Raw genomic sequence first — 72089 nt, 5'->3', positions numbered from 1 at the left:
TAATCCTGGGTAATGCTGACTGTTGCTTTTGCATATTTGAATTGTTTTTTTTTTTTTTTTTTTTTTTTGTCTGATAGCTTGCTGTATTTTATCTTGGGATTGTAGTTCTGGAGTTTTATAACAAAATTCCTTGGGGTTGTCCTTGTGGGGTCTCTTTCTGAAAATGATCAAAAAATTATTTTAATGAGTATTTCCCCCTCTGTTTCTAGAATATTTGGGCAGTTTTCCTTGATGATCTCTTAAGAATGCTTTTTTTTGTTTGGCCATGATCTTCAGGCAGGCCAATAATTTTTAAATGATCTCTTCTGGAATTTTCCAAGTTGGCTGTTTTTCCAATGAGGTATTTCATATTTTCTTCCATTTTTTCCTATTTTTACATTTGACTGATTCTTCATGTCTCATAGAGTCATTTAGCTTCCATTTGCCTCATTCTAGTTTTTAATGTGTGATTTTCTTCAGTTAGTTTTTGTCTTTTTCCATTTGATTAATTCTCCTTTTGAAGGTGTTTTATTCACTAGATTTTTTTTTTTTTGCATTTGGCCAATTGTATTTTTTAAAGAATTGTTTTCTTCAATTTTTTCTTTCCTTTTTTAAAGTATTGATTTTCTCTTGCACACCTCTCATTTCTTTTCTCATATTTCTTTCTACCTTTCAGATTTGCCTTTTAAAGTCTTTTATGAGCACTTCCAAGAAGTCTCTTTGGGCTTGAGATCAATTTATATCACTCTTTGAGATTTCCTCTGTGGACATTTTGTCCTTGCTGAGTTGGTGTTTTGTTCTTCCCTGACACCAGAGTAGTTTTCTATGGTCAAAATTCTTTCCTTTTTTTCCTTGCTCACTTCTTTCTTTTTCTTCTGGTATTTCTTCTTTTTTTTTTTTTTTACTTTTATGGGTGAGCTCTCTTTCAGGGGTCCTTTCCCAAGCTTCCTGTGCAGTTCTGAGTTTTGGCTTTGAGCACAGGGGGCAGCTTTGCCTGTTCTTTTCAGGAAATAGCTTCATTTCCCAGAGTTTGCCTTCTGAACTGGTTCACTGATCTGTTTTTCTACTGAGCCAGAACCTAGGATCTCAGTTGCTGACATCCTGCGATTAAGACCCTTTCATTGGCTTTCCCAGCGTCTATCTGAGCTGGGCTGAACACCCTATTCATTCCAGTGAGAATGACCTTTCTTAAAGTCCTTCCAATCTTTCTTGAGCTGGAGAGGAATTTCATTCCATCATACTCTGTTCAGAGGCTGGTTTCATGTGGCTTTCAAGGGAAACTAGAAGAACTCGAGCAGCTTCCTGGCTTTACTCTGCCATCTTGGCTCCAAACCCAGTAGTTTTATCTTAAATATTTCAAATCGGAAGCAGCAGGATACTGGGGAGAGTGTGCTGGACTTGGAAGTTTGTTTGTCAGCTTGATTATTGGCTGTTACTTATTCCCTATGTGATCATGGCAAGTTGTATAACATATCTGAGTCTCAGTTTCCTCAGCTGTAAAATGATGAGACTGTACCAGAGCACCTCTGAATCTAAGTCCCTATCCTATGAATTACCTATCATCATTTCCTCTATTTTTCTGTTTTCTTTGGATCTTGACCCCATATTCAAAGCTTCATTTTTTTTAATGTTCTTCTGGATATATCAAGAATCTGTTTTAAAAAAATCTCCAGGAAGTTCATATTACCTCCCAAAGAAAGTCCATTGTTTTCTGCCTGGGATTCAAAGCTTTCCATTCCACCTATCTGGCCTTTTTAACGAGCCCTACCATCATGCTTGCTTTCTTTTATTCCCTGAATACTCTTCTGTAAATCTTAAAACTCTATATAAATAATGGATTAGGAAACTCCAAAGAGATTTTTTCCAGGTCCATGACTTCAATAGTTAATACTTTGAAATTTGCAAAGCACTTTATCTCTATGATCTCATTCAATATGCAAATTGATACAAAATGCATATAGAATTTTTTGGGCAGAGCCAGTAATAACTCAGCCACTAGGACAGACTCTTTGACAGAGGATTTATTTACATTGAGTCTTCAAGGGTGCTACAGCCTTCCATAGGCAGAGGAGGGGACAGGCAGCATTCCAGGAATAGCCCAAAGCTATAAATGTAATGTCGCACACAGGGAACATTAGGTGGGTATATTTGGCTAAAGGGTATAGCACCCTCCAAAATCTATAAAGAAATAAGGGGGCAGGGATAGGTGGATGGAAAAGTAAAGGGTGTAGGCGAAAACTAAGCAGGGACCCATGGTGGGGGGAGGTTAAGTAATACAAAGCAAGTTAGGGGCAGAATTAAAAGCAAAGAGTTAGAAAGGATAGGAAAGATATGTTTATATGTGTCTATATGTGCATGTATATATCTACATATGTATACAGAAATATATCCTTTTTTAACTCTAGACTGATTGAGGATGGTGAGAAGGATGAAAGAGAGAAAAAGAATTAACTAAAAAAAAGTGAACAGCAGAGAACAAAGAACAATTTACAAGGAAGTCAAAAAGAGATGAACACTGATTAATATAATTTCATATATATATATATATATATATATATATATATATATATATATATATATATATATATATATATATATATATATATATATACTTTCTTGATCTGGTAATTTGCTATTATATATTTTGAATCCTCCCTGATATTTTGCTGGGCACATGACAATGTTCTCTTTTGTTTCATTTTGTTTTGTATTACTTTTCTGTTTTCCTTTTATCTTATTATGTTTTTTAAATAAAATATTTTTTTAAAAAAGCATTTTTTAGAAAGGGTCAATGATGAGGCATGCCATCATCATAAAGAGATAACAGATTTAGTGTACAGAATAAAACATATGTATATGTATGAATATATATACATATAATATATGCATATATACATAGAAACATATATTCATAAAGCACATAAGGGAATTTGTTTTGCTTTGCTAGACATATTTATTATAAAGAATTGATTTTTCTTTTTCTCCCCGATAGAGAATTGGAGAAGAAAATGTATTTTGGCTAATTTTTAAAAAGAAATGAAAAATAGAGAATGGGAGATTATAAAGGAAGTGGAATGTTACATATGCTTTTAGATAAAGTCAATATATTATTAGTTTTATTTAACCTCGCAAGGAGTACAACTACTCTAAAAAGGCCTTTAATTTTCAAAAACAACACATCAATAAAAAAATTTCTAATAGTGGAAAACAACACAAGAAGACTAAGGAAAGAACAACAGGAGGTTGCCTGGAAGCATGGGCCAATAATAAATGATCCAAAGTTCATCAGTCACAGATAGAGAAGTCAAGGATAGAGTCTCAGTTTCCTGTAGACTTTGAGAGAATGAAAATAAACTGAGTAGACTATGGGGAAATGTGGTGGGGTCATTGGCCCCAGCAAAATAAGGGTGGAAAAAGAATCACCTAACATAGTCAAAGAAGTTGATGTTTTATAGATGGAACTTGAACTACTGGTGTGATAGTAAATGTTTAATAGCCAACTGGTACAGTATCAAGGGGGAATGTATGTGAAGAAATGTATATGCAGGGCATACTTTTGAGTATACTGCTTTATTAAGATTTTATTTTTACTTTTCTGATTGTTTTTACAATCAATGAAAAAATGAATCAAGTACTGATTTGTAATATTTGTTGAATTGTGAAATGTAAATTCTCCCATTAAATGTCTGGATTCAGCAGGTAGCTGACATCTCCAACTTGGCCCTCTTTCCAGGCCCTACTATCTAGCAATTATTACAATTACTACTAGTTTCCTTTCAAGAATCAAAAAAGCTCTAAATTCTAAGAGTTTGAGTCTTTAGCAAATCTTGTCCTCATGTCTCACAAGATATTTTTTGCAGTACTTATTATAATTGTTCTTTGTGAGGCTTTTAGGGTTTTCTTGACAAAGATATTGGAGGGTTTGCTATTTTCTTCTACAGCTCATTTTAAAGATGAGGAAACTGAGGCAAGTAGGGTAGAATGGTTTGTCCAAAATCACATAGCTATTAAGTGTCTGTGGTCAAATTTGAATTCAGGACAATCAATCTTCCTGATTCCAGACCCAGAGCTCTATTCACTGATTCACCTGGCTGACTATACTAGGGAAGATACAAATATAAAAGAAGGTATGGTCCCTTCCTCTCTAGGATGGCAGAGAAGACATGGACTCATATATTTAGAAGTAGAAAAGACATTCAAAACTATCTGGTCCAAATCCCATGTTTTAAGGGGACAAAATTGAGAGCTGTCCAAGGTACAACAGAAAGTATGAGGCAAGTTTTGAATCCATCTGCTTTTGAATGTCTCTTTACTGCACATATTCCATGATGCCTTCCAAGGCACTGTCAAGGACAAATCTTTCCTCCCTCTCCAAACATAGGAAAAGCTTATGGATCCCAACTGCTCATCCATGTTTCAAATGGAGGTCAGCGACCATTGTTTTTATAGTTTCTTTTTGTATGACCTGAGAACATGACTCTACCAGAATTTGCTGTTGATGTTCTGGGATTGGAGAATAGGAAGAGTGTGTAATCCTGTGTTTTCTAAAGTATCTTTGTCTCTCCCTCTATCTTTTCCTCTTTATTTTTGGATGCTCTCTTTAAGCTCAAAAAAGTTATGATTCCCTGTTGTTCTATTAAAGCATCCACCCTCATTTTGGCATTAACACAAGAGAATTGAGCCCCTTCGTGGGTCCTAGCATCCCGACTGTGTCTAAATGGAAAGGAACTACTTATCTAGGACCTGAAGAGGACTAATGGACTTACCACATATAACAGTTTTATGGAGTAACAAGGCAGCCAGTGAGTACATGAAAGCAGTCTCAGAACTACAGGTGGCTGAAAAATCGTCCTTAACCTTTTACCCCTTCTAGCTTCAAAGTCAAAAACCTATCAGTCTTGATCTTTGGCAAAACATAAGTGGATGTATCATGCCTAGTGATGACTGAGAAGAGGCACGGCAGGCTACAAAAGGTTATGAATCAATGATGAGAGAATCAGGAAACCCCAGGCTTCTCCCAGGATCCCAGAAGCCTTTGCCTGGCTGCCACTGAAAAATGCCCAAGAAAAGGTTTCTGTAAATGAAGTTTGCTGATGCCCATGGCTCCCAGCGGGCACTGTTTGCTCTTGCTGGGTACATTGGTAGGGATCAGGTGACTAGTTTTTCCATGATAGAATGTTGCTATAGGAATAGTTTGCCCACAAAGCTCCTTCTCTGCTTTCAGAACAAGCTCCTCCAGGCACCAGGCAGGACATCATAGTTCTGTTTAAAAGGCAAAAAGCCAGACTGTGGCAAACTTAAGAATTTTTTTTTATTTTCTAAAAAATTGTGGGAGGCACTCTCTCAATGGTAACCCCAGCACTTGAGAATTATTTCAATTTCCCTGTAAACCAAAGTCTATTCCAATCCAAAAAATATGTATTAAGCACCTAATGTGTATATAAGCAGCATGGTAGGCTTTGTAGATGAAAAAAATTTTGTTCTCAGTGAGTTTATAGTCTTCTGGAAGGATGCTACAGATAGACAGATAAGCAAGTACATGATCATTTGAAGAGGAAGAGAAAATACTAACTAGGGGAGAAGAACAAATTGGAGTATGTGAATGGATTGGAACAGTATTTTGTCATAACAAAAGGGGTACTTTCAGAAATCTGTATAAAATAACAGAGCAAAGTAAGAGAATAATCTATATGATGATACCATTTTAAAGATAAACAGCTTTGAAAGATGCACGAAATTTGATCATTGCAAGGACAAATTCATGATACTATGGTATTGTGATGAATAATGGTACCCATTTCTTTGCAGAGAGCTGAATGAATGAGACATCGTTCCTGAATATGGCCAGGATGAGAATTTCTTTTCCTTAACTATGAATATTTTTATGAGTTATTTTATTCTTTTCCCTTTCCCTTCCTTTCTTTTTACTTTCCTCTTCCTTTTTTTGTCTTCCTCTTTCCCTTCCCTCTTTCTTATTTCTCTTCCTTTTTCCCCTAGAGGACATAGAAGAAAGAGAAAATAATATTTGTTAGTTGAAAAAAAAATAAAAAACATGAAAAATAAATGACTGGGATGGGGCAAGAAAAGCTTGTCCTAGAAGGTAGCACCTAAACTCTGTCTTGAAAGAAATGAAGAAGAAATGAATGGACAATCTGGTCCAGAATTACAAGGTTATCAGTTTTCTCATTCTGTGTTCTCCAATACATCTTTTCAGTCACCAACATTTGAGAAATATTAAGTTCTTTAGCTCAAAGCAGTAAAATTTTCTAGAAACCAATCCTAAATTTTGACCATAATAAAAGCTTTGTTGTGTATGTAATGGTAGAACTTTGGGGCGACTCCTTGGATTACTTTTGCAGAATGTAGTAGAAAATCCATTGGTAATTAATATACATTCATGCTAATCTAGTCATTGGTTTTGTGACCTTAAACTAGACACATAACCTTTCTGGGCTTCAGTTTCCTTTCCATGAAATAAGTGGATTGGAGTAAATTCTTTCTTATCAAGGTCATAGATTTAGAGCTATAAGGTTCCTCCTAAGTCACATAGTCGTATGGCCTCATTTTATAAATGAGGAAAGTAATTCTCAGAGAAGGGAAGTGATTTGTTCAGACTCAGCACAATTATTGTGTTAGAGGTAGAATAGAACTCAGATCTTTCCCAGAAAGTGTAAAGGAGTAGGTGCACCTGCCCCATTTTATAATTTCATGAATTTATTGTCAATTGAACCCTAAATAAGCATGGGGTGGGTAGAAAAGCCTTCTCTAGGAGGTGCCCCCGTAAGTCTTAAAAGACAGTAAACATTTTATCGCTATTTCGTGAGCATGGAGTGAACTCCAGATAGGTAAATAGTCTGTGGACATGCATAAAAAAGAGTTTGAATGTCATGTTCAAGGAGTAATAGATGTTTTTGTCAGGCATGTACAATGGCGGGGAAGAAATTGAGGCTAAGTTGTGTGAATTGTTTTAGGGAATTTCCTGATGCGACAATATGCACCCTATAGATGTTGGTCAGCTTCTGCTGGCAGCATTAGCAAGTTAAGGTCATATAGCTAATATATCAGAAGTGGGAATTGAACCCAGGCTCAAAATTTGATTTCAATTCACTAGATAACACATACTTTCCAGTATGAGCTAGGTCTGGAAAAGTACTAGATTGTACCTGGCCATGTATCAATGCTCAGTAAACTACAAAGGCAGCACAATATTTCCAGCATCCAAAGAATGGATGGATGGATGAATAGATAGATATATAGATGACAGTTATATAGATGCGTGGATGAATGGATTGGTAAAGAGATAAATAAATAAACAAACAAATGCATTAATGAATCCTTTGTTTAGCATTTTGGCTAAACCTCTTGTATTTTCAGTCTTCTTATACTTTACTCCCCTACATACACTCTAAAATCCACTGGCCTTTTTTTTTTTACTTCCTCCAAAAGAACACCCCATCTCCTTCCTCTTTGAATTTTAATTATCTCACCCCTATGCCTGGAAAGCTCTTTCTCCTCTTCCCCACTTTCTTCCATTCCACCACAAATTTTTTGTACATATAAGCCTTCCCCCTTTTTTGATATCTTTGGAATACAGAACAATGGTATTGTTGGATCAAAAGAAGTGAACAGTTTGATAGACTTTTAGTTATAATTCCAAATTGTTCTCCAGAATGATTGGATCAGTTCACAACATCAACAATGTCCCAATTTTTTACATATTCTCCAACATTTATCATTTTCTTTTTCTCTCATAGTAGCCAATATAATATATGTAAGATGGTACTTTTAGAGTTGTTTTAATTTGTATTTTTCTAATCAATAGTAAAATAGAGCATTTTTATATTTCTATAGATAGCTTTGATTTCTTCAGCTGAAAAATGTCTGCTAATATCCTTTGGCCATTTATCAATTGGGAATGACATATCCTTGTAAGTCTGATTCAGTTCTATATTTATTTGAGAAATGAGACTTTTATCAGATACACTTGCAGTGCTTCTCAGCATGTTTTCCTTCTAATCTTGGTTGCATTTTTTGTTTACACAAATCCTTTTTAATTTAATGTATTATATTGCTAAATTTTCTAGTACAATTTTGAATAATAGAGGTGGCAATGGTAATTCTTGTTTAAACCCCCATCTTATCAGGAAGGCTTCTACCTTATCCTTATTACAGACAGTGTTTGTTGATGGTTTGAGATAGATAATAGTTCCCATTTGAAGAAAAACTCCATTTACTCTCATGCACTCTTATTTTTAAAAATAGGAATGGGTTCTATATGTTGTCAAAAGTTTTCTTTTCTGCATCTATTAAGACAATCATATACTTTCTATTGGTTTTGCTATTGATGTGCTCAATTATACTAATAGTTTTCCTAATATTGAATCAACTCTTATTCTTGATATAAATCCTATGTGGTCATAGTTTTATTGTGTTGATAAATTGCTGTAATCTCTTTGCTAATAATTTATTTAGAATGTTTGCATTAGTATTCATTAGGGAAAGAGGTCTATAATTTTCTTTCTCTATTTTGGCTCTTCCTGGTTCAACATATTTGTGTCATAAAATGAACTTGGTAGAACTGCTTATTTTTAAGACCTACATATGGTATTGAAATAAAGACTATTAAAAGTCTATAAAGACTTTGTAAATTGTACATTGTACATTGTAAAACTTGTAAATTAAATCTGGCACGGGAAATTTTTTCCTTGGAGGGGGGGGGGGTTCATTGGCTTACTATTCAATTACTTTTTCCAAAAGTGGGTTATTTAAATATTTTATTTCTTCTTCTGTTAATCTGGACAATTTATATTTTCCTAAATATTTATTCATTTCATTTGGATTGTCAGATATGTTAGCATGCAGTTGGGCAGTCTAGTTCCTAATTAATGTTTTAATTTTCTCTTCATTGGTGAGAAATTCACCCTTTTAATTTTAAATACTAGTAATTTGGGTTTTTTTATATCAAATAATTTAAAGATTTATCTATTTTATAGTTGTTTCCAGAAAACTAACTCTTAGCTTTACTTATAAATTTAATCATTTTTTTCAACTTTTTTTTTCATTTCTTCTTTAGGTTTCAGAATTTCTAATTTGGAATTTAATTGAAAATTTTGAATTTGTTCTTTTTATCTAATTTATTCATGTAAGCATTTAGAGATATAAAGTTTCTCCTATTTACTATTTTGACTGCATCTCATAAATCTTCGTATGTTGTTTCATTAGTGTTATTCTCTTTGATGAAATAATTATTTCATGATTTGTCATTTCACCCATTAATTCTTTTGGATTAGATTGTTTAATTTCCAATTATTTTTAAATCTAATTTCTATGACCATTTATTACATGTAATTTTTATTGATTATGATCTGAAAAGGATGCATTTAATTATTTCTGTCTGTCTGCATGTGTTTGTGAGGTTTTTGTACCCTAATACATGGTCAATTTTTTGTAGATTGCATGTGCCACTGAGAAAAAAAGTTATGTTCCTTTATATTCCCATTCAGTTTTCTCCAGAGGTTTATCGTATGCAACTTTTCTAAAATTCTATTCAATTCTTTAACATCGTTCTTGTTTGTTTTGTGGTTAGGTTTATCCAGTTCTGAGAGGGTAAGTTGAGGTCTCCCACTAATGTGGTTTTGCTATTTCTACCTGTTATAACCTCTCCTCTAAGAATCTGAGAACCCTTGATACATATGTTCTTATTATTAATTAATATTACTTCATTGTCTACAATATCATTTAGAAAGATATAGTTTCCTTCTTTATCTCTTTTAATGTGATCTTCATTTTTTTAACTTCAGCTGAAACATAATATATTCTGCTCTAACCTTTTGCCTTTACTCTATGTGTATCCTTCTTCTTCAAATGTATTTCTTGCAAACGACATATTTATTCTAGGATTGTGGTTTTTAATATACTCTGTTGTCTGCTACTATTGTATAGGCAGAATTCATCCCATTAAAATTCACAGTTATGATTGCAAACTTTGTATTTCCTTCCATTCTATTTTTCTCCTGTTTATACTTTTCTCTTTCTCCTTTCATCCTGTTCCTCATCACAAGTATTTTGTTTTTGCTTATCATCTCCCTCAATTATCCTTCTTTGTATCACCCCCACCCTATTTTGTTTGACTACTTCCTACTTTTTTTCCTTTCTACTTCCCTATAGGGTAAAATAAATTTCTTTACCCTACTAATTGTGTGTGTTATTCCTCTTTGAGCCAAATTCAATGAGACTGAAGTTTAAGCAATATCATCCCTCCCTTCTTTCTCTCTGTTATAACTGGTCTTTTATGCCTCCTCATATAATTTGCCCCATTCTGTTTCCCTCTTTTTTTCTTCTTCCAGTACAATCCTTTTTTCTCCACTTAATTTTTATTATCACATCAAATACAATTTTTTTTTGCTAAGGCATTTGGAGTTAAGTGATATGCTAGGGTCACAAAACTAGGAAGTGTTAAGTGTCTGAGGCCAGATTTGAACGCAGGTCTTCCTTACTTCAGGGCTGATGTTCTATGCACTGTGCCACCTATATGCCCCTCAAATTCAGTTTATAGACACATCTTCTACTTAAGTATATCCCTTCTAACTGTCCTAATAGAGACATAGTTCTCAAAACTTACAAATATCTTCCTATATAGGGATGTAAACAGTTTAAGCTTATGAATACCATGTTGTAGTTTATATTGTCATTTCTATTTATCTTTTAATACTTTCTAACTTTATGCTTCATGTTTTCTAGAAGTTCAAATTTTCTTTTCATCTCTGGTCTTTTCAATAGGAAAGTTTGAAAGTCCCCAATTTCATTGAATGGCTATTTTTTACCCTGAAAAAAATATACTCTATTTTGCTTAGTAGTTGATTATTAGTTGTAATATGAGCTTCCTTATCTTTTGAATATCATATTATAACTCCTTCCCTAATAATGGAGAACTTACATCTCTTTAATGTAGAAGCTGCTAAGTTTTGTAAAATTCTGATGGTGGCTCCTCGATATTTGAAATGTTTCTTTCTGGCTGCTTACAGTATTTTTTCCTTGATCTGGTAGTTCTATACTTTTGGCTACAATATTCCTTGGAGTTTTCACTTTGGAGTCTTTTTCAAAAGGTGATCAGTGGTTTGTTTCAATGACTATTTTACTCTCTGGTTCTAGGATATCAAGACAGTTTTCCTTAATAATTTCTTGTAAGATGCTGCCCAGGATCTGTTTTTGATCCTGGCTTTCAAGTAGTCTGATAATTCTTAAATTATCTCTCCTGGATCTATTTTCTAGGTCAATTGTTTTTCTCTTTGATAGGCTTAATTTAACATTGTTTCTGAGGGAAATAAGGTTTCTCTGCTAGCTTAGATCACCCCCTCCCATTTCTTTTTTGAATAAGGTTTAAAACTTTATGCCTTTTACTCAAGAGCCTTCCCAGTCTGGGGCCACTCTATCTTTCCAGGTTTGTTTCATGTTATTCTTATTGTTTATTCATATAAGTGATTTCCTGACATCCCATTTTCCTTCCTGGTGATTTCTGCTTGTGCTTCTTAACTCTAAAATAAGTCAGTTCAAATCCTACATCCTATAAGAAGTCCTTACCTGCCCTTCCTCACCAGTGTTGTTCCCTCTGAAATTAACCTTCATTTTAGTAAGTATAACTCATGAAAAGACATACACATCTTCATTTCATCTTCCTCATTAGAACATGAGTTCTTCAAGAGTAAGAACTACTTTTTTTCTTTCTTTGTAACCTTAATACTTAATTTAAGTTGTTTACTAACTGACTGATTGAACATTTAGTTTAATTGAATGCAAAATGATGGGAAATACAAACTCAGTATCCTTTACACAAAGCCTTTAGAGGTTATCTGGGAAATACACTGGATAAGAGATCGCAATCCAGTGTCAGAAAAACTTGAGTTCAGAATTTGCTTCCAATATTTTTTACCTGTATAAGTCTGTAAATGTAATTAGATCTCTCTAAGCTTAATCTGTAAAATAAGGATTAAAAAATCACCAACTTCTCAGGGTTGTTGTGCAGTTCAAATGGTATTAACAAGTGTAAGGAGCTTTTAAAATACTTTAGAGCACACTTTAAATCACAGAGTACTTCTTATAGAACTTTTGTTATAAAAACTCACTCTCTAGAAATTTTATTCCTTGCAGTTGGAACAGGAGACATATTACCCTCAGAAGCCATTGCTGAAATATCATCTTTAGTCCAGATCCTATTCCTAAAGCCAGCAAAAGTGCCATATCTCATTTGTCTTTCATTTTAACCTATTCTACTTTCAATAAGAAAATGATTGTAAGCTCACATGATTTCTCTCACCCTTCCCACTATTCAACCATAATTTTAGAAAGCCACCAAACTACAAAAGCAATATTCATGGCTTTCATATAAACAAAGGGAAAAAATCCTTCAAGCTCCTAAATTCTAATATGTTTGATGAATTCAGATCTGTAACCTAAGTGATTTTTTTCTGATTAAGTATTTTGTCTCAACATTCAGGATAGGAATTAGATTGAATAGATTTAGCCCACCTCCAGAATGAAATACATGGAAAAAGCTATCATTATCATTTCATTGGTATCTAGGAATTGGGGAAAATTTCACTTCTCTCTAATACCCCATAATGATGAAAAGTATAAACCTTAGTAGAACAGATGATATCATAAATATTATATTGTGTCATTAAATAGTAGAAACAGTCAATTAATTTTAATACCTCTATATGGGCAACGATGACAAATCTAATCATACATTTATTATGATGTACAGGATGTTCCGAAATTCTATGTCATTTTCTGCTTTAATAGTCTAAAACTGCAATAGGAATTAGAAAACCCTGTTTATTTTCATCCAATAGACTCAACTAAAAAAAGAAGTCCAAATAAAATCAGAAAACAAAGAATCCCAATGATAGAAAAAAAAAAAAAAAGGAATCTACAATTTCCCTCAGGTTTCCCAACTGGATTTAATACAAATAAAGAAAGGCATATTGATGAAGAACAAAGTCAAAGACATGCTGGAATTTTTGAAGAATAAGTCAGGAAGATTATTTGTTATAATGAGGATTCCTTCTTGGTACACATTAGATTATATAGCCCCTATGCATCCTTCAATTTCTCAGATTCTTATTCTCTAACTACAGTGAGAGATTTTTTTTTCTCCAAAGTTGTAGAATTATACCTCCCATGAAAACTCAGGCAGATACTATATTCAAAATGAAGTGTTTCCCAATATTCCCAGATTTTAGTGCTTCTTCCCCAAAATATTATGTTGAATTTCATTTATTTTTATTTAATTATATTTTCATGTTTCTCTCTTTCCTATCACCAGTAGAATGTAAGCTCTTTGAAGGCAAAGTCTATTTTGTTATTGTCTTTTTTAGTGTCTAAAAAGACACTGTGCTGGCATGTAACAGATGCTTACTGAATTGAAGAATCCTAAAATCATACTGAAGGTATGAAGCACAAGCTCCTTAATTTATGAATTTTAACACCTGTTCTCCATTTATGGACCCCTCTCCTTCCTCATCTCATCTCCTGGCTTCCTTGAAATCCTTTAAGTCTGCACAAAAGTCCCACCATCTACAAGAAGCCTTTCCTGATTCCCTTTAATGTTCATGTTTTCCCTCTATTAATTATCCTTTATTTTGTTTATGTCTTATATAAAATTATTTATTAATATATCTATTTTATATATAGTTATTTATGTGTTTTCTCCTCCATTAGATCATGAACTAATTGAAATCAGAAACAATTACTTTACTTTATACCCCCAGCACTACAGTTCCTGGCACACAGTAGGCATATAATAAATGATGGAATATTGATTAATGGTGTCACACTGATCAAAGGAAAGGAATTTGGAAAGTAGGAGGTGAGTATAAAATAAGGTCAACTATCAGATCATCAGAGAATTATGGATAGAATGCTGGACTTATAAGCAAAACTGTGTTCTAGTCCTATATCAGTTAACTAACTTGGAACAAGGGCACTAGAACATAGACTGATGCTTGAGCACTTGAGAGTGGGAAACTATTTTCTTTTTATCTAGCAAGAGACTTTAAAATTTTTTTAAATAAACAATTTGAATAAGATCTAAGAATGTCATTCTTAGATATTTTATCTGCTGGTTAGAAGGACACCTTGACAGAACTAGAAGTGAAGTCAGGTCCCAGTTAACTATTTATTCATTCCACTGAAACACAAGCCTGTAATCCATGATAAGAGGCATTTAGATCTATAGGTTTTAAACTATTATTTTATATGCAAATAATTGTAGAAGATAAATTTTGTGTCTCACTGATTACAGACTGTCATATTTCACTCAGTTCAGTTCTAGCATATGTTAAAGTATTCCCAAGTGTGTTTTTATAGGCACAAACAGTAAACTATTCAAAGCTCAGAGGGATGGGACTAACAGAATGTTTATTAAGTTTCTTCAAACAGTTAGAAAGATTATAAATTACTGGACTGAAGGTCAGTTGTCTAGAACTTTGGACTCTAGTCCTGGGGCTCTCATCACTATAGAAATGGTAGTAAGATAGTTTTGGGCAAAGTTGCCATCAAAGGGTACACTAACTTATTAAGAGAAGAAGCAGCATTTGTTCCTTTAGCTAAGGTAAGACCTCATCCTCACCTGTACCTAAGACATCATCCTATTGCAGGGAATGCAGGGCAGCTTTTCTCCCTATCCCTCTCTTCATTTCCCGTCCCTCACCTTATACTGTTTCCTTTTCCCAGCCAGATACAATAATGTATGAATATTTTCAATAAATTGATAGCACTGGGTTTCCAGTTTTTCAATGAATTTAGATTTCCTGGTTTCCATGTAAAAGATAGATTCCATCCCATGACATGACCCCAGGCATTTAGCTAAATAGGTAACACGGCCTAATGATGACAAAGACTGTTCCATGGCCAGACTATAATTTTTGTGGTCCAATTTTCTATAGGAACCTTATCATAAAGGCAGAAGATAGTGACAAAAATAGGTCATTAAAGACCAGAAAAGACTAAGTAATGTGATAAAAGGACTGAGATGAGACTGGAACTGGAATGAGAACTGGAAGTGACAGGGACTGGAAAAGAATGTAAGGGTTCTTGTATAAGAAAAAAAAAACTCCAAATGTTAGTACTTTTCCATGTGGAAAGACAAGGAAGGACTGGGATCAAAAGCTACAACAGAATGAATGCTGCAGATGGAGTGAAAGTATGAACTCATTACCAATGTGACTTTGGACATGTCATTTACTTTCCCTTTATTGGCTCCTGATGTCCCTTCTAGATTTCTAAAATCCTGATTTTATTATTCTATGATCACTGCTCTTTTAGATTTAGAGTGTTAAAAACATACAATTGGACAAATTAAATGCTATATAACTTCATAAAGAGTAGAAGAAACTACTGCAGCCCATTGTCCCAAGAGGTCATAAAATAAAAATAGCTTCCCCCAAAATTAAGTCATAAACGCAGAAATGTCATAGCTATTTAGACAATCTATAACATATGGCTTATGTCCTACTAAGCTTGGAGAAACACTTGCCATATGACAAAAACAGTATAAACTGTGGAACCATAGTAGGTATGTTCAAAGGTTATCTTTGCCACCTAAAACCTGTGTCATCATAAGCAAGTGACTTGACCTCTCTGGGTTTCTGTTGTATCATCTGTAAAATGAGGGGTTTGAAATCAATCACCTCTTAGGCCTTTTCAGTTCTATATACTATCAAATTTACTGTTAAATGTCCATTTATTTCATCAACATCAGCAACAACATTAGTGGGATGATGAATGATTTTGATCAATGTCATCATTCTTGTTTTCTTATTTCTATGAAAGAATAATATTCTTCTTTGTTTAGTACATCATAAATGATGAAGAATTGGCATTTGATCTCCACAATTCTGGGCCCATATTTCATCACCTTTATTAGGAGGGAATAAGGCTAGATGAATGAACTTTGAGCAATGAATGAATGAGCTGGTATTTATTGGGTTGCTTACATGTTACATAAATGGTGCTAGGCACTAAGAATATTAATGCAAAAATATATGTGTATATATATATATGTGTATGTGTGTGTATATATATGTATATGTATATATGTGTATATATATGTATATGTATATATACACATAAACATATATTTATAACATACATATATATACATATATGTGTGTGTGTGTATATATATATATATATATATATATTTCTAAGGACATACAACATGTATAGTGAAGTTGGAACCAGGAAAAAGACACATAAAGGAAGTAGGACTCGCAAGGTACTCCTTGAAATCCAATGCTTATAACTTCAGAAATAGCTAAGAGAAAGTCCTAGGTCTTCCTCTCTGGGAGCCTCTTCTTTCTCTTCCCTGGAAGTAGCTTCTAAAGTTCCTAGTATTTGTTTAAAAGTCTGTGCTTTCTTATCTTAATCACCTCTCAGCTCTCTCCTGAAGTCCTTTCTCCATTTACCTAATTGTATAGTATCTATATTCTCTCAGCCATCATAAGTTATGCTTCCTCATAGGTATACAAAACAACATGGTTTATAGGGCTGCCCTTCAGGAAACAATCTAATCCAAGTGGGCAGAAGCACAACATATAAGTTGGTTATCCATGGAACAGTTCAGGCTAGTTTAAAAAAAAAAAAAAGCTGGCAAAAAGCAGAATTTCTCATTTCTGTCAGTATTTTGTGATACTCATACTAAAAACACTTTGATATGCTTATTGTTTTTCATTTATTTTACCAGCAATTCATTCACACAAAATGAATGTGCCATCTGTCAATATCTAAATTGTATTTTTTTGTCCTTTTTTTCTACAGGGTCTGATTAGAGTTTTAAAGTACTGTAAAGCAATATATGTTATAAATCAGATCATTGATCAGTCCTCTGACTTTTTTAAACAACATCATTCTAAAAATGAATTTGGGGGAATATTTAAATATTTAAATAGATGGTAGACAGATGATAGAGAGGTAGATAGACAACAGATATGGACATGTAAGTGGAACACTGGATAGAGGTTGGGGCCTGGAGTCAGGAAATCTGAATTCAAATATAGTCTCCCATAGCAGCTTAATGGCCCTAGCTAAAGTCACTTAATTATGATTTGCCTCAGTTTCTCATCTGTCCTAAAGGGCCATTTTGCCTTGTTTCTGAGGGGAATGTGAAGAGCTTCAAATTTTCTGACTTACTCTGCCATCTCCTTAGAATCCTCTCCAGTAGTATAGCATCTATCTCCTAGGGCTATTATAAGGATTCAGTGAGAGAATAATAGTAAAGTATTTATCATACTGTTTAAGAGAAAAGAAAAAGAAAATGATGAATATTGGAGGAAATGTGAAAAAATGCATTCTTGGTGGAGTTGTGAACTGATCCAACCATTCTGGAGAGCAATTTGGAATTATGCCCAAAGGACCATAAAATTGTGCATATCTATGACCCAGCAACAATGTATTGAGTCTACATCCCAAAGAGATCATAAAAAAAAAGAAAAAAAGGAGCCATTCACACCCAGAGAGAGGACTGTGGGAATGGAGTATGGATCACAACATAACATTTTCATTCTTTTTGTTGTCATTGCTTGTATTTTATTTTCTTTCTCATTTTTCTGGTCCAATTTGATTTTTCTTATGCTGCAAAATAATTGTATAAATATGTATGCATATATTGAATTTAACATATATTTTATTATGTTTAACACATATATTGACTACTTGCTATTGAGGGGAAGAGCTGAGGGAAGAGGGGAAAATTTTTAAATGCAAGGTTTTGCAAGGGTTAATGTAGCAGAATTATCCATGCATATGGTCTGAAAAATAAAAAAAAAGATTTAATAAAAATGTTATGGTATATGAATGTAGTGGGATACTATTATTCTATGAGAAATGATGAACAGGACACTTTCCAAAAAGCCTGGAAAACTTACATGAAGTGAGTGAAGTGAGCAGAACCATGAGAATATTGTACACAGTAACAGTAACACAGTGTGATGATCAACTAGGATAGACTAATCTTTTCTCAGCAATACAGTGATCCAATACAGTCCAATAGATGTGATGGAAAATGTCATCCACATTCAGAAAAACAGAACTATGGAGCCTGCATGCAAATGGAAGTATATTATTTTCACTTTTTTCTTCCTTTCTATTTCTTTTTTTCTCCCAATTTTCTCTTTCTGTTCTGACTTTCATTTCACAGAATGACTAATGTAGAAATTTGGAGCTAAAAATATTGCCAAGGTGAATGTTGGAAACTATCTTTACAAGTAATTGGAAAACATACTAACAAAAGGATTTTGGAAAGATGGCAGATCAGAAAATTTCAAGTTCTCCATATTTCCCTCACAAAGAAGACAAAATAGTTCTTTAAAGCAAATGTAGAGCAATAAAAATAAATAAGAATTGCGGTAGAATATGGATACTCCTGAAACAACTGGAGAAGATCCAAAGAAAGATACCAACCAGAGGTTTGGCCCATATGAAGCGTAAATACCTCCAGGCTAGTTCCACTGAAACAGTATTTCAGCCCTGGGGTTAATTGAGGTAGCCTCAGTCTCAGCTACAGGAATTTTCATCTTCTGGATAGTGCAGAAAGGCCAGTCTCTGAATGGGGGGTAATTGAGGAACTTCTGCTGATAAAGGATCCTGGGCCCAACTTAGCTACCAAGATAGTGATAGGGAAGTAGCACATACAGGGTAACAAAGAGAGCCAGGGATGCTACTGGCTGTGGACAGAAGGGTGCAGTCCTTGGCTTTGGTTCCAGGCCCAGTGGGCAGAACTGAAGGAGGACCAGAGACCAGAGATAACATCCCCCATATCACAAGACTAGAGGTGATTAAAATAACAGGATACTATAATTTTTAAATAAACAAGCAAAATAGAAAGACTCCAAACATAATAAAGTTACTATGGGCATAAATAGCACCAGGTTAAGCTTCAGAGGAGGATATTGAAGAAAAAAAATACCTCTTACCCCAAAGAGTAGTGTCAAATGATCACCTGCCCCAAATGAATTCATAGAAGAACTCAAAAAGAGTTTAAAGATCAAATGAGAATGAGGAAAACATCAAAGACTAATTGCAAGGGGCTGAATAAGGATAGACATATTTACAATTTATATATGGAAATATAAACAGTATGTCAAAGATTGTCATTAATAAACAGATAGTTAGACAGAAAGATTGGGGTAAAGCTGAATATGATGTGATTCTAAAAAGTAATATCATATAGGGAAAGGTAAGAAAGGTAATTATACAAAAAAGATGCAAAAGGAAGAACAGATACAGAGGAATTAGATTAGGGAGAAAGCTTGTAGTTCTAGGAATGTACTCTCATTAGAAATGGATTAAAGAAGATATATAGATGTGGATATAGATATAGATATAAAAATATTCTAAATTCAGAAAGAAATAAAAGATTAAGGAGGTAGGAAGTGGGGAAAGATTAAGGGAAGGATCCTTTGAATAGGGCTAGGTTAAGTAAAAGGAGGGCAAAGTATAAGAAGAAATAAAGTGGAGGAGTCAGGAAATAAGATATATACACAAATCTAAAATAAAGATATGGTATAAAATTTATTATTTAAAACAAACAAAGAGGGTTTGTAATCAGGATTTCAGGAAAATCAAAGCCCAAACAAAGTCAATCAAAAGAAAGAAAGAGGGGAAACTATACTACATATCAATCATATTAGTCAATTTTTTTTACTATTTAAAATAACTAGACTTAGATATAAGGTTGGAATATTTTTGTGGTGTAATAAGTGATGAGTTGGTGGATTTAGAAAAATATGGGAATACTTGGTCTTATCAAGGCTGATATTATTCACTTTCAGACCAACAAGCATAATATGGTCTTTCATAGATGCATAAGAATGTATATGTGTATATAAATATATATGATTATAAATATTCATGTATATGTGTCTATATATTTGTTTATTGTGTTTGTGTACAGGTATTATATATGTGTGTGCATACACACACATATACATGTATAAATGTGTATCAGTGCATAAATGAAATGTTTTTGAGGTGAAGTTGGAAGAGGAAGGGAGGGAAAGAATAAAGTTAAAAATTGCACATCAGAGAACAAAAGAAACCTCACAAGGAAGCAAAGAAAAGATGCACAGCTCTGAATACAAAGTATGGCATTGATTTTATAGGCTTTCTTGAATGGGAAATTTATTGCTTTATATTTTAAGTTCTTTCATGTTCTCCTGTGTACATGTTGGTTTTTTCATCTTCCTATTTTGTATTTAAGCTTAAAATAAATTTTAAAATATTATTATGTAAAAAATTGATGCCTGGCATATGATAGGTGCTTATTAAATATTGATTAATTGCTAGGTTGAACTATATACCTACATGTGTATATATATATATATATATATATATATATATATATATATATATATATATATATATATATATATATATATATATATATACATACATACACATCAGGCTTACATAAACACATATACACATACACAAATACTTAATGAAAAGGCATGGATACAGGAAAAGGAGTGTCATGTTAGAGAAACAGCATACAGAACAATTTAGCAGGATCATAAAGTCCAGGGAAGGATAAATGCTCCCTATTTTTCCCACTAATCCTCATTTGACATGTTTTTAACTCCCTTTGCATGACTGCTTATCCCTTTACTTGTAAATTTCCTCTCTAAAAAGTGGTGCCCATAAATGGACACAATCTGTATCCTAAGATTCATGATAGTGAGTGTCATATTGTAAGAGCTTAAAAATGTTCACCGATTGCTTGTTTAATTAATTGAATGATTGATTGCTGGAGAATTATAGTTATTTATCAGAAATTCTATCAGTGACTCCCTAAAAGTGGAAAAAAAAGCAGCTATAGGGAGATGATTCCCAAGGAGGTCATTGATAAAGCTGGCTGTTCTCCAATCCCATCCCAATCTAGAAGTAGGGCACACAAAGGCATTCCTTTCACTCTATTCTAAACAATGTGTTCTTAGCCAACTCCCTACATGAAGTGAGACAGAACAAGGCAACTCTGTGAACTCGCTGGACTTGGAGTCAGGGAGCCATGGGTTTGAACAGTGGAATGGGTATATACTAACTGTGTGACTCTAGATGACTTGCCTTCTTCTTTCAGTTATCTCATCTGTTTTAAAAAAAAATGGTGATGTCCATAGTGTGGAATTGGAGATTTTGAATTAAAATATACTTTTTTAGTTCATAGCCCTTCTAGTTCAACAAACTCCCTACACAGATGAGGATGTTGAGATAATAATGGCACTTACCTAACAGGATCAAATGAGATACACATAAAGCATTTTGCAAATATTAAAAAGCACTACATAAATATTAGCTATTATAATGATTTGAAAAGCCCTCAGAAACCATCTACTATATGGGCTAGACTTGAAGTTTGAATCTTGACTTAGTCAATTGGTAATCTAGATCATTTCCTTCATTGTTGAAGATCAAATGAAACAATATATGTAAAGTGCTTTACAAATGTTAAAGTGCTATATTATAACAGTCATCATCATCACTGTTGTTCTTCAGTAGAGAAATGGAAAACTCAGTAAGTCACATACATACTTATTGACAAAGGTAGTATTTGAACTCAGGTTACTTGTCTCTGACAGCCAGATGGCCCAGTGGATAGAGTGCTGAGATTGAAAGCAGGAAGACTCATCTTTCTAAGTTAAATCTGGTTTCAAATACTTGCTGTGTGATGTTGGGCAAACCACATAACTCTATTTGCCTCAGTTGCTCATCTGTAAAAATGAGCTGGAGAAGGAAATGGCAAACCACTGCAGTGTCTTTGCCAAGAAAATCTCAAATGGGTCGCTAACAGATAGACACAACTCAAAAATAACCAACCAACATCAATAGCCATCTCTAGCACCAGGATTTTTTTTTACAAAATATAAATATTTGGTTAAAGCATAAGATTACTTATTAAAGCATTCCTGAGCCCAGAAATAGAGCTCTAAGAATTCAAGCTCTCCAAAACTATTCATTTATTCATCTGCTCATTTGTTTCAAAAGTCTCAAAACACAAAGACTGTATTTGGAGGTATACATGGAATTGAAAATGCATTAAATGAGTTGAGTGCCTGCTTTTAAAAAACAAACACATAAATATAATTGGTGATTTCCATAGTATGAAATTGAAGATTGTGAAGTAAAATATACTTTTTAGTCCATAGTCCTTCTAGTCCAACAAATTCACTACAGATAAGGAAGGATATTGAGACTGGAGAAAGTTAAATGGCATGGCCAGTAAATTGCAACTAGTAAGTGATTGAAAGATGTTCAGTCAGATCTCCCTTACTCTCAGTCCTGAGAGTGCCTTTATCCTTTATTCTCTGTGCTTCTGCATTCCCAAATATGGAATTTATCAGCTGAATTGACAACTTCTAGACAAGTATTTCATTTGCATCTTAGACTAAAACTTAAAACTTAAAGCTATTGGGAGGAAAGCACCTAAGCCCATCCCTTCTGTTCACTCTTACTTGAAAAATATCAAATGTTATTTTTGGGTCTTATTATTCTAAGAGTTCTAGTGTTTGATGTCATGGTTTTCATTCTTGGGATTGATCTTTTGGAGTTACCTTTTTAGATTCTTTAAAAATAATTTCTCTTTGACAAGATAATTCTGCCCTTTTGCTCACTCATCATGTGAGAGCCTACATCATTATTTACATGGTGCCACAGAAAGATGGTTTCTTTTTTAAAACTCAAGAATTCATGCACTGTGACAGTAACAAATTTTGTTGGGATGATTGTCTTGAGCTCCCAGTCTCCTTTGTTCTTCTTTTAAAGTTGTTCCATTCAAAGCACATCCGTATTTATGCTTCCCAAAGAACAAAGAGAAAAATTGGCCCTTGTCATGTCACCATTTACAAAGATGTTTGAAACTGAAAGGGGTAAAAAAAAGAGAGAAACATTTAAAAGTAGCCTAAAAAGGAGATGCTTTTCATGGAAAATTACTTGATTAGAATTTTTAAAAATAAAATCTTAAAAATTATCATATCTATCAGAAAATCATGTGGAAGCTTCATAATTGATGGGATGTTTGAAATCATGTGATCTCAAGGGAAATTTTAAAAGATTGCTTCATGTCAATCATTTTGTGACAAAATATTTACTTTCTGACTACTTCCAACTACTTATAATGAATTTTAACAATCCAGTTTAATAGAAATATTAAAGAGAAATCAAGTATCTTATGAAGGTATGTGATTTCAGAAAGTGAAATAGAAAAATGAAATCTAGTTCTGTTCCAGTTGAATATATTTAAGAAGAGTTCTTAAAACATCAGATTTTATCATTCTTTTATGATATAGTCACGAGTCTCCACTGTAGTCATCCTTCACATAGCTGCCAAAGTCATTTTCCTATACCTTAATTGGTGATATGCATTTATTGGTGTTTGTTAAGGTCAGAATGAAAAAGAAGATGAAAGTGGAAGGAAGGAAGAAAGGAAGGAAGAAAGGAAGGAAGGAAGGAAGAAAGGAAGGAAGGAAGGAAGGAAGGAAGGAAGGAAGGAAGGAAGGAAGGAAGGAAGGAAGGAAGGAAGGAAGGAAGGAAGGAAGGAAGGAAGGAAGGAAAGAAGAAAGAAAGAAAGAAAGAAAGAAAGAAAGAAAGAAAGAAAGAAAGAAAGAAAGAAAGAGAAGATATGAAAGTAAGTATATGATTAAGAAAGAAAGTAAAGAAGAAAGAAAGAAAGAAAGAAAGTATAAGAAGAAATAAGAATGAAGAAGAAATGAGACAAGTGAAAGAAGAGATAAAAAGGAGACAGGAGAATGTAAGTAAGTGAGAGAAGAAAAGGAAGAAGGAAGGAAGGCAGGAAAGAAAGAAAGCAAGCAGGAAGGAAGAAAAGAAGGAAAGAAGAAAGAAAAAAGGAGGAAAGAAAAGAGGGAAAAAAGGGAAGGAACAAGCAAAAGAAAAAAGAGAAAAGGAAGGAAAAAAAAGAAAAGGAAAGAAGGAAGAAGCACTGGTCTGACCATGTCATCCTCTTATTCATTAAAGACTCCCCATTACTTCTAATATCAAATATTCATTCTTTATTTGTAATTAAAAGTCTGTCACAACTTTGTCTATTTTCACAACCTTCCAATATATAATTCTCTCTATGGACTAAGCATACTGGCGTATTTGATGTTTCGTATGCACACATACCAAAAACAAAACAAATAAAAACCCTTGATTTCCAGTTCTTGCATTTTGCAAAACTTATACTCTTGATGCCTAGAATACTCTTCCTCTCAATCTATACTTCTCAGGATCCAGGACTTTCTTCAAGGCTACCATGAACAGAGACCCTTCCTGGAGTGCATGTCTTCCCTCTAAGGTTACTTCATTTCTATCTTTCATATATCTGTTTCTTGACCTATGTTTTTTCCCATTTGAAAGTGAGAAAGAACTGGTTTTTCCTTTCTTTCTGGTCACTTAGCCCGGTGTCGAGAGATAGCAATTTACTGCTGTGCATTTTTGTTAGCATTGTACATGGCTCAGATTGTTCATGTTGAAAACTTACACCTAATCCTTATAGATCAGCAAGGTATTGTCATCTCTGCTTCCCGAAATTGCAGACCTTTTCTCCCCTTCCCATATGCCTGGATCACAACTTTTCCCATCTCTGCTTATTGAAATTTTTTCAGCGATAAAGTAACACCCAAAGACAGGTTCTGGAACAGCAGAACCAACAAGGAGATAAGGTGAAACAATCTTTTAGTCCAGGAAGTTTGGAAAATTGGTAGGAGGAATGTGTCTCATTCAAGTAAAAGGATAGGATGACATAGTTCAGGACAGAAAGCTTACCATCAAGCCCTACCACAACAAGTCAGCAAGAGATACTGAGCCCCTGTATGGTAAAGTGAGTGAATACTAATACCAGAGCCCCACATAGTCCTTAGGCAGGGAAGTCGGTGGATTCCAGGCATGGGAACCACCATGGGTTTTTATGTAGTCCCAGGAAAACGGCATCCCCAACAACCCATGCTTCAGAGTAGCTCCAGAGAAGTGCAAAAACATCCTGTCATGCTTCAACACATGTAAGACACTGGCACGGGGACCTCAACTCAATACTAGCTAAACCATATCCCTACAGCCTTCAGCAGCATCAGCCATAAGCATCCTCCTGGGGCCTCAGGGCAACAAAAGTCCAGCAGCAAGTAAACAGTCAGAACTTGTAGCCACTGATCTGAGACAATGTTCCTTCTCCATGGGGAGCAGAGACCAAATCTAAAAGAAATAAAAAGATCAAAAAAAAAAAGAAGATGAGAAAAAAAAATCTTACTGTGCAAAGATGTTATGATGACCAGAAGAACAAGATATAAACTCAGAAGAATATAAAAATGTCAAAACATCTATGGGCAAAACCCCAAAGAAAAGCAGGAAGTGGTCTTAAGCCCAGAAGGAATTAATGAGAGAGCTCAAAAAGGAGCTTAAAATCATTTAAGGCAAGTAAAAGAAAAATGGCAAGAAAAATGAAAATACTATGAGAGAATTATTTTTTAAAAAGTCTAAAGCTTGGAAAACTGCTAGAAAAGTAGACTTGCACAAATGGAAAAGAAGATACAAAAATCCTCTGAAGAAAACTCCTTAAAGAGTACAATTTACCAAGTAGAAAGAAAGAGCAAAAGCTGATTGAGAAAGAGAAAACTTTAAAATTAAACTTGAACAAACATGAGTTAATGATTCATAGAATCATTATCATCAAGATATCAATTAAACAAATTCAAAAGAATGAAAAAAAATGGAAGGAAATACAACTGATCTGGCAAATAGATCCAGAAGAGATAATATCAGTTATTGGACTACCTGAAAACTGTAATCCAGAAGAAAAGCTAGACAGCAACTTTCAAGAAATTATCAAGGAAAACTGCATTGACATCCTGCAACCAGAGGTCAAAATAGGCATTGAAAGAATTGACTGATTTCCTCAGGAAAGAAATCCCAAAATAAAAACTGTAAAGAACATTTTAGCCAAATTTCAAGACTATCAGATCAAAGAAAAACTACTACCTGTGGCCAAGAAGAACCCAATTCAAATAGCCGTGAATCACAATCAGTATTACAAAGAATTTGGCAGCTGTAACATTAAAGGAACTGAGTTCATGGAACATGATATTCTGGAAAGCAAAGGATCTAGGACTACATCCAAGATCACTCATTCAGCAAAATTAGGCATAATACATCAGAAGGACAAATGGCCATTCAATTAAATAGAAGGATTTCAGTCTTTCATAAAGAGAAGACCAGAAGTAAACCAAAAATTTGACCTCTAATATCAAGACGCAGTAAAAACATGAATGGGTAAAAAAAAAAGGTAAAGAAGACATAAGGGATTCAATAGAGCTAACCTGTTTACATTCTACACAGAGATGATACTTGCAATTCTTAAAAAAATGTATCACTAATAGTATAGGTAGAAGTAATATACATAGACAGAGAGTATGGGGATAAGGTGAATTGAAAGAATGATATAAAAAATTAAGCAAAGAGAAAGCAGAGTGTACTGGATTCATAAGGAAGGAAGTGGCAGGATGGTGTACATTATTTCACATCAAGAGATGAAAAATACCTATTACAGTGGAACAGAAGGTGGGAGACTGGGCAAAGAGTATTGCTTGAACCTTACTTAAATTAATACTGGCTCAAAGAGGGAATAATCACACTCTCAATTTGATATAGTAATATACCTTACTGACAGGGAAATCTCACTACAAGGTATCATAGACAATGAAGCAATATCAATAATAAACATGTATTCTTTAAGTGGTATGGCATCCAAATTCTTAAAGGAGAACTTAAATGAATTACAGGAAGAAAGAGATAGCAAAACTAAACTAGCAGGGGACCTCGACTGTCTCAGAGCTTGATAAACCATAGAATACTGTAAAAAGTTAGATATGACAGGTCTTTGGAGAAAGTTGAGTGAGAAAAGAAAGGAAATACACATATTTCTTAGCAGCACATAGCATACAGAAATTGATCAGGTAATAGGAAAAAAACTCAAAATCAAATGTAGAAAGTCAGGAATATTAAATGTATTTGTGTTTTTTTGGGATCATGATGCCATAAAAATTACATTCAACAAAGAGCAATGGAAAGATAAATTAAAATTAGTTGGCAACTAATATTCTAAAGTAGGTCAAAGGACAAATCATATAAACAGTCAATCTCATTAAAGAAAATGACAACAATGAAGCAACATATCAAAATGTATATGACACAGTCAAAGCAATATTTAGGATACATTTAGTTCTCTAAATTCTTATATAAGCATAATGAAAAAAAATAGATCAAGGAATTGGGCAACTTATTTGTCATGCTTCACAAAAAAAAAATCAGATCAAAAGGGGAAAAATATAAAAAAGACAAAAAAAACCAGCACCCAAACATTACCACCACCAAAAAAGGTGAAAATATTATACTTTGATCTGCATTCAGTCTTCATAGTTCTCTCTCTAAATGTGGATGGCTCTTTCCATCACTAGTCTATTGGAACTGCCTTGAGTCACTGCATTGTTGAAAAGTGCCAAGTCTATCACATATCATCACCACATAATTTTCTTCTTGCTGTATACAAAGTTCTCTTGGTTTTACTTACTTCACTCAGCATCGTCATGTAAGTCTTTTCAGACTTTTCTGAAATCTTCCTGCTCATCATTTTTTTGAACAATAATATTCGATTACATTTATATACCATCACTTATTTGGCCATTTCCTAACTGATGGACATCCACTCAATTTCCAGTTCCTTGCCATTACAAAAGGGCAGCTACAAACATGTAGGTCCTTTTACCTTTTTTCTGATTTATTTGGGATACAGAACCAGTAGAGATGCTATTGGATCAAAGGGAATGCGCAGTTTTTTTAGCCTTTTGAGCTGGCTTTATGAAAAAAGGATAAATAAGCCATTGAATTATTTTATTTTAACAAATGAAAACCAAATATTTAGCATCAAAAATGAGAAAGGTGAAATCACCAACAATGAAGAAGTGAAAGTAATCATTAGGAAAATTTTGAAACAATTTGAATAATTGACAGCTTTAGTAATGTTTCAGAATATAAGATAAACTTATATAAGCCATCAGCATTTCTTTTTATGAACAAAAAAGCCCAGCAGCAAAGATAGAAAGAGAAATTCCATTTAAAATTACTGTAAAGAATATAAAATATCTGGGAGTCTTGCCGCTAAAACCAAGAACCATATAAACACATTCCAAAACTATTTTCACACAAGATATGAACAATTGGGAAAATGTCAATTGCTCAAAGGTAGATTAAGCCAGTATGATAAAATGACAATTCTGTTTGAATTAATTTGCTTATTTAGTGTCATATCAATCAATCTATCAAATGATTATCTCATTGAGCTAGAAAAAATAAATAAAAGAAATAATAAAATAAAATATTTCTGAAAGAACAAAAGATCAAGAATATCAAAGGAATCAATGAGATAAAATACAAAGGAAGGTTATTTAGAAACACCAAATCTCAAACTATATTGTAAAGTTGTAATCACAAAACTAACTCATATTGGCTAAGAAATAGAGTAGTGGATCGATGAAATAGACTTGGTAACCAATAACCATAGTAACCTACTCTTTGATAAACACAAAGATCCCAGCTTTTGGGATAAGAATTCACTATTTAACAGAAACTACTAGGAAAACTAGAAAACAGTAGCATATAAATTAGGAATAGACTAACATCTCATACTGTAAATAAGGTAAAAACGGATGCATCATTTAAACACAAATAGTGACGACAAAAGCAAATTAGATGAGCAAAGAATAATTTGCATGTCAGATCTATGAGGAGGGGAAGAATTCATGACCAAAGAAAAGATAAGAGAGAATGATGAAATGCAAAATTGATACTTTTTATTACATTAAATTAAAAAGCTTGTCAACAAAATAAACCAATGCAACCAAGATTAGCTGGGAAATAATCTGTATAGCAAGGGGCTCTGATAAAGGTCTCAGTTTTCAAATTCATAAAGAACTGAGTCAAATTTAACTATAAAACATTTGACAATTGTCAATGTTGTAAAATTATCCATGCATATATCTGGTAATTAAAAACTAAAGAATATAAACCATTATCTGATGGTTAAATGGTCAAAGGATGTGAGCAGGCAGTTTTCAGATAAAGAAACAAAAGTTATCTATAGGCATATTAAGAAACACTCTAAATTACCTTTGATTAAAGAGTTACCATTTATACAGCTCTGAGATATCCTCTCACACCTCTCAGATTGGCTGAGGTGATAGAAAAAAGAAAAGGATGAATGTTGGAGAGGATGAGGGAAAATTGGGACATTAATCTACTATTAGTGAAGTTTTAAACTTACCTAATCATTTGCAGTTTGGAACTATGCCCAAATGGCAATCAAACTGTGCATACCCTTTGATCCAACAATATCACTACTTGATTTGTATCCCAAAAATATCATAAAAAAAAGAGAAAAGGACCTCCATGTACCAAAAATATTCTTGGTGGCAAAATATTGGAAACTGAAGGAATGTGTACCAATTGGGGAATGGCTGAATAGTATATGAATATAATGGAATACTACTGTGCAATGAGAAATGATTAACAGATTTCAGAAAAATCTGAAAAGACTTACAAACTGATGCAAAGTGAAATGAACAGAACCAGGAAAATCTATCAGCAGCGCTGTATGATTATCAATTATTCATCTCTTTTCAGCAACGCAATGATACTAAGATAAGTACAAAGACTCACAAAGGATTATCCAGATATACTGCTGGACTCTAAGTTGAGATGAAATCATAATTTTTCATTTATTTTATTCTTTCTTGCATTTCTCTTTTGGTCTATTTCTTCTTTCATAGCTATGACTAATATAGAAATATGTTTTACAAGATTGCTCATATATAAACAATATCAAACTGCCTGCCATCTTTAGAGGAGGGAAAGGGAGGGAGAGGGAGAAAAATTTTGAACTCAAAATCTTATAAAAATGATTCTCAATTTTTTCTTGACATTATCTGAAGGGAATATAAAATACTATGTTTAAAAGTCTATCCCCACTTAATTTATTTTTGTTTTGTTTTAAATCTGCATTCTGGACAGATAGCTATCAGTAGCTTATAGCATAAATGCTAAAGATAGATCCTTAGTCAAGAAGTTCCTATGATATGACATTAATCATAAATCTAATTACATGATTTCCAGTCTTGACAATGTTCTGTGGTCTGCTACTGTCCTGTGCCTGACTGTCAAAGCGCTATTCAACTTGCAGCTAATACCATATCATAGTAGTGGATGTGTTTAGTTTAGTTTTGTTTTTTGCATTTTCTCCCTGTTTATACTTTCTACATTCCAGCAAAAAAAAAAAAATTATTTGTTTTTGACGTACAACTAGATAGTTTGATGGCTAGAGTGTCCAGCATGGATTCCAGAAAACCTGAGTTAACTCTGGTCTCAGATTGGCTTACAAGCTGTATAACCCTGTTTGTCTCAGTTTCCTCAAGTGTAAAAATGAAGATTGTGATAGCACCTTCTTTACAGGGTTATTGTAACGATCAAATGAAATAACATTTAAAGTATTTATTCTCCCCTGTATGCCCCATCATTGTTAATGATATATCCCCAGTAGAATAGAAATTCCCTTAAGACAAGAATGGCTTTAATTTTGTCTTTATATTCTCAGCATGTTAGTATCACCTAGCGCATACCAGATATATAATAAATATTCATCTGGTTTTTGTTGTTCTATTTAAGTTGAAAATCCCTCATTTTCACTAGGAATGCTAGTGAAAAACTTGAACCCTCCTTTATTTTTGCTCAAGATATAAATCCTAATTTTTACTAACAGACTAGAACCCTAACATGCTACCTTAGAAAAGTTTTTCATGTTTTTTGAAATTTCTTATAACGGCCTTCCACAAATATTGACTAATCAAGCAAGCAAAAACCAAAAAATCCAGCAGCACTTATTGAGAATTTCTTACGTGACATACATTGTGCTAGAGTATGGGCACATGGTAGTGAAATGCTCACTCTTGCCTCCAAAGAATTCATATTCTGGGGGGATTCAATTCAAGGATCTGCCACAACATGATCCTGACCTCAAAGAGAGTACCTAAAATCCCACCTCCTACCAGACGCTTTTCTCAGCCTCCTTCAATACTGATACTTTCCCTCTGAGATTACCCATATATATCATGTAGGCATATAGGTTTTTGTAATATCATCTCCTCCACTGGAATGTGAGCTTGTTGAGGGCAGTTACCGGTGTTCTTTCTTGATATTCAGGTATTTAGCACAGAGTCTGGTATGAAGTTATCACTCAATAAATACTCTGTTGTTCAATGCCAAATTTGCTTATTTATCAATTTTCAGCACATTGATCCTCTTAATTATAAGCCATTTCTAAAATCATTAGAGCTATTTTTCTAAAAATTCCCTCAAAAAATCCAAGGAGCCCTCAAATGCCACATAAGTAATTCTATTCTGTATGCATACATTTTTTTCTTTTCTTCACCCACTCTACCAATCTTCTCTAGAATGAAATGAAGCACAGTGCTTGTACAACAGTAATAGTACCACACTCTTACAGAGCTTTCTTCAATTGTGTCTATTAGGAAGACTGATAGCATACTTCAAAGCAACATGTTTCTGAAGCTTTCTAGATCTGAACCTGCCTCTAGGATAAAGCAAAAACACTTCCACTTGTCATTTGAGGTCCTCTAATCTTCCTGTCCAACAGCTTTTTACATTACTCCTTGTTACACGTTATTTGCCTTCATTCCAGACAAGTTAAACCATTATCTGTCCCCTCCAGCTTTGTATTCCATCTCCTTGTGGTTATGGTTGCTGTTCACTCATTCAGTTGCGTCCAACTCTTCATGATCTCATGATTTAGCTCTCCATGGAGTTTTCTTGGCAAAGACACTGGAGTGGTTTGCCATTTCCTTCTCCAGTTTTATGTAGGCTGGGATTGAGGGACTTGCCCAGGTCACAGGTTGCGTTTGGTTATATGTGAATCTAGTTTTTCAGGTCTTCCTCACTCCATACACTTCCACTGTCCTATCTCCTACCTGTATGCCCTTCAATAAACACTGCCCTATTCCTACACGACCTTTCAGAGCCCTTAGCTTCCTTCAAGGCAAAGGGCAAGTATCACTTCTAGAGAATCCTTTCCTCATTCCCTCATCAGGTGAACCATCACCAACCTCAGACTACCTTGTATTTATGTATCTGCTGGCACATAGTACTCCCAGACCCAGCTAGAGTGAAAGAAGGCCTTAATTCCCTTCAACTCTCATGCAATATGGTACCAACTTCAATAAATCTTCTTTACACAGAGAAAGAGATATCTATGTGCATGTGTATATATGTATACTTATATGTATATATATATATATTTATTTACACACACACACACACACACACACACACATATATATATATATATTTTTTTTTGGTTTACTCTGGTGTCTTCAAATTACCTTATAATTGTTTATTGATATACATATTAAGATATGATCTACCCTCAGAACATCTAGAACTAGAATGTGAACTCATTGAGAACAAAGAGTAGCTAGATTTCAAGACTGTTATACCTCCAGAGCTACTGAAGTTTGGTGGTTAGCATCCAAAAAAACATATACTCAACTCAAGGAATCAGGCATTTATTCAGTGATAAGTAATATCAGACTCTATGCTCAATATCGGTATATAAAAAGGGCAAAAATAGCATCTGCCCTCCATAAGCTCACATTCTAATGAATGAGATAATATTACAACTATATGGCTACAAGATATATACAGGGTTATCTCAGAGGGAAGATTGGGAAGGAGACTGGGAAAAGCTTCTTGTAAAAGATGAGATGGTTAGCTGAGCCATGAAGACAAGCCAAGGACGCCAGGAAGCAGAGCTTTCTCTGCTTTCTCTTCTTATTATCTTTAAGAGAACTTTCCAGGAAGAGGGACAAGCAATGAAAAGGCCTGGGGTGGGGTGATGGAAAGTCCTGCCCTAAGAACAGAAAGTGACTTCCTAACAGAGTATGAGGGCAAGGACTAAAGCAAATTTTATGTCAGACACTATGCAAGATATTAAGGATTCAATCATTTTTTTAAGAGTCACAAACTTAAAGGGGCTTTAAAATCTCTTTTTTAATGGAAATGGCGGGGGGGAGAGAACAAACTGAATTTGGATAAATGATTATAACATATATTAAAGAAATAAAAATGAATTTCAGAGAAAACAGATTAGTAACTTGGGAATGCATGAATGATGGTGTTTCAGTGACTGTATAAAAGGATGTTGCAATTTGGCATTGAGTTAGGAAGTCTACAGGATCACATGAGGAGTGGAGAGAGACTTTGTCCTTTTATAATTTTTAATTTTCAGATTTGCAAAGCATTTTAAACATATCATTCTTTTTGATCTTCCTAACATCTCTGATTAATAGGTACTTACATCAATTTTATCTATTTTTATAGAGAAGGTAATTGAGACAGATTCATTTGGTACTGGTCCTGGTCCTAATCAGCCTCAGAAACAGGCTATTCCTAATCTCCAAACTCTGCACTCTTTTCACTATTCCATGCCTTAGAATATATCCACAAAGTCATCTGAAGAGTTGTCCCTGCTTAGTTCCTTCTCTGTGATTCTTAGGAATAGTTTTTTTTTCTTTTCTTTCCTTTCTACCATGTTTCATGGTTCTCAGAGTTAATACTACTCTTTCACTTTTTATCTGAAACAGAATTCCTGGTTCCCTATGAAAGGATTCTGTTGGCTCTCAAACAAAAGGGACTCTCCTTGACAGATGCCAAGTCTCAAGCTGCCCATTAATTTCATTTTCTGGAGGTCCCCCAACTGAATCAAGTTAGAACTCTCCATGGAGTGTTTCACTAAGGAACTCTTTTATGGAATTGATCAGTACCTTAATAGCCATAGCCTCTTGTTGCCTGCCTCCCCTGATTCTCCTTTTATCCCTTGTGTCCTTGATTCCCTGTAGGTTACCACATTCCAAATGTGAAGAGAATTTGTAAATAAAAATCTATTATATAAATTGCATGAGGAACAACTGAGATCTAATTAATGAATCAGGTGCTCATTAATCGCCTGAAATGTGCCTGGCACTATGCTAAACACTAGGGAATAAAACAAACAAAAAAAGAAACAGCTCTTGCCCTAAAGGAATTTATAATCTAATGGGAAAGAAAAAGGCAAACAAATAGGTGTATATATATATATATATATACACACACATATATACGTATATATATGTATATATATGTATATGTATATATATTATATATGTATCTATATATAATATATGTATATATATATGTATGTATATGTATATATTTATATTATATATGTATATGTATAAATAGTTTTATATATATATATATATAATGTATGTATGTATTATATATAAGGTTTAAGGTTATGAGGATCTGCACTAGAATGGTGGCAGTGTCCAAGAAGAAACGGGGGTATATTCACAAGATATTGCAAAGCAAAATCCAAATAGAGTCCTAAAGCACAGCATAAAGCATGGAGTTTTTCATATGTGACTGTCGAATTTCAATTGGATGTCATTTTACATCTAGGCCAATGTGGTAATTGTTAAACGTAAGATTTGAAGAAATGATGATAAAACAATACCAACATAAGTGGGTCCCTAGATAACTTGTTCACATTCTCATCTCTTTTTCTCCAGTCAATAATGTGTGTGAAGTCTATATTAACAGTTTAATTTGTCCATCTAGAATTATTTCTGTTTGATTACAGTCAGCATTAACAACCTTACTCTTTGTCTTCATTTTCAACTTTAATTTACTTGAGATCCCTTTTAAAAGAACCCTGAAAAATCCAGATCATATGAGCATTTTTTCTTCATAAATTATTTTAGTTCATGTCAAATGTAAAATTCATTTAAGAATATCCCAATCCTTAGTTATGTTACATACTGAAGCATCCCTATGTTGGAAATGGCAGAGAATATTAGAGTTAGTATTCCATAGTTATTTTTAGTCACATCATTAAGTGCCTTCTGCTTTCCGTGCTTTTGGTTTATATAAGTCCATTTAACATATAAGCAAAATAGCATTACTCAAAAATTTTATGTGTAATTATGTGTATAAATTAATTATATAAAATTATATATATATATATATATATATATATATATATATATATATATATATATACACACACACACACATATATATATGTATATATATAAAAGAAAGAAAAGAAAAGCAGTATTGTGGCCAATTCACAACAATTCTCTCCCACTCTGCAACAAACATATTGCATATTTAATTTCTGGTGTTTTGGTATCTTTCTAGCACAATCAGGTGGTCACAAAATTAAGGCTAAGACCAATTAGCACTTCAGATCTGAGCTTTGAAGATAAATATTGTTTTCTTGCCAGAAGCACTAAAAAGACAAACAATTGAAAATTATGTCTTTCTGTAAGTGACTTTTACTCACTCCTAATTAAAACCATTCATTAGTAGGATACAATTTCCTGGTTATTTTGGCTTTCAGATTTATATAATTCCATTTCATTGTAAGAATCAAAATGCTTTAATCTAAGCAAACTAAGAGTGGGTAATTTGACCAGGAAAGCTTTATCTGTCTAATTTCAGAGAAATGCTTGGAAGGTCAGAGGGTTAATGGTAAAAGAACAATGGGGGCTTTCTTTGAATCTTCCAGAAAGATTTTAGAAGAGACAACAATTGCACACAGATTTACAGCCCATTGGTATTACCAATACTCACTTTGAGTTTCCCTAGATGGGCACAATGTGGATGGCAGCAAATTATCATTCCTTCTGTTATATCAGGGCCTTGGGTGCTGTCAGGGAGTTTCTTTCTACTTTCTGGAGAATATAAAATAATGATAATTACACCTATAATAATAGCTATGAGGATGATGACTGATAATCCTTGGTGGTTTTTTAAGAATTTCTAAATGTTTTTTATACATTTACTCATCATGTAAACTTTGGAGATAATGCTGTAATTGAATGCTATAGACATCACTCTCCATGTTTTTCAAATGAAGGAACTGAGAGTCATAGATGTTAAGGGATTTATTTATGACCACACAGCCAGTGAGTCTGAGGTGGGACTTATGGGCCTTTTGCTTTTTGCTCTACATTTTTTTCTTCTTTTTATTAAAGCTTTTTAATTTTCAAAATATTTTGCATGAATATTTTTCCACATTAACCCTCGCAAAACCTTGTGTTCCAATGGTTTCCCCTTCTCCCCACTATTTCCCCTAGATAGCAAGTAATCCAATATGTATTAAACATGATAAAATAAATGTTAAGTCCAATATATGCATACATATTTATACAAGTATCTTCCTGCACAAGAAAAATCAAATCAAAAAGAAAAAAATGAGAAAGAAAATAAAATACAAGCAAACAACAAAAAGAGTGGAAAATTGAGTGATCCACACTCAGTCCCCTTCAGACTCTCTTCATCACAATATCATTAGAACTGGCCTGAATCATTTCATTGTTGAAGAGAGCCACATCCATCAGAATTGATCATTGTATACTCTTGCTGTTACTGTGTACAATGATCCTCTGGTTCTGCTCATTTCACTCAGCATCAGCTCATGTCAGTCTCTCCAGACCTCTCTGAAATCATCTTCCTGATTGTTTCTTATAGAACAATAATATTCCATAACATTCATATATCATAACTTATTCAGTGGGCATCCACTCAGTTTCCAGTTTCTGCCACAAACATTTTTGCATATGTGGGTCCCTTCCCTCCTTTAAGAGCTCTTTGGGATATATAAGCCCAGTAGTAAGACTGCTGAGTCAAAGGGTATGCACAGTTTGATAACTTTTGAGCATGGTTCCAAATTGTTCTTCAGAATGGCTGGATCCATTCACAAGTCCTCCAACAATGCATCAGTGTCCCAGTTTTCCTACATCCCCTTCAATATTGCTCATTGTCTTTTCCACCCTGGGCCTTTCTTTAGCCCAACTCTGACAGCTTTTCTAAATTATTGCAGTACCTCTCACCATGGTCATAGGCTGACGACCTCTTATAAGACCGAGAATGTGGAGAGTCATCATCCTTCTAGGGAGCAGGACATGGGGCAGAGATGTGGCTCTATTGTTGCTATAAAACCATAGGATTGAGTTCCCTAACCATCCATTGTCTAGCTCCTGACTTTAGTATTATATTGCAGAATTTTTGTTATATTAATAACCTTTTATGGTATTTTTTCTATAAGCAAAATGTTTCCTTCAAGCAATTAACTCAAGTCCATGTAATTCATTCGTTCAACAGTTTTTGAAACATTTCGCCTCCTATATACAAAACATTGTGGTAATGACTAAGGTTCTAAAGACAAAAAATAATCAGTCCCTGTTTCTTAAGGGGCTTATATTCTATTGGAGAGAGACAACTTCACAGGGATAAACACACAATATGTATGCGTGTATGCACAAAATAGTTTTTAAAACACTCATTGCATTAGCTAGTATAAATAGGGCAGAGATTACAAAAAACTAGAATAAATGGGAAGGTGTCTTATAAGACATTGCTTTTGAACTGAGTCTTTAAAGGATCTATCATGGAAATAGTGAAAAGGGAGAACAATACAGATATAGTTGTCATCCTATGAAAAGGCATGGGACCAAGAAATAAAATGTCAGTCTTCATCCTTTGGGTTTACTGTTCTATGACACCCTCAAAAAGGCTTCTTTTGACACAACCTACAAGAATTTCCCAGAGCTTCCTAAACACCCAAACTTTACATTCGCTCCTTCCAACTTTCTGAATATCTTAGAATCCTGCAAATTAATTTTCGGTGATGGATGCTGTTTTCATAAATCATTGCTAGCTTCACAGAGAACATTTTCAATGAGCCAGTTTTTATTTACAGTGTATATAGAAAATACTCAGCATATGTTTTCAGTTTGGTGATGACTGAAAATTTCTTGCATTAGATTTAACAGGCAACCAGAAAGTTAGTGTGAAAAGAAGTGCTTCTTGTTAAGTACTGATTTCCCCATCTGTCCTTCAGGACTCATTGACAACTCATTCTTGTATTTTTTTTCTTTTTTATAGGGAGACATTTATTTGTCAAAAGGTTTTCACTATCCTAGAAATGGAAATGCATTTTCACTCATTGTATTTATTTGTTTGTTTATCTATTTATCTTTTTGAGTGATCTTAAGCTCCCAGCTCTAGAGAAGAGGTCCCCAGAGCTGTAAAGTATTAGGGCATAGAACACTGTTTTAAAAAATGAACCACAAACCACTATTCCTTCTTTGTTTCACTGGAAATTCACTGAAAACCAGGAAAGCTACAAAATATTAATATTATTTGAAACAGAAACATTACAATAATAATTATGAATAATATTTGTCTTTTACACTTTATAAAACTGTCCTAACATTCCATTCTAACATTTAAACTATAAGGTAAATCCTCTACATCGCATACCATCCCTGGCCCATGTCTTACCGTTGGACATGAGGAAGAGAGAAAGAGCCTGATATCTTTGTACCACTTTGCCTCATTTAAATCCAGTTCACTTGCCAGTTGAATTATCACCACATTATCACCATCATTGGTTCTCTTTGAGAACTAAGGACAAACAACAAGGTCAACAAATGGTTTTATTGCCCCTGTTTTAGGTATAATAGCATTTATATATTGCTTTAGGGTTTTCAAAACACTTTACATAAAGCTTCCCAACAACCCTGTGAGGCAGGTGTTATTATTATTGTTATTTTACAAATAAAGAAACTGGGGTGGAAGGAAGTTAAATGTTTTGCCAAGAGTCACACAGCTAGCATGTACAAGGGGCAGAATTTGAGGTCAAGTCTGTCTGATGCTGAGGGTAGCCCTTGATCCCCTTTGCCATCTGGCTATTCCCCAAGATAGGGAAGCAATTATACCAGAAAGTTCCCTGCTTTGTCGCTGTCAGTGTCACACTCAGTCCCAGAACTCCAATCCCACCCTAACTCATCGCCAGTGTGGAGTGGTTCATCTCAGCAAATCATCAGTGCTCCTAATCTCAACTCCAAAAGATTTCATTATATTACATGTGATTCTCCTCTACATATAGTTTGTTTTTAGGATCACTATTAAATTTTATTTTTAATTTATGGAATAAAACAAGCTTTTCTATAATATTGTACAATGAAAAGGATGAAGCTACAAATCTACTATAGACAATTTGCTAGTCTTTGCAAATATGCAATGAAATTATCATGGAATTTAAGTTGGTATTCTCATCTCAGTTGAAGTGATAAATCACAGGATCTCCAAGATGGAAGGCACTCATCTGCCACCCAGCACAAACCATCACTGAACAAGAAGCCCTTTACATCCTTTGAGAGTTAAACTTTCCAATTTTTAGTGTACCAAATAATACTTCCCTTTTCTATTTATAAAGTGAGAATGAGTGCATAACACATTCACTCTAGGGAATAGATAGTTTTGCCAGTGAAAATGTGAGTACAGAATCAAAGTTTCTGTCTCCTCTATCTCTCTGTCTCTTTCTGTCTCTGTCTCTCTGTCTCTGTCTCTCTCTCTCTCTCTCTCTCTCTCTCTCTCTCTCTCTCTCTCTCTCTCTCTCTCTCTTTCTCCTTATTTCCCCTTTAAAAAATCAGGTGCAAACTCCAGTGGTGACAGAGAAGTACCACGCTGCCTTGTTATTCTTCTATGCTCCAAAAGGACCATAAGATTATGTATTTTGAGCTGAAAGGAAATTCAGAAGCTATCTGGTGAAATCTTATTTTACACATAAAGAGACTGAGGTCCAGGGAGGTTAAATAATTGCTCAAGATCACACAGTACATTCATAGAAGTGATATAGACTCTCTAAGACCATTTGTGCATTGCTCTTGCCAGAGAACACATTGCTAATCCATGGTACGACTGTCCTACACTTACAAGTTGATGAGAAGTGAACAGCTTCTCGGTGCCATTTCTGAGCCTTACCTCTTTGCTTTCTTGCCTAGTTTGTGCAATTTTTCTGTCTCATAATTCTGGGTCAGTATATGTTCTTTTTGCCGTGTGTAGACAGTTACAAATGCTAAGGGGCTTTTAGGAAAGGAGAGGAATGAAAGAAGTCCCCTTCCCCTTTCATTGAAAGTCCAAGGGAAAGATGACATTGTCCATGTCATATCAAAGACTCCTTCTCACAAAAACCTTGGAACTATAGAGCATACTGTATCCTCTATCCACCTATAGACTCCTATAGATTCTTAATTATTAATCCTCCTTGTCACTATCCCCAATCACTGGGATATCAGAAAACCAACAGGAGCTGCTGGCTACATGTGCCCTTTAGTAAAGGACAAGAGCATATTCTCTTCCCATGGAGGAAAAGGCTAGATATCCAATTCCATGGAGGTAAGCCAGCTCCAAAATTCAAGGGGTTCCATTGATCCTATTATACTATCACCAGTTCAAACTGTGTCTTGATAATTAATATTTCAGTTCTGAAATACACTCAAGGATAATTAAGACTTCAAATCCTTCTCTTTTTAGAACAAAGAAAGCTACTATGATATATTTGAGATTTTTCTTAGAATTTTTATTAGACTTAATGTTTCCTAGAATGATTACTGTATTTCATTATATATACACACATATTTGTGTGTATGTATATACATAATGCATATGGATTACCTACTTATATATACATACGTATATATATATATATATATATAATATATGTATATGTACACATATCTGAATATATTTTTCATAGAAAACAACTAATGTAGCCAAGATATAGAACTTTGCATTGAGTGGAAACAATAGTGACTTATCAACAATCAGTGACATATTGATGCTTCAGTCTTCTCTGTAGTACATGGCTTCAAATTTTAAATCTTAAATTAAAATGCTTACAAATCTACCTGATTAAATAATTCAAAATACTTATGGTATAGGAAGTTTTAGAAGGAAATGGAAATTCTGTGAACTGTGTTGGATTCACTGGGAAACTGCATAAGGTATTAAATATTTATCCACTTCTATGCTGTAATCAAATCATTTATTTTTTTTTTTTTTTTTTTTTTTTTATTATAGTTGTTATTTATTATATATTATTACATTAAAGAGAGAGGGAAATCAGCACAACTGATTCATTGGGGGAAAAATTCCAAAAATATCTACAATGTCCAACCTCCTACAATGTGAACCTCCCACCTCCACAAAGGGGTGCCTTGAGGCTTTCTTTTTATATTTCTTCATTTAAGTCATGTTTGATCTTTATGTATTTGTTTTTTTTTTGTTTGTTTGTTTTTTTTTTTTTTTTTTTAATTTTATTTTATTTTATAATTATAACATTTTTTAACAGTACATATGCATGAGTAATTTTTTACCACATTATCCCTTGCACTTACTTCTATTCAGATTTTTTCCCTTCCTCCCCCAACCCCCTCCCCCAGATGGCAAGCAGTCTTATATATGTTAAATATATTACAGTATAATTTAGATACAATATATGTGTGTAGAACCGAATTTTTTTGTTGCACAGGAAGAATTGGATTCAGAAGGTAAAAATAACAGTTTCCATTCATTTCCCAGTGTTCCTTTTCTGGATGTAGCTGGTTCTGTCCATCATTAATCAATTGGAATTGGATTAGCTCTTCTCTATGTTGAAGAAATCCACTTCCATCAGCATACATCCTCGTACAGTATCATTGTTGAAGTGTATAATGATCTTCTGGTTCTGCTCGTTTCACTCAGCATCAGTTGATGTAAGTCTCTCCAAGCCTCTCTGTATTTCTCCTGTTGGTCATTTCTTATAGAACAATAATATTCCATAACATTCATATACCATAGTTTACCCAACCATTCTCCAATTGATGGACATCCATTCATCTTCCAGCTTCTAGCCACTATGAAAAGGGCTGCCACAAACATTTTGGCACATACAGGACCCTTTCCCTTCTCTAGTAGTTCCTTGGGGTATAAGCCCAGTAGTAAGGCTGGGTCAAAGGGTATGCACATTTTGATAACTTTTTGGGCATAATTCCAGATTGCTCTCCAGAATGGTTGGATTCTTTCACAACTCCACCAACAATGCATCAGTGTCCCAGTTTTCCCACAGCCCCTCCAACATTCATCGTTATTTGTTCCTGTCATCTTAGCCAATCTGACAGGTGTGTAATGATACCTCAGAGTTGTCTTAATTTGCATTTCTCTGATCAATAGTGATTTGGAACACTCTTTCATATGAGTGGAAATAGTTTTAATTTCATCATCTGAAAATTGTCTGTTCATATCCTTTGACCATTTATCAATTGGAGAATGGCTTGATTTCTTATAAATTAAAGTCAATTCTCTGTATATTTTGGAGATGAGGCCTTTATCAGAACCTTTAACTGTAAAAATTTTTTCCCAATTTGTTACTTCCCTTCTAATCTTGTTTGCATTAGTTTTGTTTGTGCAGAAACTTTTTAATTTGGTGTAATCAAAATTTTCTATTTTGTGATCAATAATGGTCTCTAGTTCTCCCTTGGACACAAACTCCTTCCTCCTCCACAAGTCTGAGAGGTAAACCATCCCATGTTCCTCCAATTTATTTATGATTTCGTTCTTTATGCCTAAATCTTGGACCCATTTTGATCTAATCTTAGTATGTAGTGTTAAATGTGGGTCCATGCCTAGTTTTTGCCATACTGATTTCCAGTTTTCCCAGCAGTTTTTGTCAAATAATGAATTCTTATCCCAAAATTTGGGATCTTTGGGTTTGTCAAAGATTAGATTGCTATTTTTATTCACTATCTTGCCCTGTGCACCTAACCTATTCCACTGATCAACTATTCTATTTCTTAGCCAGTACCAAATGGTTTTGGTGACTGTTGCTTTATAATATAGCTTTAAATCAGGTACACTTAGACCACCTTCCTCTGACTTTTTTTTCATTAGTTCCCTTGCAATTCTCGACCTTTTATTCTTCCATATGAATTTTGTTGTTATTTTTTCTAGGTCATTAAGATAGTTTCTTGGGAGTCTGATTGGTATAGCACTAAATAAATAGATTAGTTTGGGGAGTATTGTCATCTTTATTATATTCGCTCGGCCTATCCAAGAACATTGAATGTCTTTCCAATGATTTAAATCTGACTTTATTTTTGTGGCAAGTGTTTTGTAATTTTGCTCATATAATTCCTGACTCTCCTTTGGTAGATATATTCCCAAATATTTGATACTATCGACTGTTATTTTGAATGGAATTTCTCTTTGTATCTCTTGCTGTTGGATTGTGTTGGTAATGTATAAAAATCCTGAGGATTTATGTGGATTTATTTTGTATCCTGCGACTTTGCTAAAATTCTGAATTATTTCTAATAGCTTTTTAGCAGAGTCTTTGGGGTTCTCTAAGTATACCATCATGTCATCTGCGAAAAGTGACAATTTGATTTCTTCATTTCCTACTCTAATTCCTTGGATCTCTTTCTCGGCTCTTATTGCCAAGGCTAGAGTTTCTAGTACTATATTGAATAGTAATGGTGATAGTGGGCAACCTTGTTTCACTCCTGATCTTACAGGGAAATGTTCTAGTTTATCACCATTACATATGATGTTTACTGAAGGTTTTAAATATATGCTCCTTATTATTTTAAGGAATAGTCCATTTATTCCTATACTCTCAAGCGTTTTTAGTAGGAATGGATGTTGGATTTTATCAAATGCCTTTTCTGCATCTATTGAGATGATCATATGGTTTTTATTAATTTGATTATTAATATGGTCAATTATACTAATAGTTTTCCTAATATTAAACCAGCCCTGCATTCCTGGTATAAATCCCACTTGGTCATAGTGTATTATCCTGGGGATGATTTTCTGAAGTCTATTTGCTAATATCTTATTTAAGATTTTAGCATCAATATTCATTAAGGAAATTGGTCTATAGTTTTCTTTCTCAGTTTTCGATCTACCTGGTTTAGGTATCAGTACCATGTCTGTGTCATAGAAGGAATTTGGTAGGACTCCTTCAATCCCTATTTTTTCAAATAGTTTACATAGCATTGGAGTTAGTTGTTCTTTAAATGTTTGGTAGAATTCACCTGTAAATCCATCTGGTCCTGGGGACTTTTTCTTAGGAAGTTGGTTAATAGCTTGGTCTATTTCTTTTTCTGAGATGGGACTATTTAGACTACTTACTTCTTCTTCTGTTAATCTGGGCAAGCTATATTTTTGAAGGTATTCTTCCATTTCATTTAAGTTATCGAATTTATCGGCATAAAGTTGAGCAAAGTAGCTCCTAACTATTGTTCTAATTTCCTCTTCATTAGTGGTGAGTTCACCCTTTTCATTTTCAAGACTATCAATTTGTTTTTTCTCTTTCCTTTTTTTAATCAGGTTTACTAAGGGTTTGTCTATTTTGTTGGTTTTTTCATAAAACCAACTCTTAGTTTTATTAATTAATTCAATAGTTTTTTTACTTTCAATTTTATTAATCTCACCTTTTATTTTTTGAATTTCAAGTTTTGTGTTTGTCTGGGGGTTTTTAATTTGTTCCTTTTCTAGCAATTTTAGTTGTAAACCCAATTCGTTGGCCCTCTCTTTCTCTATTTTATGCAGGTAGGCCTGTAGAGATATAAAACTTCCCCTAATTACTGCTTTGGCTGTATCCCACACATTTTGGTATGATGTCTCATTATTGTCATTTTCTTGGGTGAAGTTATTAATTATGTCTATGATTTGTTGTTTTACCCAATCATTCTTTAGTATAAGATTATTTAGTTTCCAATTATTTTTTGGTCTATTTTCCCCTGGCTTTTTATTAAATGTTATTTTGATTGCATTATGGTCTGAAAAGGATGCATTTACTATTTCTGCCTTACTGCATTTGATTTTGAGGTTTTTATGCCCTAGTATATGATCAATTTTTGTATAGGTTCCATGAACTGCTGAGAAGAAAGTATATTCCTTTCTGTCTCCATTTAGCTTTCGCCAAAGATCTATCATATCAAACTTTTCTAGTATTCTATTTACCTCTTTGACTTCTTTCTTATTTATTTTGTGGTTTGATTTATCTAATTCTGAGAGTGCAAGGTTGAGATCTCCCGCTATTATAGTTTTGCTATCTATTTCCTCTTGCAGCTCTCTTAATTTCTCTTTTAAGAATTTAGATGCTGCACCACTTGGTGCATACATGTTTAATATTGATACTGCTTCACTATTGATGCTTCCCTTTAGCAGGATATAATGCCCTTCCTTATCTCTTTTAATTAGATCAATTTTTGTTTTTGCTTGATCTGAGATGAGGATGGCTACTCCTGCTTTTTTGGTTTTGCCTGAAGCATAATAGATTCTGCTCCACCCTTTTACTTTTAGTTTGAATGTCTCATCCTGTTTCAGGTGTGTTTCCTGTAAACAACATATAGTAGGATTCTGACTTTTAATCCAGTCTGCTAACTGCTTCCTCTTTATGAGGCAGTTTGCCCCATTCACATTTATGGTTAGAAGGACTAATTCTATATTGCTTGCCATCCTATTAACCCCTGCTTATGCTTTTCCCCTTTCCTTCCCTTTTACCCTCCTATCCAGTATTAAACTGGTAAACACCATTTGCTTTTCACAGCCCTCCCTTTTTAGGATCCCTCCCCCACCTTAAAGATCCTCCCCTTATTTTACCCCTTTTCCTCAAAATTACTGTATTCCCTTCCCCTTAGCTTACTCCTTCCCTTTCACTTTTCAATGAAGTGGAAGAAGTTTCACCATAAATCGAATATGTCTATTGATACACGCTATGTTCATCTACCTCCTTTCTTTCTCTCAGATATAATAGGTTACCTTTGCCTCTTCATGAGATGTAGTACCACCACTTTATACTTTTTTATGATATAATCTCCTTTCCACCTCTAGTTTCTAAGACAAATTGTACATATGTTTTTTACATATTTTTTTGACAGAAGTATAGTTCTCAAGATTTCTTTTTACCTTTTTTAGAAGTCTCTTGAGTTCTGTATTTGAAGATCAAACCTCTTATGTAGGTCTGGTTTTTTCATCAAAAATAGATGGAATTCATTTATTTCGTTAAATGTCCATCTTCTTCCCTGGAAAACGATGCTCATTCTTGCTGGGTAAGTTATTCTTGGCTGCATACCAAGTTCCTTAGCCTTTCGGAATATCATGTTCCAGGCCCTGCGTTCTTTTAATGTGGATGCTGCTAGATCCTGTGTTATCCTTATTGTGGATCCTCCATATCTGAATTGTTTTTTTCTAGCAGCTTCCAATATCTTTTCCTTTGTCTGATGGTTCTTGAACTTGGCCACTATATTTCTTGGCGTTTTGATTTTAGGGTCCCTTTCAGTAGGTGATCGATGAATTTTCTCAATGCCTATTTTACCCTCTGTTTCCAAAACGTCTGGGCAGTTCTCTTTGATAATTTCCTCGAAAATGGTGTCCAAGCTCTTTTTTTCCTCCCATTTTTCAGGGAGTCCGATTATTCTCAAATTGTCTCTCCTGGATCTGTTTTCCAGGTCTGTTGTCTTTTTGGTAAGGTACTTGACAGTCTTTTCAATTGTTTCATTTCTCTGGTTTTGCTTGACTCCCTCTTGGTTTCTCCTTGAGTCATTCATTTCTACTTGTTCCAGTCTAATTTTTAATGATGTATTTTCTTCACTCACTTTTTTTATATCTCTTTGTAATTGTCCAATTGAGTTTTTATCTTCTATGGAATTTTTTTCCATTGTATCCATTTTATTTTTTAGAGAGCTGATTTCTTTTTCCAGATCTCTAATCCTGTTTTCCTTGGAGTTGTTTACCTTTTCCAGCTCACTAATCTTGTTTCTCAATGATTTGATTTCTTTATCCATTCTGTCTTTGAATGCATGGGATGACTTCTCCAGGCTCTCTTGCCAAGCTTCCCTTTCCTTTTCCCATTTCTCTTCCAGCTCTCTTGTGAGAGCCTTTTTGATTTCCTCTATGAGGTTCTTTTGTATTGAGGAGCAGCTTATATCCCTCCCAGGGGATACATCTGGGGACATTCTGTTCCTAGTCTCCTCAGCATTTGAAGTCTGCTCCCTCTCCACACAGAAGCTGTCAATGGTTAGAGCCCTTTTGAATTTTTTGTTCATTTTGTCAGAGTAGGAATCAAAGAAAACAAACTGACAAGAGAAACAATTGGTCTGTTTTGCGGGGGGGATAGGGCTGGATGTTATTAATGGGCTTCCTCTACAGACTGGGGGTAGGGCAGCAGAGAGCCACTAACAGAACAGCAATGACTGTACTGAGTCTGCGCTCTGAGGCTCTGAGAACGCACCGAGTCAGTCCAGGTGGGAGTTGGGGGTGGCCGGGCTCTGAGAGACGCTGGCTTTCTGGGGTTTTAATCTGCACCTCTGGTGTTTACACCCTCTCTGCTGCTCCTGGCTTGCTGCCAAGATGGAGCATCCACACTGGGGCAAAAGCCCTTTCGCAGAAACGGCAGAGATCACACCCCTCCCCCTCCGGTCTGAGCTGTGTGAGCTGCCTGTCTTGCTCTGGCTGTCTGCCCTCAGTCTGCGCCCAGTCTGATTGACCCTCCCCCGAACAAACACAGACCTTTTCTGGTGACTTTCAAGGATGTCTTCTCTTGGTGATAATTTGTGGATTTCTTTCTGGGTCAAGCATTAAGTCAGAGGCTTGTCATGAAGTAAGTTCTGAGAGAAAACGAGGAGTTCAAGCAGCTGTCTGCCTCCACGCCGCCATCTTGGCCGGAAGTCTGTAATCAAATCATTTAAACTAAAATAAAGCAAAGAAATGCTTTCTTTATTCCTGTATAAAGTTAATATTATTTTCTTCTTGGATAAATTATCGTACATTGTTATTGTAAACAAAATAAAAGGGCAATGTGTATTAGTGTTTTGTTCCTCAAAAGAAAATCATATAACTCTAATTGTATTAGTTTTGTTTCCTACTTTCAGATCTTTCATTGTAGAAAAGAAAAATGCAGCCTTTGTTTAAAAATTTCTGTCAAGGTTGACTCAGACGCCACCTTTTATAGTCACTCTTCCAGGATAGCTTTAGTCATTAGTCTTTACCTCATCAAATTATTGTGCACCTCTGAATTTATGTCGAGATAGCAGTGACCCACTGGATAGAACACTGAGCATGAAGTCAGAGAGACCTGAGTTTCAAATCCAGCTTCAGATACTTACTAGCTCTATGACCCTGAATAAGTCATGTTTATATTATAAAATGTTATATATTATGTATATAATATATTATATGTAATATATATGTGTGTATATATATATGTATATGTATATACATATATATATATATATATATATTATAAAATTATCTGGAAAAAGAAATAGCAAACCTTTCTGGTATCTGTACCAAAAAATCCAACATGAATTTCAGTAGATGGTAGATCTTTAAATAAAATTAAAATTCTTGAAAGCAGGTCTTTTTACCATTTTGTCTCATTTTGGTTTTGATTTCCTTGTTTTGGGTTTGCTTTGTATCCTACATACTTAGCACAGAATAGTGTCTTCAGCAGGTGTCTAATAAATGCATGACACTTGCTTGTTCTCAACCTTGTACTTCCTACACATTAATTCATTGCCAAATTCTGCTAATTCTATGTCCAAAACATCTATCTCTGCTCTTTCCTCTCCATCCCCTGTTACTATTACAACTCCATCTTATCTTTGATAAATTATTATAAATACCTCCTAACTGGGATCCTAGATTCTCTATTTCCTATTTTCAATTTGTTCTTTTCAACAGCTGCCAAAATTTTATTCCTGCTCTTGATATCTGATTATACCACTCCCCCTTCTCAAAAATTGCCTCTTAAGTAGGTCAGAATCCCAAGTGTCTGCTTCCTCTAATGGATGATACTGTGTGTTGCCCTGACAAGATTATTGGTTTCAGAAGTAGAGGAAGAACCTGGATTCAGATGCTTACTCCCTGTTGGCTTTGGGCATTTTAGGTCTCAGTTTCTTCCGCTGTAAATTGATAGGGCTGGACTAGATGGCTATTGAGGTCTCTTTCAAGTTTAGTTCTTTTTGACTGGACAGCTCCCCTCTGCTGTTTGGTTTCAGCAGCACTCCTTTATGCTGTCCTTGCCAAGATGAGCGCTTCATGTTCAAAGAATAACCTTCCTTCACATTTTCTGCAAGCTGTCTCTTATAGAATGTGGTACAAGGAATAACCTTGAATCAAAACCAAGCTTCACAGGACCCAAAACTTGTACTAGAGAATTTAAAAAGAAAACTTCTGCAAAAATCAAGTTGTATATGGACCTCATTTTGCAGACAATGAATAAATGGATGAATGAATACATGAAAAAGTCATTTCTTATTTGCTCACTATATGACAAACACCAGAAATGCAATTACAAAAATTGAGACAGGATCCTTTATTCTCCAATGAAATAATAGCCAGTATTTACATAGCACTTTAAAGTTTACAAAGCATTGCTTATTTTCACTTAGTTTATCCTTACAACCATCCTATGAGGTAGGTGCTATTATTTATTCTCATTTTGACAAATAAGAAAACTAAGGCTATGAAAGATGAAGTGATCTATTGACTCAGGATCATACAGCTGAGTAAGTGTCTGCTGTAGGATCTAAACTTAGTTCTCCCTGATTCTAAGACCAATATTCCATCCATTGCTCCAACTAACTATAAAAGGAAGGAATGTGCATTTTATTAATTTTGATTAGGTTTTCTATCTCTATCCCAGAAATTCACAAACATAAAAATAGTTTGCATAAAATATGTTATTGGTTTGCATTTTGAAAAATTATATACTTATGATTTATCTTTTGGAATCAAATACCTTAAGCTACAATTGGTATATTTGACACTGGGTTTTTTGCCTTTGGACTTGGACATGACCAGAGCCCATAGCTTATATATATGAGAGCTTATTGTTTCTCTCATACAACTTCCTAAATAGAATTAACTTGTACCAGTAAATTTGCATGTAAATGCAATCTTCCCCTTCCACACCTCTTCTGCATATTATTATGCTTTCTCTTAATCATAGACTAGCAGAAATCCTATAGTGAATTGTCTTGTTGCAACTGTCACTGAGGGTCATTTGCAAGTAGCATGCACTCAGACCAGAGGGACTTGAGGTTAAGAAAAGGTCTCTTTATTGTTCTAACTTCCAAGGGCATGGAGTTGAAGAAAGGTAAGAGTTTTTCTTGCTTTTCTATTCTTCTTTGTTTTCTGTTTGGGAACTCAATACTACACAGCTGCTATACTTATTAAATCAGAATAATTGTTTTTCTTCCATGTAGAAAATAAATTGGCATGAAACTATCTTAGCAAATGGAAAATAATAATTCTGACTCAAATTCACGCTGTTAAAAGTGGGCAATAGAGGCATATTTCCAGCTTCTGTAGAAATGTAATTTCAAAATATGTTTGACTAACAAGGATTTTAGCATCTAAATTATTTCAAATTAAAATTATGGTTTAGGTTGGGTCCTGTTTGCTTTTGTTTTTATAATGAAGAATCCTTATTTTCCTTCTTAATTTATTAGTTCATTGTTTGTAGTCAAAAGAGAAATATGGCAAAGTAGTGTTATGAAAATTCAAAAAGAAAAGAGTATAGAAAAGGAGAGGGTCACCAACTGTGTCCAAATGCAGACATGTTAAGGATAAAGATTGAGAAATTTGTGTTGTAGTTATTAATAAAGAGTAAATATACCAACTGTAATTCTTTAGTAGAAAACTAAACCTATGAAGGGATGGAAAGCTCTGAATATAATTATAGACAATAAAGAAGGAGCCAATGGATGAGTCAAGGATTGAATTAATGGAGTGGTGAAGTTGAAAGACAAAGTTGACAGAAGAGAAAGGAGGGGATGGGATCAAATATAGACAGAGGCGCTAGTGTTGGTAAGGAGGAGGATCAGAAGAGGTGGTGAGAGTGGAATGATTCCAAGTTTTCAGTTGGGGAAGAGAAGAGTTGTTTTAAATGGGTGGCTCCTATCTTCTCGTTGAAATCTGATGAAGTCCTCTCATTAGGGGAAAGAAGGAGAAAATGTGGGAAATGAATAGCTTTAGCATACAAAATAAAGAAGTAGAACAACTCTTCTGGTGAGGATATGAAAAACCAGTAAAAAAATATCAATGTGCAGCAGTGAGAGCCCAGATGAAGTTAAATAATATAAATTTATTTTAGTTCCACACAGTTCTCCCTCCCTTTTAAAATCTGATGACATAATTTTGTATGTACTTCCCTAATTGATACTCTTAACTAAAACATCTTGTCCCCAGAGAGCAACCTATTACTTCTCTCTTTGTTTTTAGAAGTAACCCGACGGTTTCTTTACTATCACTCATGAACCCCCTTGTTTTTGCTTGTTTCTTTGTTTTATTTATTTTTTTTTTTGCAAAGCAAGTGGCTTGCCCAGCATCACATATCTAGCAAGTATTAAGGGTTCAAATCCTGATTTGAACTTCTCACTCCAAGGTTGGTGTTGCATCCATTGCACCATCTAGCTTCCCTCTACCCATTTATTCTCAATAGATAACTTGTATATTCAAGACTGATTATCTAGTTGAGAACCAACAAGAATTAATTGGCTTTTAGTTAATGGGTATTTATCAGTGATATAGTAATAATAATAATAATTAGGAAAAAAACATTCCCCCCAAAGTGTGAGACATTCTCCCATAACTACACAGTGTCCACTGAAAATTAGTCTCATGCTTAAATTATAGAAGTGACAAAAATTCAAAGCTCTCAATTGGATAGAAATCCTTTTCCCCTTTTCCCAGACTTTATGTAAGTATCACTTAACACACAATGTTCTAGGTCTTTATAGAGTCCTAAACCTGTTCACTCTGGTGCATTCTGAACTATCTCAAGTGCTCACTCAGCTCCTGTTTAGAAGCAGTGCTTTTTACTGGTCTCGTCTCTCTTTTGACACGTCAGTGTGGAAGGGAATGATGATCCTTCCTCTGGCCTCCTGATGAACAGGGGCAAGGATTCTGACTTCTCAAAAAGCCTTCCAAAAGTGGTTCTTCCTTTAATATATCTCATTGTCTGGCTTTCTACAAAAACTCCAAGGGTTTCACTCCTTCCAGATGGATGAAGTACGTTCATTGTATTCAGTTTATGTCAGATTTGATTGATTGTTGTAATAGAGGCATCTATGAATTGTTCAGGCATTCGGTTTCTATGTTTCATTGATTCCGAAATCTGATAAAGACATTAAGTCATAGGATATTCTGGTAGCTATGTGGGGGGAGGTGTTAGTGGTGTCAAATATCCCTTTTAAATCTGCCCTTATCCATGTACATGCTGCAACAACTCCCCAGCCCCCCATTAGGATGGAAAGTCCCTGAGAACTGGTATTATCCTCTAATCTCTGGCTCTGGCTCTCTGTGTCCCTCTCTGGCTCTGTCTGTCTACCTCTCTTTCTCTCTAACATACACACTATCAAAATATCTTTGAAAACTCCATTCATTAATTCCAAGGCATTGTGCTGGATGCTAAGGATAAATGCAAAGGAAAAGAAGAGAAAAAAGAAAGGAAATCACTGTCTTATAAATTATTCAATTTTACTGCAGTGACACTGAGCCAGAGTGGACTTAAAACATATATGCACCAAAGGAATTATAATCTCTAAAGAAAAAATTTCAAGAGAGGGAGAAAACAAACTGGGAAGGTCAGGGAAGAAATGGTCAAAAGGTAGCATCTGTCTCGGACCATCCCCAGCACTTATTATCAGTAGATAGAGTTCTGGGCCAAGAGTAAAGAGCACCCACTAAAATTCAGCCTTATGTACGAGCTCGGGCAAGTAATTTTGTCCGTTTGCCTGATTCTTCAAGCACTTACCTCAGAGGTTATTGTGAGAATCAAATGAGATAGTATTTCTAAAATACGTAGCATAGATCTGGCTAAATAAATATTTAGTTTCTTCCCTCCTTATTAAATCCTTGTTGACTTGACTACTTAGCACCATGAACATGGTAAGGGAATCATTACAGCAAAGGTGAGAAGAGAGCTAATTCTAGATAAGGGGGTGTGATCTAAAAGTAGGGAAACAGGATGTGAATTCTCATATACTGAAAACAAAATGGCAAGGGAAGAAATAGAAAACATGATTGGAAAGCTCATGGGATAGAGGCCATGCTGATTTTTTCTTATTTCACTTTAAAAGCCATTGAAGCAGAGGCAGCTAGGTGGTGCAGTGGATAGAGCATCAGCCTTGAATTCATGAGGACCTGAGTTCAAATCTGGTCTCAGACACTTAACACATCCTAGCTGTGTGACCCTAGGCAAGTCACTTAACCCCAGCCTCAGGGAAAAATTAAAAAAAAAAGCCATTGAAGCCTATTGGATATGGAGTAACAAGGGAAAAAAATCTTTATTTTAGGAATATCAATTTTGCAGCAACATGAAGGATGGACAGGAGAAGGGAGAGACTGGTGAAGGAGAGACTAATTAGGAGAATAGCACAATTTACCTGACAAAAGATAATCAGGGTTTGCCCGGAGTCAGAGAATGTATAAATAGAAATTATAGGGATAAGTGTAAGAGATGTTATGGAAGATGCATCAGCAATAATTTCCAACTGATTGAATACAGGAGGTGGGGAGCTTGCACCTATATACCCATTGTGAAAACTATATCTAGGTATACATATTTTCAGATAATTTAGAATAGATTTTCTTTTGACAAGAAACTGAAAGCATCATTAGATAGAATGTGTCTGATTACAAAAGTTCCCACTTTCTTATAATCATATTCAACTACATTTCCTACTAAAAAGTAGCTGCAGAGTTTTTTGGGGTTTTTTTTTTTTTGCAATTTGTGAGCTTTTTTTTTTTTAGTTTTAGTTCAGATGTTCATTAATGTTAATGCTGATACATCACTTAAGCTCATCCCAGAAAGGTGAAAGGGAATCGTGAACATGTGTTGAAAAGAACAGCAGCTTTATGGGAGTTCCAACCATCACCAGCTCCCAGAACCTGTTTATCTTCATTTTGTGAAACTTCCTCTTACATCTAATTTAATGCATTTAGGAGCAAATTATCCAGGAAGTCGATAAAGATTCATTACCAACATAGAGGAAAGTCTCAAAGAGTGGTTAGCTGCAGCTGTGTAGATGTGCTACCATTTACTCCAGAAGCACACCATAATGGATTTCCAGCAATTGCAGTAATGTGACATTATCTGGGTTGATTGTGGATATTATAACAAGGCTATATAGGAATGCTATAAATAAGTACACATCAGAGTAAAGAGGTCGGTTACTTCAGCGAGATGGAGGGGGGAATAAATCTAGAAATACAAGTTTGAGTGGGGAGAAAAAAAAAAACAAATTTGGAATCATCTGCTTCCAGAGAGAAGCCAGTGTGTGGGATTCTCAGGCCCTGCTGCCACATCTTCGAAGCTGAATACACTACTCTCACCCCCGCACATGGCATATATGGAAGCCAACAGCTGTTGGTGAAGAGAGAATCGCTGCCGTTGCCAGATTCAATTCAGAATTAGCTACTGGTGTTGGGTAGGGTGGTGACTGTGGGAAAGTTTGCCCATGAGAGTGGGAAGCTTGTCATCCTGGAAAAGAAAGGGCCAAAAAATGAGTGAGACTGAAACACACCTAACATATACATTTTAACCAGGCTACATGAGAGCATTTCCAAACTCTGTGTCTACTATTAATATAATTAACCAGAAGCCCACTTTTAGAGTGCTTAGTTTAGAACTTAAATTCCCTGCTTCAGTTTAAAATTCTAAAGTGTGATGAAATAGTAGGAAATGTATAAAATCTCTTTCTGAGATTTTTAGGTCTGGGATTCTGATGTTCGTAGACTTGAATGGGAAGAGTCTTGAAGGTGGAGAAGTGGCAAACTAAAATGGCTTTTCTAAATCACCACAGTCATCAGTAGCAGTTAGTCTGAACCTAGAATTTTTGACTCCAAATATAATGTGAAAATAAGGCCTCTGATTTGATTTCAGTCATTTAAACAATTCATGGTACAAGACTGAATGAAACTTAGTGGATCGGTTAGGTCTGTAAGTAATAACCAACGAGGAAATCAGAATTTGAAAGGAGATTGGGAGCCATCTAATTTGGTTCCCGAGGAGATTCTTTCAGTGTTTTACCCAAGTTCTCATGGCTGAGCCAAGCTTAAGCTCCCTTTGCTCTTCATATCAAGTTGAACAATTTTGTGAATTCTATAGTTTTGACACTGATGAAATGCATCCTGATGATTTTCAATTAAGAAACATTCATGACAACAACACTTTGTAAGTCGGAGACTTCTGAATGTCATCATTGGGTGTTCTTCAAGTGTTTCATTACATCCTACGTAAGATATGATGTTTCCAAACTTCTATGACAGCACCAAGTACTATTTTTCTGGAAGCTCTAGGGAGAAGCATGTATATGAAATGAGGAGGAAGGGAGAAGAGAGGGAGTCAAAAAAGATGAGAACACCATTTTGGAAAGCCCCTTTAAAGCCTCTTTTCTTTTCTTGACTCTCCCTGATTCTTCATGACCTGAAGCAAGTCAATTAACCTCTGAATGCCTGTGAAATAAGGATAACCCCTCTTGTCACACAACTCCAATAGTATTGTAAGGAAAGACAAGATAATGCTTATAATGCATTTTCAGGAGCTTCAAAGAATAAGCAGGATGAGAGTACAAAGTATTCTTATAACACAGTTTAAATTCATGCTCTTAAATAGTTCTAGGCAAACTAGAAAAAAAGCATTTCTCATTATGATCCTGTGACTATTGGGTTCCTCAGTAAATAGGGCCCAGGAATACTCTCAGGCTTAATAAACCCATCTCAAGCTTATGAAATCAACAACAAATTCAATAAATGCCACTATTTAAACAGATCAAATCTACCGAACTATCATTAGTTGTCATGACAAGACTTTTTCTTTAGCAAATCTATGGTTCTGGAAAATGAATGACATAATTAATTTAATCATGATGCTATGTGTAAATCTAAGCATCTTACAGTGGAAAGTGCAGCCAAAGGATCTGGGTTCAAATTCTGCCTCTGGCACGTAGCTTCCTACTAAGTAAAATGAAGGCATGAGACTAGAAGATCTGAAAAGACTAGACTAAAAAGATCTCTCCCAACTAACTAGAAATCTGTGACTCTATGTCCTCTTAGATGTAAAATGTGGCACAAAGGGGAAAAATGCTTTTAACACTCAAGAAGAGGTCTTATAAATAGAAGTAATATATTATTGAAATATATAAAAAACAAAAACAAATTAAAACAAAAATAAGCAGACTACTTTAAAGGTACATAAGACAAATTGCTTTACTAATTGAACAAAAGATAGTTTTCTTTATCACTGACAATTCTTCAATGAGAAATTTATTTTTTCTATAAGTTTAAAGGGAGGAGAAATAGGCTAAGGAATAATGAAAAATGTCCCAAATGTGATAATATGATTGTAAAAGTTACAATATATACAATACATACAATATAATACAATACATAATAAATGTAACTGTGTTTTACATTCAAAAACTTCTTGTCTCACAAGCATCCTTGAGATTTCAATAAAAAATGTGCTTCTTATTTGTCAATTGTCAAGATAACTCCAAGGTAGAATTGGTTTTGCTCTTCAAAATTATGCAGGTCTTTTATGTAGACAACTGAGAGGACGTTTTATTAACTAATGGAAGAAGGAGCAGCTGCTCAGACCTTTGAAAGAATCTCATATGGTTCTTTTATGAATTGCATAGAAAGATTCAGAAGAGGTGCTTCCCCAAATTAAAACAAAGAATCCTACACAGAATAGGGAGTAGAAGGGACACAAATTGTTGTATCCTTCCTCCCCAAACTACCTTTATTTAACTGTTTTGTAATATTTATATTTGTTTTCTATTTATGCTGCATATATTTTATATCACTTGTTTCTTCCCTTAAATATAAATTCCTTGAGAGTGAGGATTATAATAATTGTATCCACCAGAATTTAATATCAACCCTGACACTTAATAGGTGTTTAATAAATGCTTGTTAATTAATTGGTTAAATGAGGCCAAAAAATAAATATGGGGAAACTATAGCATTATGAAGAGTTAAATGCAAGCACAAGGAATTACCAATTTACTTTTTTGGTAAAATAGAATATACATTTCCAGATTTATTAAAATCTTAAGAAGTGTTCATCATTCATTAGTTTACTCAATAAGCATTTATAAATAAAATCAAATGAAGTCAATAATTTAGTGAGCACCTACTGTATGCCAGAGACTGAACTTATTAAATTCTGGGAATATAAAAAAGACAAAAACCAGACCAGGTCTACAAAAAAAGTACCATCAAATAGAAAAGTCACCATATAAACAACTATCTGCAAACAAAGAACATGCAGGAAAAATTTGAAGTAGTTCCCTTTGGAGGGCACTAACATCAGTGGGGACTAGGAAAGGCTTCTTGCAGAAGGTGAGTTTTAGACTTGAAAAAATCCAGGAGAAATAGATAATATGAAAGCACATTCTGTGATGGATGGCCAGTGAAAAATGCAGGGAATTAAGAGATGTATTGTCTTATATGAGGGAACAGCCAGGAAGATTCAGTGGGGAGTAAGGTAAGAGAATAATGGAAAAGTGGGAATTAGCTAGTTTGCTAAAGCCTTTAAAAGTTAGAGAATTTTTTTTGTTGATATCCTGGAGATAATAATGAGCCATTGAATTTATTAAATAAAAGAGTAACATGGTTAGATTATTTTGGCAGTAAGAATGGACTGAAGTAGGGAGAGGCTGGAGGCAGGAAGATTGTGCAAAGAATCATACTAGAAAATATAGAAATATATTACGATATGATCCTTATCACTGAGATTCCTATTTATAGCAGAGTCATATGCATACTCTTAAATATTCATTAAATCAAATTATCTTGGTACATCAAGGAATGGTGATTTTGTCTGGGATTGGGAGAAGGAGGCTGGAATCTCTGTCCCACAAAAATCACAGTCTAGAGAGCTGGCTGAGAAGTCAATGACTTCTTTGGATCACAGATAGTGTCAGAAGTGGGATCTAAATGCAGATCTTCCTGATTCAAGTGTATAACTTTATCCACTAGGTAATAATGCCTCTCAACAATATAATGGAAATATAATAGTGATATTTCCTGACTATTCCACAGATTCATAAGTCACCAGGGTGGTCAGTAAAACATAGTGACAGTAATGTTAGATTTGGAATGAAAGATCCTGGGTTCTTGACTTGGATCTTCCATTTACTAGCTCTATTAACTTGAACAAGTTATTCTTTGAATCTCAGTTTTATCTATCTATAAAAAGAAGGGATTTGTCTAGATAACCTAGAATTTCATGACAGCTTTTAATCTGTGGTTCATATTGTCCCTATGATATTCCCTTCATAAACACAAATTATAGCCTCTTGTCACTTAGTATATGGTCTCTAAAGATTGCTATGGAAGAAAAATGCATTCTAATTCTGACAATTGATAAAGAAACCTCTCCAATTTTATTCTAAGGAGATGCTTAAAGTAGACATTCAGAGCCTTCCTCGCTTGGTAAGATGTGACACAGTTTCCACTCTACTAGTACAGTTTATAAGAATATATAACTTTCCTTTCTTTGTACTCCTAGTACTAAGCATTTAAGTCCCTGACATATAATAATGTGTTTAATAAATGTTGGATTTGGACTAACAATGGCTGACTGTTATATGAGGTATACAAGAGCTTTTTATCCAAGTGGGAACTAAATTAGATGATCTTCCAATTCTCATATTCTCCAATAATGTGAAGTTATTATTTAAAAGAAGTCCATGTAAGCGTCAATTGGGGGATTATATTAGAATTGTGGCATAAGGCATAGAAAGAAGGTAAATTTGAAAGATATTATAACATCCAGTAATAGATCAGATGCTGGCAAATCATACAAGGAGCATTTATTAGGTTCTTACTATGTACCACGGTATATATGAAACACTGGAGATAGAGAAACATTTTAAAAGTCCTTGCCTTTAAGAATCGATAGTCAAATAAGGGAGATAACATGTAAACAGTTATATGAATGGAAGGTGGATTGAGAGTAGATTGAGGATAATTTCAGAGGTGACTCAAAAGATGAGGTATAGATAATAATATAGATAATACAAAGGTTTTGAGAAATATCAGTGGATGAGTGGTAATTATTTGTTTTCTTTTCACAAGATAATGATCTGACTTTGAAATAAATATGATGAATTCTTCCTGGGATATTTCTGAGGGTATCTTTGGACAACAAGATGAGCAATTATTGGAGACAAAGGGAGAAATGCAGGCTTGAAGTTCAAGAGAGAGAACACAGCTAGAGCTAAAAATGAAAGAGCGACCTTTTTGGAACAAGTTGAAACCATTAGATTAGAAAGAAATGCCAAAAGATACAATCTGGAGAAGAAAAAGAAAACTGAAGACAAAGATATTTAAGAATATCTAGTTGGGGGGAAGGAACAAGAAAGAAGAACCTTAAGAGCATTAAGAGGAATAACTGTAGAATGGAATATCAGCAACATAAAGCATCATCGTGACAGGGATTGTTTTGTTTATCTCTATGTTTCTCAACATTGAACACAGTACTTGATACACAGAGGGTACTCACTAAATGCTAAACTAAGCAAAAAAGAAAGTATCAAAGAAAAACAAAATTGTGGCACATGTACCAAAGTTGTTCATGTTTTAGAATCGAAGCCATACTACAAGAAAATGAGACAAGGGGTGAGAATGATGTGCAGGCATTGAGTGAATATACTTTTTCAGGAACTTTGGTAAGGAAAGGAAAAAGAGTGAGGGGTGAAATAATTGCTCTGCCAGCCCCCAATTATACAATGTAGTGATCAGTTCATGATAAAAAATTCCATTTACATTAAATAATGGAGTAGTTGCTGTTCATACAATTTGAGTAAGATTTACTGATGCTAAGTCAATAAATGGCTTACCTCAAGATCCACTGACCTCAAAAGTATCCTCTGTGGAAGAATAAATGGTTGAATTTTTTGAGTTGCATTTGCTGACATCACAGAGCTGATTTTCAAGAAGCAGGAGGAAGGAAACATTCAGAGCAAGAAAGTAAAAGGATTAACTTTTGCTCAACCCCTGTGGCCTTAGGAGCACTTAATAACTTACACTTATTTTCCATTTTTAAAGGTTGCATGCAAAACGTTTAATATACATGATCTTATGTAATCTCCACAAAAATCCTGTGAGGTACTTTTCATGAACCTCCCATAAATCCTTTGTATCAAGCTAAATAGATGGCAAACTGAGCAGATAAACACTAATAAGTTCCAACTAGAGTCAAAACAATGAAGAATGGCCTGTTTTTCACCAATTAGAATTCTTGCTCCCTTGGCCATCTGACCAGTCCTTTGTGATATGGTGGAAACAAGAGAATTTTCTTCAAAGTAGAAGCCCCAAAGCTGACTAAAAATGGTTCTGAGTTTCAGATGTCATGTTAAAATAGTTAATTTTGTTCTGTTTTTTCAATACTCGTGATCACTGACTATAGGAAGATGCTCATTGACTCAAAGGGCATAAAAGTAAATTATTTAAGGAGTGTTCTAGGAACCCCAATGGAGGTCGTGAGAAGGAAAGACCTTGACCAAACTCATATGTAGAGTTTGAAGACCCAAGGTCTTGAACTCCAAAATCTGGTCTTATACTACATAAGCAATACTTTTCAAGAGCCATCCTTCTGTTTTCTCACCCAAAGATCCTAGGTCCAAATCTGACATTTAACAAGAGTGAGAAAAACCAATGAATAATTGGAGTAGGTGGTATTTCTGCGTAATGTAGTTTTATTCTTATTTTAGGAAGAACTAAAAACGTTGAAGAGCATCCAAAGAAAGGACAACTAGGATTCTGGAATTAGTACATATCATGTGAGGATCAAATGAAGGAACTGGGAGGCTTACTCTGAATAAAAGAAAACTACAGGACATATGATAGTTGTCTTCAAGCATGGTAAGGGTTGTCACATGAAAGAGAAATTAGGCAAAACTAGGAAAAATAAACAGATATTGAAGAGTCGGAATTATCTTCAATAGAAAGGAAAAGATCTTGCCAGAGGTGAAATGTCCTGCTGATGAAATGGAAGCAGTGAATTCCCTCATTGAAGGTCTTCATAAACAAGTTGAATGATCATTTGCTGAGGATATTGTAATAGAAATTTTAGGGGAGGGAGCTGTGGGATTAGGTAACTGCTAAGGTCCCTACCAGATCTGAGAATCTATGGCTTCCTGTTTTAGTGACTCCATGATTCAAATAAACACAACATAAGTTTGTTCTTAAGTCCAATCAGAAATAGCATCTACACTATGAATGAAGAGCCTTAGATAATATCTGTAATGATGTGATTAATTACAGGATCCAGCCAAGAAAAAGTTTAAAAGAAAAGAAGTTGCAGATGGGAACAATATGAAGATCTCATGTTTTTATTTCCCTGATGGTTATTCCAGATAAATATCTGCCGCTTCCACTGATCTGTATCTAACAAAGCTATTATGTTGTTGGAGGCATCTATTTTTCCAGTGCTACTGAACTCATTCTAAACCACAAAGCAGAGGTAAGACATCATTTGCATTAGTAAATAAGCCAAATAAAGGCAAGTACCAAGAGAATGTCACCAAGAAGTTTTGAAAGGTGGAAAGACAATCCAACAACTTTCTGTTACTGATTACTTTTTCACATCTATAGTAGGTTGTGTTAAGTCCATTATTACAGTCCTTTTCTTCTATGGAAAATATGTTTTTCAGATCCAAATTAGTTTTCTTAGTTTCATGTTTCAAATTCGGGAATTTAAATAAAAATAGATTAAAATGAGGAATATATATATATAAACATATATATGAATATATACATGCATACATATACATATGTACATCTTATATACATATATGCTTATATATGTAGATGCATACATATTATTTTTCTTCTCAATAATAATCTTGGCTATATTATATAAAAAAGATATAAAAAAGAAAAATATTCCTGTCCTCAAAATAAAACAAATATATGACGGCCTATAATTTCCATCTTGTAAATGATCATTCACCTTGTTTATGCTGGGTGAATAATAAAGACTATTGATTTCAATTAAATTAAACAAATATTTCTATGTCGCAAACACTATGAACACAAAAAAATGAAATAATCCTAGTCTTCAACTATTTTCCACTGAAAGTAAACAACATGTCCCTCCATAATGTAATTCATAATAGATACAAAATGATATAAAGTCATTCAAAAAGGGAAAGCTCACTGAGATAAACAGGGAATGCATTCATTTTTTTTTAGGAGTTGCCTCTGGATCTGTGTCTTGAAGGATGCAAAAGATTCAAAGAAACTGTAATAAATAGTGAATGTATTCCAGACATAGAATCCAACCATTGTAAAGACACAGAAGTAGAAGATTAAATGTAATATCACTTAGTTAATTTAATGTTTTAGTCATTTTGAAGCTAATAAAATAATGAGTCTAATTTCCAATAGATAACCATATCTTTGACACCATATTTGGATGAAGGTTAAATTAGTTGTTCTTCAAAAATCATTTCTTTCATTTCCTGCCTGAATACTACTTTTTAATGTCATTAGGATGAGACTACTTTTTCATAAATGTTTTTAAGTTAACCTTCTTTTGAGTAAAGAAAGTATTACAACTCAAACTTTTCTTCTCATGATTTTTGACTCTTTTTTTAAAATCCAAAAGCTTGTTTTACCAAAGTGATTCAATAATAACCCAAGTGAGGAGCTGTCCATAAGAATGAAGAATCCCATCTGCATCAATCAATCATCTGTTTGAAGAAAGCCAGAGCCCTTCTAATCACCCAGTGTCATTGGAGCAATGTTCCAGGTTAGAAAATAAATGACTCGGCTTTGCTTTGGCATTTATCTTGTGGATAGAGACCATTATCCTGTAATAACATTTTATTTCATTGACAATGGGCCAGATACATCACATAGGTAACAGGAGGATTTAAGAGATAGATACTAATACAAACTACACCATGCATTGACATTACTAACAAGGGGCACAGACAATTTGGTTCACGACTAGAACACTATAATATGGCCACACAGGCTATTTAGCTTTCAATTCAATTGCACTGCAGTGCAAAGACATTTATTAAATACACACTGCTGTACATCCAAGGCCATGTGCTTGGGCCCCAGGCCCTTTAAGATAGCACTTGAAAATCATAGCAATAATTTGAAATTGCAAATGTGAACAAGGATTGTCTGGCTGTCTAAAGTAAAAGGAAATATCATTCCTTTCATTGGAGATATTAAGAGACAATGGCAACAAAACACTCATACTCTGACAATGTCAATTGGTTTTGACTCTTACAAGAGAAAACTATGGCGCGAAGAAAGTGTATACAGAAAGGACAATGATCTAAAAGCAAAACAAAAGACATAAACAAAATTTTAAAAGATTAAATATTTTAATTGTGTGTGTGTGTGATCTTATTACAATTACAAGCACAGTTCTTGATTACTACAGCCAGAAATAGGATTTGGATGTGAGCGAGGAAGGGAGGAAGTCAGTGAGAGTCATTACCCAACAGAACCAGGCCACAATTCTGGATCTGCCCCTTTCCCCTGGAGTACAACGAACTGGCTGATGGCTAGCTCATTCTCTAACTGCACTGGATGAGCTGCTTTATTTTTCAGGCTCAGCCTGGACAGGAACTATAAAACAGAAAAAAAACTTTAGTGGGAAGTTGTGAGCAGATTCAGAGCTTAATAATGAGCTTCCTCCATTTTCCACTGACCAAAAAGGACTCTTCCTAGGCAATCTTTCATTTACTCATTTAATTTTCATTTTCGTGCTTGAGAATTTATTTATTAAAAGAAAATGAAAGAGCTACTTGATGTCCATTCCTAATTTTCTTTAATGTGAAATAGAAAGATATTTTTGTAATTTTTTTATTTTAAATTTAAACACAAAATGAAAAAAGAAATAAAATTGCCATGTACACAGCAGATCATCAGAGAGGATTCAATATAAAACAGTAAATTTCAGTTTCAAAAAAACCCTATATAATAAATACTACATATTGTTTTTAAAGCTGCCCAGCTTTTTCATTCTTTGTTGATTTTCTTTTGTTCTCAAGTGCTTTTACTCAAGTATGGACACACACATACATATAAACTCAAACTTATATGTAAAACTGTTACTATGATTATTTCTTTCTATCATCTGTTTCTCTGAAGGTGGATAGCATCTTCTTTCATAAGAGCAGGCCTTTCCATCTTTTTCTTAAGTAATCAGCTCATCATTTCCTACACCATAATGTTCTAACCCATTTCCCTTTTCTGAGAGATTGTCTATGGAAGTTTGGGTTTGCTGCACCAATTTTTTGCTTTCCTTTTATTCTTGGATACAGAAGTTTTATTTATACAAGAAAAATTAATTTAAAATAATCAAAATTATTCCTTTTACACTTCAACAATGTTCTCACCTTATAATATAGTTTAAAGTATGATACTGCTGAATCTACTTCCTTTATGTCTTTTCTCCCCTGGTTTCTTTGAAGTTCTTTTTTTGAAGTTACTTTTTCTAACTCAGTAAAAACTTTTTTTTCTGTGATTTAATTAAAATGACATTGAATGAATAGTTTAGTCAGGTAGAATTGTCATTTTAAAAATTAAATTATGTTTTCTTTACCTACTTAGGAACAATAAATACTTCAATTATTTAGGTCTGAATTTATTTATATAAAAATTGTATGTTCATATAGTTCTTGTGTCTATTTTTGGCTCCATCTGGTCTGGTGTTTTATGCTATCTAGGTATTTTAAATAATCTAAAGCAATGTTGAATAATGTTGCCGACACACAGTGTAGCTTGTTTTTTCACTTCTGATTATGTCTATTTTAACTTTAATTTTTTCTGAAATCAGAATTACTATCCCTGCTTTATTTATACATACTAAATTCTACTCCTGCACTTTATTTTACCTTTGTGCACAGCTCTCATTTTTATAATGTTTCCTAAAAGCAACATTAGTTGAATCCAAACTTTTAATCTTCTATCCATTGTTGTTTTATAGCTGAATTCATCCTATTCACATTCTAAGCTTCAGTTACTTTTTTAGTATTTTCCTTCTTACTGTTTTTCCTCACTATCCTTTTCATCCTATTTATCATATCTCTTCTCACTTCTCTGCTTTATTTGTACCTACTACAAGGCTCTCCTATTCCTTAACCTACCCATCCCTCTAAGAGTCCCTCCCTTATCCTTATCCTATCGCGACCTCTTATTTCTTTCTGAATTTAGAAGACTTTTATACCCTTATATATAGATAGATGAATGTGTGCATATACATGTAGGCATGCATGTTGTTTTTTCTTTAACTCTATTTCCTTTTTTTTTAAACAAAGTCACTTTATTATAAATTTTTTTGACAGTAAATATGCATGAGTAATTTTTTTTAAATAACATTATCCCTTGTATTCATTTTTTCAAATTTTCCCCTCCCTCCCTCTACTCCCTCCCCTAGATGACAGGCAATCCCATACATTTTACATGTGTTACCATATAACCTAGATACAGTATATGTGTGTGAAACCAATTTTCTTGTAGCACGTTTAACTCTATTTCCAATAAGAGTAAGGTTCCAGTACTACCCACCCCATTCACCTATTTTTTATCTCTCCTTATACAGTTTTATTTTTTTAGAATCATTTCATCACATTCATCTCAGGTCATACTTTTCTTCCAAACTATCTAAATAAAGACAATCAAAAGAGTAATAATAATATTTTAACATATACAAAATAAGCAATTTGATGTAATTTGAGTTCCTTGTATTTGGTCTACCTTATATGGATGCTATATGCTGAATTTTCCTTTTCATTCTTGGTTCTTTGTCACAAAAACCTGAATGTCTTTGATTTTGTTAAATAAGATTTTTTTTCTTTCCATTGAGGATTAGACTTAATTTTTCTGGGTAAGTTACTCTTGGTAGTAACCCCAGCTTCTTTGCCCTATGAAATACAGTATTTCTAGACTTACAGACTTTCAAGGTCTTGTATAAACTTTATTCTAGCTTCTACATTTAAATTGTTTTTTTTTTTTTTTCCTTTCTTTGATGCTTCTAATATTTTCTTCTTAACCTGGGAGCTTTGAAACTTGACTTTGATATTCCTGTAAATTTTCTTCCTGAGATCTCTTTCAGTTACTAATTGGGGGATTCCTCCCCATTTTGGCTTTGCCTTCTTGTTCTAGAATTTTAGAGCAATTTTCCTTGAAAATTTCTTATAATATTGTAGCGAGATTTTTTAAAATCTCAAATTGTAGGTAATCTGACTATTCTTACTTTTCCTTGATCTATTCTCCTTTTTTCTTTTCTTTTTATACTTTTATGGTGTCTTAGAATTTCATTAAACTTCCCTTGTCCAATTCTCATTTTCAAGGAATTATTTTCTTGGTTTTTTTTTAATTTTCTATTTTCATTTGATTGATATCATTTTCTTAATTTTATTCATTTTCTTGGATTGTTCTTATTTATTTTTCTCAGTTTCTACTATTAGATTTTTAAAGTCCTTCTTAAGTTCTTCTAAGTACTCTTTGTGTTGGGACCATTACACATCTTACTCATGGAGTGACTTTTATAGCTCCATTATCTTTTTTGAATGTAAACCCAGATCTTCTCTATCTGTCTATGCTTAGCTTCTTTCTCCTTTGCTTATTCAATTTCATTTTGTTACTTTGTTTTATTGTGTTTTTAGCAGCTATAAGTGTAATCAAATTGTTGTCCCAAAGTATGCAGAAAGATTTTCCAATCCCAAGATCCTTCATAACTGTTATTTTCTAAAGTCTGTCTCCAGACCCGATCCTATGCTTTGCTCTCTACTCTTAAGTTATGTTTAAGACATTGTTCTGTCTCTCCAATGGCTGCAATCTATAGCTGTGCTCTCAGCCTCTGAACTATAACCAGTGACTTTGTTCTCCTGCAAGTACTCACAGCCAACAGAATCCCTTCCCATTGCTATTGCCCTCAGCAGGTATGTGCGAGCTACTTCTCCCCACAGCCAAACCTCCACTTCTGAAGATCAGGTTTTTCCTGGGGTCTTCTCAGATTGTCTTAGAAGATTTGCTTTATCTGGTGTTTATTTTTGCTGCTCTGAGATAATGGTCTTGCTTTTTTGGTAGAAGAAATTGGGAAACCTTCAAGTTTTCTTACTCTGTCATCTTCCCAGATTCCTTTCAAGACAATATTTTTAGCACTAACTTGATTTTATCACCTTTTTATTGAAAAGTAGATTCATGTACTGTTATCTTTCCACATTGAGATGGTTAGGGGCACTGCAGTTCTGCCATCTGGAAAATTTGCATAGAATTTTTTGGCCTTCCCTTCACAAGAGAAGCAATCTGCATTTCCTTTCTTTTTCTTTTATGGGATGTTTATAGTACTTTTAAAATTTTGCATTACGTATTTGGTCATGGGCTAAATTATACAATACTACATATATATTTTATATATTTGTGAGTTTCTACACTTTTTATATGTTGTTTGCTGGCCTTAAAATGCTGTCTGCAGCTTCCATAACATTCCCCTTAAATTTTCCATTTAATTTCTTATGCAAACTCACAATATATCAAATCTGTGGTAGGGAAAACCACAGGGATAAATGTAATATTAAATCATATTTCATGCCAAATGAAGGCAGAAGTAACTTGTAATTTGTTATATACTTAAAGCTGGAAGCATCAGTTTGGGTAAATCTTTCCAGGCCTTTCTAAATTTTTATAGAACAATGATATTCCATCATTTCACATACCATAACTTATTCAGCCATTCCCCAATGAATGGACATCTGCTTGTTTCCCAATTCTTTGCCACCACAAAAAAGAGTTGCTACAAGTGTTTTTGCACATATGTGTTCTTTTCCCTCCTTTATGGTTTTCTTGGGACACAGACCCAGTAATGGCACTGCTGGATCAAAGGGTACACACAATTTTATAGCCCTTTGGGTATCGTTCCAAATTGTTCTCCAGGGGCAGTTGTATAGAACAGTAGATAAAGAACAGTACCTGGAGTCAGAAGGACCTGAGTTGAAATCCAGCCTCAGCCGTTTAAGATTGCTCTCCAGAATGGTTGATTCTGGGCAAGTCAGAGGAGTTTTAATATGCATTTCTCTAAACAATAGTGATTTAGAGCATTTTTTTCATATGACTGTAGTTGGTTTTAATTTCATCATCTGAATATTATTTGTTCTTATCCTATTGCCATTTATCAGTTGGGGAATAATTTGTTTTCTTATAAATATGACACAATTCTTTACAGATAGATAGATAGATAGATAGATAGATAGATAGATAGATAGATAGATAGACAGATAGACAGAAAGAAAGATAGGCAGACAGACAGATAGATAGATAGATAGATAAATATAGATATAGATAGATAGATAGATAGATAGATAGATAGATAGATATAGATATAGATATAGATAGATAGATAGATAGATATAGATAGATAGATATAGATATAGATAGATAGACAGACAGATAGATAGATAGATAAATATAGATATAGATAGATAGATAGATATAGATAGATAGATAGATAGATAGATAGATAGATAGATAGATAGATATAGATAGATAGATATAGATAGATAGATAGATAGATAGATAGATAGATAGATAGATAGATAGATAGATACGGATATAGATAGATAGATAGATAGATAGATAGATACGGATATAGATAGATAGATAGATAGATAGATAGATAGATAGATAGATAGATAGATATAGATAGATAGATAGATATAGATAGATAGATAGATAGATAGATAGATACGGATATAGATAGATAGATAGATAGATAGATAGATAGATAGATAGATAGATACGGATATAGATAGATAGATAGATAGATAGATAGATAGATAGATAGATAGATAGATACGGATATAGATAGATAGGTAGATAGATAGATAGATAGATACGGATATAGATAGATAGGTAGATAGATAGATAGATAGATATAGATATAGATAGATAGATAGACTTTAACAGAAAAACTAGTTGTAATCCCCCCCCCCTAATTTTGTACTTCCCTTTTAATTTTGTGTTGGTTTTGTTTGTGCAAAAGCCTTTTGTTTTCTAGTTCTTCTTTGATCATAAATTCCTCCCTTCTCCAAAGATCTGATAGGGAAACTGTCCCTTGCTCTCCTAATTTGCTTATGGTATCACCCTTTATGCTCAAATTATGTACCTATTTTGATCTTGCTTTGGTATGGGGTATGAAATGTAGGTATATACCAGATTGCTGGCATTATTTTCCAGCTTTCCTAGCAATTTTTGTGGAATAGTGAGTTCTTATCCCTCCTCTATGTATTCAGTCTGCCAATCAATGGAATATTCCTACTTCATGGTATATTCGTTTTCTCTTGTTAAATTATGAGTTCTACTGGGGAATTTGTCCTTTACATTATGGTTCATTGTTTAAAAATCTCTCTCCTTGCTAATTATATGCTTTCCTGATACTGTTTTACCTTTACCATTTTTGGTATTACCTATTAATTTTGTCCCTAACCTTTTCTCATGAATAAGTATACAGGAGAAAGCCTGTGTGAGTCTTTATATGTGAATTGCTATCAAACCTTATCATTTGTTGACCCAACATCAATATTATCATTTTCTCTCACGAATATCATCAAGAGGACATCTCTTCTAAACTCTTAAAGTAACAAATACAACACATAAAATGAAATCTCATATTGGGAATATCCTATATACTTGTATTGAACTGTGAATGATAAGTCATTTCACATTTAAGAGCACTGAATCATCACAAAGTAGTTAAGTGATTTACCTTTAGGTACACAGGAAATGTCATAACTAAGTGAATATTTGGGTCTTCTGGATTCATTCAATTCTAGTCTAATTTCCTACAATGTCTCCATTCATAGAGAATGTGAATCCATTCATAGAGATTTAGAATTTAGAATTAAATTTAAATTTAGAATTAAAATTAATTGACCAAAAATAAAATAACTTTTTCCAAATAGAATAACATCAATGAATGGCATTCCAATTCTCAATCAAGGACTTTAACTCTAGCTTTTACCTACTGACTTCTACTTTATTTCAGGTTTAAGCAAGCCAAAGTTTTCTCATATTTCTTTTCAGTTCACCCAAGACCTGATGGAGCCAGTTTTATAGCTGCTTAGTTTGGACATATCTATTGTCTTTGGGGAAGCTTACATTACCCACACATCAGCTTTAGCCTCTTCTGACATTATTTGCCGTAGGCAATAGTGCAGAGGTGATTTCTTTAGAGATTTAAGAGATGAGCTAAAGCTGCTGAACATAAAAGTGTAACAAAAGTAGAAAGGGAAAAGAGGGACTATTTTTGTCTTGAGAAAGATCCCTGTGAAATTTGTATTAATAATGCACAATGGCAATGTTGGATAATCACAGAGAAAGTACTCTTCTCAAGCAAAGTTGGGATCTTTGACCACCTTAAGTTAAGATCTTTATCCAGGGAGAAATCCTTGTGAAAATAATGCATGGTTTTGGTGGACTTTACTATAGAAAGGTTGGCCAATTAGTTAAAATGCCAATAATTAAAAATACAGGTCTCTACTCTGTAGGCAAAAAAAAAAAAAATTCCTTATATTTTAGGATATATGACCTTTCTTAGACAATCAAAACATCTCACAAGCTGGGGAGAATCTATTGGTTTCCCTCAATCAGGGTCATTTCAAAGAAACATATTGACAGAAATTCAACAAGCATTTATTAAGCACACACTACAAGGTATTCCCTGTACAAAGCTTTGGAAGTACAAAGAAAGGCAAAATCATGGTATCTGCCCCAAGCTCTAATACCCAGTTTCATAAACTGTGGTATAAGAACCCACCCATATGGGATCTCATAATTGGATGTGGAATTAGTGAATTTATGATTTATTATCAGTAAATGTTAGGTTTGTATGCCTCTGCTATATACCTATAGACCTGGAATCACATAAAAATTCTCTGGTAAAAAGGGTTTCAGGTGGAAAAAGTTTAAAAAGCCCTACTGTAATGGAAGAAACAGCATATAAACAATTATGTAATCAATACGAAATATATACAGTGCAGATGGGAAGCAGCCTCCTAGAGAAGGCACTGGCAGTAAAGATGGTGCAGCATGAAAGGTTTCTTATAGAAACTTGGATTTGATGAGTCTTATAGAAAGTCAAAGAAATCACACGGGTAAGAAGGGAGCATATGCCAATCAGTTTAAAAAAGCCAATGAAAAGGAGCAGGCATTTAATGGAATATAATGAATCAGTAATATCAAGAAGTACAGTGTTGTTGAATCACCAAGTAAAGAGTGAAATAAAACACAAAAAAACACTGTAAAGGCAGGAAGGAATTAGACTGTAAATGACTTTGTGTCAAATAGAGAATTTTCATATTTTTTGCCCTAGCTAATAAGGAGTTGGTGAAATTTATTAGGGAAGGGGCATCTGGGGGTAGAGCCAAGATGGCAAAGTTAAGCAAGGAAGCTGCCTGAGCTTTCTCAGTTTTCCTCTAAAACCAGATGAAATCAAACCTCTAAATAGAGCTTTACAGAATAAAATCACTGTCCAGCTTGGAGTAAATTAGAAGGACTTCAAGAAAGGTCAGTCTCACTGGGGTAAAAGAAATGTTTAGCTCAGCTCAGTGTTTGGGAAAGCCAGTGAGAGGATCTTAAGGACAGCAGATAGGCAACTGAGACCCTCAGTCTTGGCTCAGTAGCAGAGTAAATCAGTGAGATATGTAAGGGAGGACATGTTGAAGGTGAGGTGGGTTAGAAACAAAATATTACTAAGGAGGGACAGGGTAAAAAGAAAGAACAAAAGTATATACAGGGGAGAAAATAGGATGGAAGAAAATCCATAGCTGGTAATCATAACTGTGAATGAGAATGGAATGAATTCTCCCACAAAATGGAAGTAGATAGCAAAGTGGATTAAAAAAAAAAACAGAATCAATATGCTATTTAAAAGAAACACATTTGAAACAGATAAATACATACAGAGTAAGGGTAAAAAGCTGAAGCCAAATTTATTATATTTCAGCCAAAGCAAATAACAAAAACAAAAAAGGGACAGCAATTCTGATTGCAGAAAAAGCAAAAGATAAATATATATATATATA

The sequence above is a fragment of the Sminthopsis crassicaudata genome, chromosome 3, assembly GCF_048593235.1.
Source record: "Sminthopsis crassicaudata isolate SCR6 chromosome 3, ASM4859323v1, whole genome shotgun sequence".
In the NCBI taxonomy this organism is placed as follows: Eukaryota; Metazoa; Chordata; class Mammalia; order Dasyuromorphia; family Dasyuridae; genus Sminthopsis; species Sminthopsis crassicaudata.
Note: the sequence above shows the minus strand (reverse complement) of the source record.